General features: G+C 39.4%; 1 protein-coding gene across 6 annotated transcripts; it reads left to right on the top strand.

Annotated features, from left to right (window-relative positions):
* The first annotated feature begins 526 nt into the window (after nt 1-526).
* LOC128689442 (uncharacterized) lies at nt 527-58988 on the top strand. Of its 6 annotated transcripts, none has more exons than XM_070086342.1 (6): nt 527-866; nt 4453-4601; nt 8206-8327; nt 14992-15202; nt 43204-43330; nt 53328-58988. In XM_070086342.1, exons 2-6 carry the CDS (start codon nt 4553-4555, stop codon nt 54313-54315), a joined length of 1497 nt encoding a protein of 498 aa, XP_069942443.1. In that variant the 5' UTR covers nt 527-866; nt 4453-4552; the 3' UTR covers nt 54316-58988. The 6 variants fall into 6 exon arrangements, with proteins under 6 accessions (XP_069942443.1, XP_069942445.1, XP_069942446.1 ...); XM_070086344.1 differs by lacking the exon at nt 4453-4601 and adding an exon at nt 3107-3319 and having other exon boundaries at nt 529-866; XM_070086345.1 differs by lacking the exon at nt 4453-4601 and having other exon boundaries at nt 529-870.
* The last annotated feature ends 1960 nt before the right edge of the window (nt 58989-60948 follow it).

Here is a 60948-nt window from a genome sequence, read left to right on the forward strand (position 1 = left end):
ATAAGATATCTCCTACATTGTATAATAATAATAAGGTATTAAAAGGACCCCATCGACACCATGCCCAGCCCTTCTAGGGTAGGGAAGGTGCCTGAGCCAGAGCTTGTAGCTCACAAGACTGTCATTCCCATTAGCCCCCTTGGGGCGGGGATGGCAGACCAGAGAGGCCTAGCTTGTGGCTAGGCCTGGGGACAGTTGGTCCCAAAGATGAGGAGGTCCTTGTGCCTCCTCCCATGGGAGACTTCGGTCTCAGACACTCCCTAAAGAGAGAGCCAAGGCCGGGCCACCACTTGGAAAAAGCCCGGGCCGGGAGAATACCGGCGAATCTTTAATAATAAATAAATAAAAGGACCCCAATGGAAACAAGTCACTCCGTCTAATTTTTTGGGGTTATCTTTGGTTCTCTACACATGCTGTTATGTTAGATAATCTATGTAACTGTATTTGTGTATACCTGAATAATTTTACTTATTGTGGGACCTACACTCAACTTGGCTGGGTGGCCCCGTGGCCTGGCTGGCAAAGCTCTCACACCCGGACGGCCCGGGTTCGATTCCCGGCTGGGTGAAAACATTTCGACGCGTTTCCTTACACTTGTCCTGTTCACCTAGCAGCAAATAGGTACCTGGTGTTGGTCGACTGGTGTGAGTCGCATCCTGGGGAATAAGATTGAAGCAGTGCGTCCTCGATGGCGCACTGCCTTTCCTGGGTTATCCTGGGTGGCTAACCCTCCGGGGGTTAAAAATCCGAACGAAATCTTATCAAAATATTTCTTTGTATGTCGGGAAGCAGTTCTTGATATGGTGTAAGCTGTAAGTGACCCTTACAAACCCAACAACACGCTTGGCTCTTGGCATCGGTAACAAGTAAGTAAGTAAGTAAGTAAGTTTATTCAGGTATACACAAATACAGTTACATAGAATTATCATACATAGCAGCATATGTGTAGAGAACCTAGGATAACCCAAAAAAGTCAGACAGAGTGACTTATTTCCATTGGGGTCCTTTCCAACAACTTTACCCTAATTTGTTACCTATTTTTAAAAATACCTTCGGTACCTTTAAAAATAGGTTAAGAACATAAAAATGAAGAAATACTATAGTAGACATAAGGATGAAGGAACACTGTTAGGCAGACCACCTCCCCATCTCTTCCCTATGTATAACCGCCCACCCTATTTTTAAGTACCCCCCAGAAAGTCTCGCCTCAATTACGTTACTGGGGAGTTTGTTCCATTTAATTACAAATTTATCCCCACCCAGTATTTCCCTGCAACCCTTCTAAATATGAATCTGTTCAAATTGAATCCATTGCTGTGGAAATAAGTAGCTCTGACGTTTTTGGGTTATCTTAATTTATTTGCCTTCACTACACATATGCTGCTATGTATGGTAATCTGTGTATTTGTGTATGCCTGAAAAAAAACTTACTTAGCCTCGGTTAGATACTCTTAGCTTGTTATTTATATCATCTTTATTCCTATTTTCAAGTTGTACACTTGAGTCATATACCCTCAGTTCTCTCTTTGCAGAAGGCAGATTCAATACCTTCATCATGTCTTTGTAGAAAAAAATTCTGGTACATGGAATCAACTTCATATTATTCTCAGGAATTATTCTTTAATTCCTGAAAAGTAATTGTATTGTTTAATAGTAATATAATAATATCTTTATTTACCACAAGTACATGTACAAGGTATACAGGCCTAGCTGACATCAATGACCTATTACCATATAGAAAGCCCCTTGTTATGCAGAGCATTTCGGCAGTGGCGTTGCTAGGGTTGGCATCACCCGGGGCAGCATCTTTGGTGTCACCCCCATGAAATCCATGGGCGAGGTGATGGGGGGAAGTAAACTCCAGTTACGTCACTACTGCATGCCCAATGACTAATTTTTAGCAATGAGAACATTTAAGGGCCATAAACCGAATGGGAGAATACTTACTGAAAAAACTTGGCCTTGCCTTACAACTCTTTATTAATTGCAAGTTTTTATGTCTTCACTGGGAATGTGAGTGTTCAAATTATCAAATTAACTCACTTGATCTGCCACGAACCCTATCCCTAAGCTAAATAAAATCCCTCAGTGATACCCATAATATAATGATATAATGGAAAAGTACTTCATCGCAGTGAACTAGTTAATAAAAGGCATAATTTCATTAACGTTAGCAGTTATGTACCTTGGTTATTTCAACATTTCGTGAATGTCAGTTCTCACCCAGTCATATATCGTGATTCATTACATGATTGGCATCACCAATAAGCAAAAGTACAGCTCAAAATATGATAATTACCTGACCCTTTGTCTGTTTAATAACCTAGCCACATATGTACATGTACCACCACCTGGACCAAACTTACTTGGGGGCGGTGCAGCAGACACAGGATGTTACGTCAGTGATGAGTGATCATAGTGATGCCAGGTGGATTAAGGGTTTTCCCAAAATATCGTAAATAAAATTATTGATTTATCGTAGTTTTTCGTATAGTGTCATTGATTTTCCCTGTATGTACTGTATAGGCCTATTTGTACTTTGTAGTTATATAATACCTGGAGTTTACCTGGAGAGGGTTTCGGGGGTCAACGCCCCCATGGCCCAGTCTGAGACCAGGCCTCGTGGTGGATCACGGTCTAATCAACCAGGGTGTTACTGCTGGCCACATGCAAACTGACGTACAAGCCACAGCCCGGTTGCTCGTACTGACTTTAGGTGCCTGTCCAGTGCCTTCTAGAAGACAGCCAGAGGTCTATTGGTAATCCCCCTTATGTATGCTGGAAGGCAGTTGAACAGTCTTGGGCCCCTGACATTTGTTATGTTGTCTCAGTGTACTCGTGGCACCCCTGCTTTTCATTGGGGGATTGTTGCATCTCCTACTGAATATTTTGCTTTCATGGGCTATATAGAAACAAAGGATTTTTCTCTTATGTTGCTGCAGCACTGTTTTGGGCATTAGTGTCACCTTGAGAGGCTCTATGGTGTCATCCCTTGAGGGTGTCCCCCCTTACGACGCCACTGCATTTCGGGAAAATTAGGTCAGTTATGTCCCAGGATGCAACCTACACCAGTCGACTAACACCCAAGTACCCATTTTACTGATAGGTGAACATAGACAACCGGTGTAAGGAAATACGTCCGATGTTTCTACCCCTTCGCCGGGAATTGAACCCGGACCCTAACTGTGTGAAGCGAGAGCTTTTGCCACCAGGCCAAAGGGCACCACGCGTAACTCTCCTCTCCAGAAGAGCATTGGTGTATGGAATGGTCTTCTAGGGTCCTCTCATTCCTTCTTCTGTAGGGGAGTGGTGCCATGAGGTAGGTTGCTTCCAGCTCTGTTGAGATTCCAGACAGACTGTGGGGTGCGTCTCAGTCACTTAAATATCCTTTACAGGAACTCCCTTCAGTAGAGTGATGACAAGTCTTCTCCGTACAAACCATCTCCTGACCCAATGTGATTAACAGGAACAGCCGTAGATGGCAACAAAAGAAACTGCAGCCAAATGGATCCATTGTGTGTCCCTTCCACCTTTATATAATTTCTGATGCAATAGTTTAAATTTTCCTTACCATACATAACAACTCATCTCTCTTCCTGTCGACTATATCAGTGTGGAATAATTTGTAACCTTGCATGTTTTTCAGACTGAGCTAGGTATTGTATTGGCAGTTGCGGTAATATTCTATGCTTCCTGCACACACATTTAGTCTTAGTTCATCTATTTTATAAATAGGATTGATTGGGGGGGTCTCTGTAGGGCCGGCCTAGTGTGAGCCGGTAGGCCTATTGTGATGTTATATTCTTAAATAACATTTATGGGTGGAATGAGCATTGTTTTATTTAAAGAATTTTCTTATTTACTTTCTTTTACATTATGCCATCTGAGCTGCTGCTTAATTATACACCTTTATCTCATCCTGTGAGCAGTTATGCAAAAGGAGAGGATTAAATGAGCATTGTTTTATTTAAAGAATTTTCTTATTTACTTTCTTTTACATTATGCCATCTGAGCTGCTGCTTAATTATACACCTTTATCTCATCCTGTGAGCAGTAATGCAAAAGGAGAGGATTAAAGAGGTCAAAAGGGGGCCTTTGCCAGACCCCACTGGACATAGTTATATCTTAAAAAATATTGATCTTTTCATATACATATTACTGTATTAGAATTTCTTTCCATAGCTAATAGATTCAATAGAATATGTAGCTACAATCATTGGTCATTATTGGATTGCAATTTCATCAAATAACAGTTAAATTATCTTGCTGATGAAAAATGCGAACACAGTCTCAAGATGTCAAGTATCATGAACAATGAAGTGATTCACTACAGTAGACTGTCGATTAAAACAATTTCCTTTGAAACGTTTTCTCCATTACACTATTGTCAAATTGCAGCATATTTTCATTTTTCACTTTGTAAAATTTAATTTAATAGGTTCTGCTTCTCAGTAGGGAAAAAATATCAGTGACACAAGCTGGACGGCAGGGATCTTCCCTTCTGTGTAGTGAGCACTAGGCAGTCTGCCTGTGGGTCAAGCCATTGTCTTTTATGGGGGAGGCCCTAGTTTCCTACGCTGCCACCTCCATATCAATTCTCGGTATGTATGCATCCAGTGCAGTACCCAGTATTGTCTATGAATCAGGTTTTGGTCCTTTTCGTTACCATACATTGCATCTGCCAAGGAACCATGGCACACAGGAGGCATCCAAGTGATGCAGGAAGTAGCAAGACGAAGTAAAAAAGTTCAAATCTTGGAATTATGAAGAGAATCGAGATATTAGATAAGCTTAAATGTGGTGGACATGGCGAGAGCTTATGGCCTTAGTAATCGTCAGTTCAAATGATTAAAAAGAGTGAAGCAAATATATGGGCTTGTGCAATGAATAACCCGGGCTTTCATTTGATTTACTGACTTGACTGACCTAAAGACTTGATTGATTTACTGCTTGACGGACTGACTGACTGACCTAATTTACTGACTTGACTGATTTACTGACTTGCTGACTGACCTGATTTACTGAATGACTTGCCTGATCTGACTTGACAGATTTACTGAATGCCTTACTAACCTACTGACTTACTGACCTACTACTTGACTGATTTATTTAATAACTGATATACTGAATAACTTACTTGACTGACTGACCTACTGACTTAACTGCCTTAGTGACTTGATTGACCAACTTGACTGATTTACTGAATGACCTGAATGAGTAACCTACTGTATTGAATGATTGTACTGACTTGACTGATTGACCTACTGACTCACTGGACTGGCTTACTGGACTACCATCCACCTCAACCCAGATAGGCCTTAGCATGCCTCTCCACTCCCTCCTTCACAATCATCAACAAACACTAGCAACCACAATTTAAGGTAAGAAATATTTCTGTTGCATATGTAGCCTTGAACAACAGAAAAAACATACATAATAACAATGAACACCAATTCTATTATCATTTTTATTTGCGTAATATTTGGAGACCTGAAAAAAGTTGTTTGGCTTTTTGGGGGTAGGAACATAACCCTATTTTTCTCATAAGTTCTTCAGTTCCTTTAACATGGATTCATCTAATACTTCATTTTCAGAAACCTAACTACCGTCTTGATCAACGGTCTACTGTATTTCAGGCAAATTTTATTTGGACACATCTCTAAATGATATAATGATCTAGTGTATGACCCTGTCTTTGGAAATAAAAATGCATATGCACACTGGATATTTTTAATGGGGGAGACATTTTGCCCCTTGTGGCTTTTTCGATCCTGATAATCAGAGAACTAGAAGTGAAGCATATATAGTGGGAAGAGTTCAGGAGAAAGAGTACCTGTAGCTTAGATAATGCGAAGGTATCATTTGCTGAAGTTAAAGGGGCATGTCCAGGAAATTCGTGTGACCTAATTGCAGTGTCATGGTTAGGTAAGATCATCCTTGCCAGAGTTTTAGAGATGCTAAACCTCCCTGATTTCTGTGTGGCCTACCTGACTGCTTTAGCCAAGTTTCAGTATCATAGCTGTGTCTCAGTGTAATGCACATGCTTTGCTCAAATTGTCACAGCTGCAGGCATATTTGTATTCTGTAACTGTTCCTTGGTCCTGGCTGTTTACCCCACGTACACCTCATCCTTTGCAAGAGATCATATATAATCTGATTGTGGATTTAACATTGTTGGCCTTCTTGATCAGGTTCTTGATGGTAACTGTAGAGCTAGGTGCTATGCACATTATGCTATTCCAGAGAACGTTAGAAATATTGCTGTCTACATTGTTGATGGGGGGGAGGACGTTTCTAGTGACTGCTTTCTTTTGCATGTTACTATTGATACTTCAAAGGGCACACTTTCTGTAGCCTACCATGAAATGTGGTGGAAATTGTAGTTAACAGAGCATGTGCCATGTATCGGTATTCCTCTTCTAGACAATGCAAGCTGGATATCCTGTGTGCTCTGAGGAAGAAATCAGTGTTTACACCCCCTTGGTCCTGGTGTCATGATGTGAGTGGAAGTATATGTGGGTGTCCTTGTTTGTGGCTTCTTGTATGCTTTAAATGTGAATCTATATCTGACTGTTTGTAGTAGGACATCTAGGAATGGGAGTCTGTAATTTTTTCTTCCTTCAGTGTGAATTCGAGTGTGGTTTCCACACTGTTGATAGTGCCAAGGATGCATGGGGTGTACAATAAACTAGTTGCTCAGCAGCACAATTAAAAAATGAAGTCTTATCACAAAAAATGACCAGTATGTATGTCATCAACATAGTGTAACCATGTTAGTATTAGGGATGGCAGGAAGGATGTGAACTGTTTCAAGGCATTCATGTAAGGAATTGGCCAACACAGCTCAGCTCAGAGAGCCCATGGCCATCCTATAACATTGTTAGTGCTTACTTTCCCTGTAGATGAAATAGCTCTGATTCATGAAGTCCTTGCTGGGAATAGAGAAGTCCAGGGTGTCATTAACTATGTTACGAAGAAGATAAGTGTATATTTCTGAGTTATCATCTTTGACAATTGGCTGATGGTCACCCAAGTGTTTGAGGTGTACCTAGCTTATGATACATAAGAATTTGGAAAGGTGTTTAGCAAGATTACGTACCAACCATTGCCTGAAGTGATGGGCATGAGGGGGATATTAGGTTTACAGGTTTGGGTAAACCATGAAGTCTGATGGGTCTCCGAGTATTGGGTAAGAATTAGAAGCATTTATTACCAAGATATTTCTGGTTCAGAAATATTTTGATGCCTTCCTGCCACTGGTATTTCTGTATGAATGTTTTGACTCCCAAGTAGGCCAAGGACTGTAGTATTGTAGTGTGTCATGTGAGAATTATCACCCTGGCTCATTTATCACCCACAGTAATAAGTATGTCATTGTTGATGGCAAAGACTATGAAAGGAAGGAGGACACCCATTCTGCATTTTCTCATAGACTAATGGAAATGCATCACATGTTTGTTCAGCCATCTACAGTTCCTATCATATTTCATCACAGAATGTAGAAAGCTCTCCTGTTGTATTATTACCCGTAACAAGCAAGAGAGTGTGGTTGCTACAGCAATGCAGCCAACAGCGTTTCTTGAAATCTTAGGGACACCTAATGAGATAGCAATTACTTCTATGGCCATCTTCGAGGACATAATTAAGAAAACCTTTAGAATTCAGAACCTAAATATATAAGATTCCTTGCGTAGGGTGTAAAATATATATAAGGAAAACAGCCACGACTATGGAACAGCGAGTTAGAGAACATAGATATTTCTGAAGTCATAACGATCTGTACAGTGCAAGTGTTGCACTGAAACACACATGGACACCCCATGAGATAAGATGGAGCGAAGCTCATAATCAAGATGACTTACAAACAATGCTACACAGAAATTCATAAGTTTTAGCCTCTTCTAAACTTTGGTTAGGATCTTGCCTAACCAAGACACTGCAATCAAATGACATAGACTACCCAGCCATGCCCCCTTAACTTCAACAAGTGACATCTCTACATTTCATAATCCATCTGTTTTGCCTGACCTTTTCCCACCATATATGTTGTATATCTAGTTCCATTTGTATTAGAACTGAAACAGACACCAATGGCAAAACAATGTGTACATTGCATTTGTCTTTAGTATCCTTGTCTCTGTCTGCCTCACTGCCAGAGATTTTTATAGCCTAACCTTATTCAACAGCAATTTCATTATTCAACAGCAATGGGTCAGGAGTTTCATGTTGTGCGATGCTTCTCATGCTTGGCCTTTCAATCACATCAAGTGCGGAAGGACAGAAAATTTGTTTGTAAATTATGTGGAGAAAAGCAGTCTGTTAAAAAGGTAAACATGGTACTTTATGTATTAACTACTATGAAGAATTATTTAATTCATTTCTTTACAGTACCGCCATTTGAAGTCAGTATTTACATCTTATCTATTAGCCCTTTCAGTGGCCATCACATAGAACTGTCATTGTGGCCAGGGTCCCTCATGTACTATAGTTCTGTGTCATGAGCTCAGCTCACTCAGGTAAGCTATGAGTGGTAAAATTTGGCCTAGATATGAGAGAATGATCTGTGCAGTGAGTTTGCACATTATATAAAAAAAATTCCTTCCCTATGCAGTGCATGATGGAAAAACAAAACTCTGTGTATGTATGGTTTTACGGTTGTTTCTTGGTATCACTTGGTAGAATGGAAGACATACTACTTAAACTGAAATTATTTTAATTGGCTTGAGGACTGCAGGTAGAATGAAATTGAGCTGAAAGTAGTAGAAATATTCTATTTTTTGCTCATATTCCTGAGAACAGGGAAGGTTCCCCTACAACCTTCAGTCTGTTTTATGGGTTTTTAATAGATGTGATTCAATTATTGGGATACTGTAAGCCATGATCAATCATTCCTGGTTATATTTGTTAATTCAAAAAATATTTTTTTGCCACCAAGTATCCAAATATGACATCTTTGATGCAGCCAATGGATCAGGAAGTGATTAAAACATGAATGGTGGTGTAGAAACTCCTTGCAGTAATAGATGATGACTGATGCATTAGTGCCAAAATTGAAGTATAAAAATAACATTGCAGATGCAATAACCTCTGTAAAAAATGCTTGGACTGAAATGCCCCAAGCCACAATAAATGGAGACTGGAGAAAATTATGGCCTAGTGTGATGAAATAAATTGATAAGTTTTTCCCCTCTGTAGAGTCAGGTCCAGGAAACTGTGGATTTAGCAAGGAGAATGCCAGGTGAGTGATTTGAAGATAGGCAGTCAGAAGATATAAATGAACTCTTAGATGATGATAAAAACAAATCACTGAAAAAATATTGGAGACACTCAGTTCCTAGGTAAAGGGGAGGTACTTAACAGAAGAGAATGGGAAAGAAGAATCTAAAGCTAAATAGTTTGATACTCATACATATATGAGATACCACTGGTTGCAGACTTTTTAAGTGAAAAGGGGAGGTCCTGGATCAAGCAGTGATACTTAATTGTCAACTGTATAAAGTCCTGCAGGGTAAAACACAGCAGAGATGCATGACAAGGACTCCAGTAAGTAACAACTCTGCAATTACTTCAGCCTATGGACCACAGTCCTCCACTTCATCCCAAGAACTACAGCCATCCAACTCAACCCACTGGTGCCACAATAACCCTCTCCACTGACATCTTGATCTATATCTGAGAGAAACCAAAATTTAATGTAAGTAAAAAAAATTTACATAACTTTATGTACCTACAGGGCATTTATTAATGTTATTGCCCTCTTATCCTCTTTTCACTTTACAGGATGTCAAGGTACAATAAGTTGATGAATTTCTAACTACTTTTCATACGGAGTCAAGAAAAACAAGAAAAATTTATGGCCTTTAATATTATATTGTTCCTTAGAACATATCACTTATAAATTATTAATTTTCCTCTCGTATTTTACGAGCACAAGAATATTTACAGAGTACCATGTACAGGACCTTAAGGGATCGTTTCCATTCACACGAATAAAGTTACAAGTAATCACCCGGAGATTTTCAGCACACCGGTGAATATATCAGATATTTGACCTGGGACGTAATTTACAGATAAGTCCCCCATGAGCATCTTCTTAAGTATGATGCAAGGGAATACGGCTCTATTACAACAGAGGACTTCCAGGCAATGCACCTTGGGCTGTAGAGCAGCTGCTACTGCCAATAGTGGGGAGGGGTGACCTGACATAAGGTCAGATCACGTGACATGCTTAGGGGTAGCTCAGGTTAACCAATTACACTAGTGCTTGACAACTTGCACTGTTACACCTAACATAAGATTTTAAAACCATTAAGAATATACAATAATTTTGCATGATTCCATTAAGTAATTTACATTGGCCACAGATACTATTATACAATTGGACTTGCTTATTGTAGTTACTTAATAAGAAAGTTCGTAATATGATATGAAGTGATATCAGCTCAAAATAATGCATAAGTTGACCAGGCGTAACAATGTGATGTGCATCTATCTATGCCTAATAGGATCATGTAAACCCTCTCCACACATTTCTAAATCAACAAGCATTGACAGCCACAGTATAAGGTATCAAAAACTTTATTATTTTTCATGAAATAAATTAAAAGTTTTTCATTTTTTGAAGGTGTCAAAAGCTCTACATTATTTTTCCCACAAGTTCTTCAGTTACCATGTCTCAATTTTATGTTTAGTGACAATTTCAGACTTATTATGGACATGATCTTTGGAAAAAACATGCTTGTAAATGAAGCTGATAAAGTCTGGAATTTACAGGCAAAAAAAAATATAATTAAATAATGGGTGTTATTATAAACAAGCGTAACTCATCTCATAAAGAAGCAACTGAAAATTATACACATGTATGCAGGTGCTTTGGAAATGAATTGTAAGTTGCTATGCACCGAGACAGTCATGTATCTGATAAAATCAGGTATTGCTGTATTCAAAATGAAGTACAGTAGAGTGGAACCTCGACTTACAAGTGCCCCAACATACAAGTTTTTCGAGATACGAGCCATTGCTCAGTCAATTTATTTGCTCTGAGTTACTAGCCAAAATCCGAGTTGCAAGCGAGCTTCCCCCTCAAGGGAGGTTCCTTGACGCTGGTGAGGGGCTCTTGATCTAGGGAAATGGGTCTGTGCTCCAGTTCCCTAAATTAAGCCTGAATACCTTCCATCCCCTCCCCCCACAGGCACTGTATGGGTTTAGTGCTTCCCCATTATAATAATAATAATAATAATAATAATAATGATGATGGGTGAGCTTCAGAACGCTGCCACTAGTTGACGCAGCAAACGCCACAACATTCGCTGAGCAGTGCACGTGGTTACCTCGCTGTAGAATCATTTCTCTTATGTTTTGCTTGTGTTTTGTGCAGTTATTTTGCCAAATTTCTTTTTTCTAACCATGCGTCCTAAGAAAGTAAGTGCAAAGGACAGTGCTGAGTAGAAAAAGAGAATGATGTCCATGGAATTAAAGCATGAAATCATAGATAAATACAGTGGACCCCCGGTTTACGATCAGCTCCCAATGCGACCAATTATGTAAGTGTATTTATGTAAGTGCGTTTGTATGTGTATGTTTGGGGGTCTGAAATGGACTAATCTTATTCACAATATTTCTTATGGGAACAAATTCAGTCAGTACTGGCACCTGAACATACTTCTGGAATGAAATAATATCGTAAACCGGGGGTCCACTGTACAAGCGAGGTGTGCAGGTTGTGGACTTGGCCAGGCAGTACCACCATAGTACAGTGGACCCCCGGTTTACGATATTATTTCATTCCAGAAGTATGTTCAGGTGCCAGTACTGACTGAATTTGTTCCCATAAGGAATATTGTGAATTAGATTAGTCCATTTCAGACCCCCAAACATACACATACAAACGCACTTACATAAATACACTTACATAATTGGTCGCATTGGGAGCTGATCGTAAACCGGGGGTCCACTGTACTTCTACGATATGTGTGATACTAAAGCAGAAGTGTAGCATTAAGAGTGTAGCAAGTAAATCAGTGAAAAGTGAAGGGAAAAAAAATTAAAAGCAAATTGTAGCAGTTAAGTTCTGCGATAAAGTGTAGCATTAAGAGTGTAGCAAGTAAGTTAAGCGATTAAGCGGTAGAAAAAGGACGAAATGAAATGAACTCCTCTAATGTTGTTATTGTTGTTGGGGCTAATAGGGCCACTGACAGTATATGTCGCTCTGCTTATCTTTTTCACCCTCAGCCTCTGCCAGCATCTCTTCTCCAAGGTAAATGCTTGTACACTTTATAAAACCAATTTATTTCTTTACAATCTCTATTATGTTTTTATACCTGGAGAGAGAGTTCTGGGGATCAATGTCCCCGTGGCCTGGTCTGTGACCAGGCCTCATGGTGGATCAGGGCCTGCTCAACCAGACTGTTACTGCTGGCCGCACGCAATCCAACGTATGAACCACAACCCAGCTGGTCAAGTACTGACTTAAGGTGCCTGTCCAGCGCCTACTTGAAGACAACCAGGGGTCTATTGGTAAATCCCCTGATGTATGCTGGGAGGCAGTTGAACAGTCTTGGGCCCCTGACACGTATTGTGTTGTCTCTTATCGTGTTAGTGGCACCCCTGCTTTTCATTGGGGGTATGCTGCACCATCTGCCGAATCTTGCTTTCATAAGGAGTGATTTATGTGTGCAAGTTTGGTACTAGTCCCTCTAGGATTTTCCAGGTGTATATAACCGTGTATCTCTCCCTCCAGCATTCCACGGAGTACAGGTTTAGGAACTTCAAGCGTTCCCGGTTATTGAGGTGGTTTATCACAGTTATGCGTGCCGTGAAGGTTCTCTGTACATTTTCTAGGTCAGCAGTTTCACCTGCCTTGAAAGGTGCTGTTAGTGTGCAGCAATATTCCAGCCTAGATAGAACAAGCAACCTGAAGAGTGTCATCATGGGCTTGGCATCCCTGGTTTTGAAGGTTCTCATTATCCATACTGTCATTTTTCTAGCAGATGTGATTGATACAGTGTTATGGTCCTTGAAGGTGAGATCCTCTGACATGATCACCCCCAGGTCTTTTACATTAGTTTTTCGCTCTATTGTGTGGTTGGAATTTGTTTTATACTCCAATGAAATTTTAATTTCCTCACATTTTCAATATCGGAGTAAATGAAATTTCTCATCATTGAACTTCATATTGTTTTCTGCAGCCCATTTAAAGATTTGGTTGATGTCCTCCTGGAATCTTGCAGTGTCTTCATTGGAGGACACTGTCATGCAAATTCGGGTGTCATCTGCAAAGGAAGACACTGCACTGTGGCTTATATCCCTGTCTATGTCCGATATGAGGATGAGGAACAAGATGGGGGTGAGCACTGTGCCTTGTACAACAGAACTTTTCACTGCAGCCACCTCAGACTTTACTCTGTTGACTACTACTTTTTGTGTTCTATTTGTTAGGAAACTATAGATCCATCTACTGACTTTTCCTGTTATTCCTTTATCACACATTTTGTGCGCTATTAGTATACAATGGTCACACTTCTCAAAGTGTGTGTGTATATTACATCTGCATTCTGTTTCTCTTCTAGAGCATCCAGGACCTTGCCATAGTGGTCCAGTAGTTGGGACAGACAGGAGCGACCTGCTCTAAACCCATGCTGCCCTGAGTTGTGTAACTGATGGATATCTAGATGGGTGGTGATCTTGCTTCTTAGAACCCTTTCAAAGATTTTTATGATATGGGATGTTAGCGCTATCGGTCTGTAGTTCTTTGCTATTGCATTACTGCCCCCTTTGTGGAGTGGGGCTATGTCTGTTGTTTTAAGTAACTGTGGGACGACTTCAGTGTCCATGCTCCCTCTCCACAGGATGTTAAAAGCACATGATAAGAGCGTCTTGCTGTTCTTGATGAACACGGAGTTCCATAATTCTGGGCCTAGGGCAGAGTGCATAGGCATGTCATTTATCACCTTTTCAAAGTCATTTGGCATCAGGAAAATATCAGATAGGTGTGTGTGTACCAAATTCTCTCTCTCTCTCATAAAAAATTCATATAGGTTTCTGACTCTTATTTATAAATAGTACATTGTTTCATTGTTTTCCGTATGAAACTAGTGATCTAGTATAGTTAGCCTCACAAACACTCCATTTTCTTTTATAATAAGACCTCAGAAGGGGAAGCAAGGGAAGATATGGTCAGAGTGGGAGCTGGAATGTCCGCGCCACTCATCACATAATGACATATTTTATTCATTCTGGAGTATATATCATGTTTCTATGTTATTTATATTGTTTATTTTGTCATGTTAGATCATTTGTGATAGATAAGCCGTAGTGTTATATTGAAGCATTTTGTCCTACCCCCCGAGAGCAGGAATTCCGCTGGAATGGATTAATGGCATTTCAGTTAATTTAGATGGGGAAAATTGATTTGATATACAAGCAAATTGAGTTATGAGCTATGTCACAGAACATATTAAACTCTTAAGTCGAGGTTCCACTGTAATAGTAAATAGTCCCAATTTAAATATAAGGCACAAAATCACTCAACCCTACGAGTTAGTCAACCATGGGTCAAAATCCTGAGGGAGGACCTCAAAAAAATGGACTCCAGTGAAAATAAGCCACAATGCTTGGCTTTCTTTTGTCATTGACCCCTTGTCTTTTTCATCATCTTTCTCCCACACAATGTGTACTTTTGTAATATGTATTATCATTCAGCAGATTTATTTTGTAAATCAAGAAGCCATCACTTGAAACAAGATAATTATGTGCTTAGCAGCTCTTCTGTTAGTATAATTTGTTAGTAACCATATTGTTTTACCTTTCTGTAATCACCTTATTTATACTTGGTAATTTGCTTCCTATATATGTATTCATTGTATTACTAGATGCAATATTTCTCTTTCTTTGAGAATCAGAACACTGATTAATTTTATTAATGAAAGTAAAGATTTTACTGTATCTTCATAAACTTTAATACTGGGAAATGAATTAAGCTTATGATTTTAGGATTATGGTCGAGGAACAGGTAAAGACTGCAGAATACATGTGCAGAAACTCAACAGATTAAGAGGAAGCCTTGCAAGAGAAGAAGAAGAGAGAGTCAGCCCTCAGAATGATGATTATGAAATACCAGTATCACGTTGGAAAACATCAGATCAAAGTGATGGTATATTTACTCATAGTGAATGCCATGATGCAAGCAAAGAGGAGAGTGAAGGTCAGAGAAAATAATTTTTTTTGTCATTTGATTAACAGTAATGTTGCATTTATGGGTCTGCTTATCCAGCTTCTTATTTACCTACCAGTCCTTCATTCATTTTCATAAAATAATCTGACAATGTATTCTGGTAGTGTCTGTTAGTATATATAAAACTCATTCAATATTTCATTCATTTCTTGAATGCATAAGATAAATTTGGTGTAGAATTGTTTAAGGTTTTATTAGATTTCACAGTAAACATGATTGCTTGAATCAGAGCAGTGAAAAAATTAATGGTGCCATTTTATGGTCAATCTGTGTTAGCCACAACGATTTGCTCTAAGTTATACCTCTCAGTTATTTAATGTAGATATATTTTTATCGTTAGTTTTATTGTTAAATTTTTATTGTTAGTAGTAGGTTGGTAGACAGCAGCCACCCAGGGACATACTATCGTACTGACAAGAGAGTGTAAAACAGAAGCCTGTATTTGTTGTACATGATGGTAGGATTGCTAGTGTCTTTTTTAAGTATCATACACATACAAGATTTCAGGTATGTCTTCCTACTTCTACTTACACTTAGGTCACACTACACATGCACGTACATGTTTATGTACACACACTCATCTGAGTTTTCTTTGATTTTATCTTAATAGTTTTTCTCCTTTTTCTAAATAGCTCTTGTTCTTCTTTATTTCTTCTATTGTCCATGGGGAAGTGGAAAAGAATCTTTCCTCCGTAAGCCATGCGTGTCATATGAGGCGACTAAAATGGCGGGAATAATGGGCTAGTAACCCCTTCTCCTGTAGACATTTACTAAAAAAAAGAAGAAGAAAAACTTTATAAAACTGGGATGCTTGAATGTGCGTGGATGTAGTGCGGATGACAAGAAACATGATTGCTGATGTTATGAATAAAAAGAAGTTGGATGTCCTGGCCCTAAGCAAAACAAAGCTGAAGGGGGTAGGGGAGTTTCGGTGGGGGGAAATAAATGGGATTAAATCTGGAGTATCTGAGAGAGTTAGAGCAAAGGAAGGGGTAGCAGTAATGTTGAAGGATCAGTTATGGAAGGAGAAAAGAGAATATGAATGTGTAAATTCAAGAATTATGTGGATTAAAGTAAAGGTTGGATGCGAAAAGTGGGTCATAATAAGCGTGTATGCACCTGGAGAAGAGAGGAATGTAGAGGAGAGAGAGAGATTTTGGGAGATGTTAAGTGAATGTATAGGAGCCTTTGAACCAAGCGAGAGAGTAATTGTGGTAAGGGATCTGAATGCTAGAGTAGGAGAAACTTTTAGAGAGGGTGTGGTAGGTAAGTTTGGGGTGCCAGGTGTAAATGAAAATGGGAGCCCTTTGATTGAACTTTGTATGGAAAGGGGTTTAGTTATAGGTAATACATATTTTAAGAAAAAGAGGATAAATAAGTATACAAGATATGATGTAGGGCGAAATGACAGTAGTTTGTTGGATTATGTATTGGTAGATAAAAGACTGTTGAGTAGACTTCAGGAAGTACATGTTTATAGAGGGGCCACAGATATATCAGATCACTTTCTAGTTGTAGCCACACTGAGAGTAAAAGGTAGATGGGATACAAGGAGAATAGAAGCATCAGGGAAGAGAGAGGTGAAGGTTTATAAACTAAAAGAGGAGGCAGTTAGGGTAAGATATAAACAGCTATTGGAGGATAGATGGGCTAATGAGAGCATAGGCAATGGGATCGAAGAGGTATGGGGTAGGTTTAAAAATGTAGTGTTGGAGTGTTCAGCAGAAGTTTGTGGTTACAGGAAGGTGGGTGCGGGAGGGAAGAGGAGCAATTGGTGGAATGATGATGTAAAGAGAGTAGTAAGGGAGAAAAAGTTAGCATATGAGAAGTTTTTACGAAGTAGAAGTGATGCAAGGAGGGAAGAGTATATGGAGAAAAAGAGAGAGGTTAAGAGAGTGGTGAAGCAATGTAAAAAGAGAGCAAATGAGAGAGTGGGTGAGATGTTATCAACAAATTTTGTTGAAAATAAGAAAAAGTTTTGGAGTGAGATTAACAAGTTAAGGAAGCCTAAAGAAAAAATGGATTTGTCAGTTAAAAATAGGAGAGGAGAGTTATTAAATGGAGAGTTAGAGATATTGGGAAGATGGAGGGAATATTTTGAGGAATTGTTAAACATTGATGAAGATAGGGAAGCTGTGATTTCGTGTATAGGGCAAGGAGGAATAACATCTTGTAGGAGTGAGGAAGAGCCAGTTGTGAGTGTGGGGGAAGTTCGTGAGTCAGTAGGTAAAATGAAAGGGGGTAAGGCAGCCGGGATTGATGGGATAAAGATAGAAATGTTAAAAGCAGGTGGGGATGTAGTTTTGGAGTGGTTGGTGCAATTATTTAATAAATGTATGGAAGAAGGTAAGGTACCTAGGGATTGGCAGAGAGCATGCATAGTTCCTTTGTATAAAGGCAAAGGGGACAAAAGAGAGTGCAAAAATTATAGGGGAATAAGTCTGTTGAGTATACCTGGTAAAGTGTATGGTAGAGTTATTATTGAAAGATTTAAGAGTAAGATGGAGAATAGGATAGCAGATGAACAAGGAGGCTTTAGGAAAGGTAGGGGGTGTGTGGACCAGGTGTTTACAGTGAAACGCATAAGTGAACAGTATTTAGATAAGGCTAAAGAGGTCTTTGTGGCATTTATGGATTTGGAAAAGGCATATGACAGGGTGGATAGGGGGGCAATGTGGCAGATGTTGCAGGTGTATGGTGTAGGAGGTAGGTTACTGAAAGCAGTGAAGAGTTTTTACGAGGATAGTGAGGCTCAAGTTAGAGTATGTAGGAAAGAGGGAAATTATTTCCCAGTAAAAGTAGGCCTTAGACAAGGATGTGTGATGTCACCATGGTTGTTTAATATATTTATAGATAGGGTTGTAAGAGAAATAAATGCGAGGGTATTGGCAAGAGGCATGGAGTTAAAAGATAAAGAATCACACATAAAGTGGGAGTTGTCACAGTTGCTCTTTGCTGATGACACTGTGCTCTTGGGAGATTCTGAAGAGAAGTTGCAGAGATTGGTGGATGAATTTGGTAGGGTATGCAAAAGAGGAAAATTAAAAGTGAATACAGGAAAGAGTAAGGTTATGAGGATAACAAAAAGATTGGATATCAGATTGGAGGGAGAGAGTATGGAGGAGGTGAATGTATTCAGATATTTGGGAGTGGACGTGTCAGCGGATGGGTCTATGAAAGATGAGGTGAATCATAGAATTGATGAGGGGAAAAGGGTGAGTGGTGCACTTAGGAGTCTGTGGAGACAAAGAACTTTGTCCTTGGAGGCAAAGAGGGGAATGTATGAGAGTATAGTTTTACCAATGCTCTTATATGGGTGTGAAGCATGGGTGATGAATGTTGCAGCGAGGAGAAGGCTGGAGGCAGTGGAGATGTCATGTCTGAGGGCAATGTGTGGTGTGAATATAATGCAGAGAATTCATAGTTTGGAAGTTAGGAGGAGGTGCGGGATTACCAAAACTGTTGTCCAGAGGGCTGAGGAAGGGTTGTTGAGGTGGTTCGGACATGTAGAGAGAATGGAGCGAGACAGAATGACTTCAAGAGTGTATCAGTCTGTAGTGGAAGGAAGGCGGGGTAGGGGTCGGCCTAGAAAAGGTTGGAGGGAGGGGGTAAAGGAGGTTTTGTGTGTGAGGGGCTTGGACTTCCAGCAGGCATGTGTGAGCGTGTTTGATAGGAGTGAATGGAGACAAATGGTTTTTAATACTTGACGTGCTGTTGGAGTGTGAGCAAAGTAACATTTATGAAGGGGTTCAGGGAAACCGGCAGGCCGGACTTGAGTCCTGGAGATGGGAAGTACAGTGCCTGCACTCTGAAGGAGGGGTGTTAATGTTGCAGTTTAAAAACTGTAGTGTAAAGCACCCTTTTGGCAAGACAGTGATGGAGTGAATGATGATGAAAGTTTTTCTTTTTCGGGCCACCCTGCCTTGGTGGGAATTGGCCAGTGTGATAATAAAAAAAAAAAAAAAAAAGATCTTGTTCTAATTACTTTTCCTTTCATATCCATGGGGAAGCGGAATAAGAATCTTTCCTCCGTAAGTCATGCATGTTGTCAAAGTCAACTAAAATGCCAGGACCAATGGGCTAGTAACCCCTTTTCTTGTATAGCCTGCTAAAAAGAAAAAGAAGAAAACCATAAAAGTGCATTGTTTGAATGTGCGTGGTTGTAGTACGAATGATAAGAAAGAGATGATTGTGGATGCTATGAATGAAAAGAAGCTGTATGTCTTGGCTCTGAGTGAAACAAAGCTGAAGGGGTAGGAGAGTTTCAGTGGGAAGAAATAAATGGGATTAGGTCAGGGGTTTCTAATAGAGTTAGAGTTAAGGAAGGAGTAGCAAAAATGTTGAAGGATAAGTTATGGCAAAAAAAAGGAGGATATATAAAAGTATAAATTCAAAGATTGTGTGGAGTAAAATAAGGGTTGGATGTGAAAAATGGGTTATAGTAAGTGTTTATGCACCTGGAGAAGAGAGTAATGTAGAGGAGAGAGATTTTGGGAAATGTTGAGTGAGTGCATGGGGAGTGTTGAACCAAGTGAGAGAGTACTTGTAGTTGGGGGATCTCAATACTTAAGTGGATAAAAATGTTGTAGAGAGAGTAGTAGGTAAATTTGGGGTGCCAGGGGTAAATGAAAATGGGGAGCCTTTAATTGAACTATGTGTAGAAAGAGGTTTGGTAATAAGTAATACATATTTTATGAAAAAGAGGATAAATAAGTATTCAAGATATGATATAGCACATAATGAAAGTAGTTAGATTATGTATTGGTGGATAAAAGGTTGATGGGTAGGCTTCAGGATGTACAGGTTTATAGAGGGGCAATGGATATATCAGATCATTATCTAGTTCTAGCTACAGTTAGAGGTAGATGGGACAAAAGGAAAATAGCAACAGTAAGAGAGATGAAAGTTTAGAAACTAAGGGAGGAGGAAGTTAGGGTGAGATATAAGCAACTATTGGCAGAAAGGTGGGCTAGTGCAAGTATGGGTAGTGAGGGGGGGGGGGGTTGAAGAGGGATGGAATAGTTTTAAAAATGCAGTATCAGAATGTGGGGCAGAAGTTTGTGGTTATAGGAGGGTGGGTGCAGAAGGAAAGAAGAATGATTAGTAAAATGATTAGGTAAAGGGTGCAATAAAAGAGAAAAAGGTAGCTTATGAGAGGTTTTTACAAAGCAGAGTGATTTTAAGAAGGGCAAAGCACAGTGGACCCTTGGTTTTCGTGAGTCTCAGCGTTCGTGAATGTTGGTTATCTGCAACTTTTTTTGTCAAAATATAGCCTTGGTTTTTGTGATTTCTCTTGGATTTCGGCGATCATACGGGATGTGACCTAGTGGCCCCACGCATACAAAGCCCCCCCTTGGAGAGTGAACATTACCCTGTGAGGTAATATGAAACATTTCGTAATAATACATACATTGTTTTTTACACGTGTTTATTGTGTGTGACTGCTAAATAAGCCACCCTGGGCCCAAAGAAAGCTGCTAGTACCAGCCCTTTGATAATGAAGGCGAGAAATACCATAGAATTCAAGAAAGAACACACCAGCCAGGGTACTTCCCCCCTCACACACCAACTAGGGTACTTCCCCACACACACCAGCTAGGGTACTTCACCCACACACACACCAGCCAGGGTACTTCCCCACATACACCAGCCAGGGTACTTCCCCACACACACCAGCCAGGGTACTTCCCACACCAGCCAGGGTACTTCCCCCACACACCAGACAGGGTACTTCCCCACACCAGCCAGAGCACTTCCCCACACACCAGCCAGGGTACTTCCCCACAAACACCAGCCAGGGTACTTCCTCACACACACCAGCCAGGGTACTTCCCCACACACCAGACAGGGTACTTCCCCACACCAGTCAGGGTACCTCCCCACACACCAGCCAGGGTACTTCCCCACACCAGCCAGGGAACTCACCCATACACCAGCCAGGGTACTTCCCCATACACCAGCCAGGGTACTTCCCCACACACCAGCCAGAGTACTTGCCCACACACACCTGACAATCATACACCTGTTGTGGAATCTATTGTGGCTTTGAGGAAGTCCATGGGATTGGATGTGAGTTGCCAGGATGTGGAAGAGTTGGTGGATGACCACAGTAAAGAGCTAACCACTGAAGAGCTGCAAGACCTTCATCTGGAACAGCAACAGACCATAGGTGAGGAAATTGCTTCAGAGGAGGAGGATGAGAGAGGGAAGAAGATGCCTTCTTCAGTGATTAAGGACATTTGTGCAAAGTGGAATGAGTTGCAAAGTTTTGTGTAGAAATGTCACCCTAGCAAAGCTGTTGCAGGCCATCTGCAGCATGTTCAATGACAATGCCTTGTCCCATTTTAGGCAAATCTTAAAGAAATGCCAGGAACAGAGCTCTTGGGAAAAAAATTTTGTGTGACGGGTCCAGTGACTCTCAAACTGGTCTTAGTGCCAGTCAAAAACAAAAAAGGGAAGTAACCCCAGATAAGGACTTGGTACCTGAAGTCTTTATGGAATGGGATTCCCCTTCCAAACAATAATCAGACCCGTCTCTCCCCTCCCCATCTTCCAAACACCAACAAGAGTCTTCAATAAAGGTAAGTGTGATGTTGTTATTGCTTTATATTGATTTGTCATTCTTTTCTGTATGTAAATCTATATTTAATCTCTACTAAAATTATTTTTTGTTAATGCTTTTGGGTGTCTTGAACAGATTACTTGGATTTACATTATTTCTTATGGGGAAAATGGTTTTGGTTTTCGTAAACTTTAGTTTTCAGCATTCTCTCTGGAACGGATTAATCACAAAAACCAAGGGGTCAACTGTATATGGAGAATAAAAGAAAGGTGAAGAGAGTGGTGAGAGAGTGCAAAACAAGAGCAAATGATAGAGTGGGAGAGGCACTGTCCAGTAATTCTGCTGAGAATAAGAAAAAATTTTTGAGTGAAATAAACAAATTAAGAAAGCCTAGGGAACGAATGAATTTGTCAGTTAAAAACAGAGTAGGGGAGTTAGTAGATGGGGAGCTGGAGGTATTGAGTAGATGGCAGGAATATTTTGAGGAACTTTTAAATGTCGATGAAGAAAGGGAGGCAGTAATTTCATGCACTGGCTAAGGAGGTATAACATCTTTTAGGAGTTAAGAAGAGCAGGATGCAAGTGTGGGGGAGGCGCACAAGGCATTACGTAGAATGAGCGCGGGTAAGGCAACTGGAACTGATGGGATCATGACAGAAATGTTAAAGGTAGGGCGATATATAGTGTTGGAGTGGTTGGTATTTTTGTTTAACCCTTTCAGGGTCCACAGGCCCTCTCAGAGACTTGTTCTCAGGGTCCCCCAAATTTAAAAAAAAAAATTATTTTTTCTTATGAAAAGATAGAGAATCTTTTCCCAATCATAATGACACCAAAAGTATGAAATTTGATGGAAAACTTACGGAATTATGCTCTCACGAAGTTAGCAGTCTCGACGATGTTTACGCATCGGCGATTTTGCCCACTTTGAGCCCTATTTTCGGCCAATTCCAATGTACTAGTCGACAAAAATCATAACTATTTCACTAGAACTCCATTTTTTTCTATTGAATGAGTACAAGAAACCACCAATTTACCAATTTCAGCTATCCAGTACCATGGTCAGAATTTAGCAATTTTGCCAATTTCACACAAATTTCATAAGATGCCAATTTCCAGATAGGGTCCAGAATAAACAAGGAAGACATTCCTGGCACTAAAATAACATTTTTCTCTGTTCATTAGTCACGTCCCCAGGCCCCTCTTACATATTTTTTGCTTTCCACTTTGAATTTTTATTCTCACAAAAAAAATAAGATTTACTGTTATGCAGACTACTGCATTAGTGTAGAAATGGTGTAAATAATATCGGCGCATTTGTGAAAGAATATTAGACTCACCAGTTGATGTGTATTGGACGCTTGGCATGATTTGTTTACTTTTGAACTTTGGTAAAAATCAAACATTTCTGCTACTTTGAGCTCCATTTCAAGGTACTTTTCATTATAAAACCAGTCAAAATCATCTCAATTTCTGTAATATGTCTTCCATTCTATACAATGAGACCAGGAAAACTAGAATACAACAATAAATACCATATGAAAATATAGTGGAAAGTCTCTGTTTTAATCCAAAAACACGGTCAAAGTTTTTTTTCTCATTACGCACTGTGTGCTGCAGGTTTTTTTTTATACTGCGCACACTGACCACATAGACCCATTCTTTCATATGTAGGCCTACCAGCTTTCTCACTAGATTTGAAGGTGCTAGAATTTATGCGTACTAGTGCGTCATGGACACTGGTGCGTAAGCCATACTAGTACGTCCGAAACCCTGAAAGGGTTAATATGTGTATGAAAGAGGGAAGGGTACCTAGAAATTGGCAGAGAGCATGTATAGTTCCTTTATATAAAGGGAAGGGGGACAAAAGAGATTGTAAAAATTATAGGGGAATAAGTTTAGTGAGTTATAGGTAGTAGGTTGGTAGATAGCAACTGCCCAGGGAGGTACTGCCATCCTGCCAAGTGAGTGTAAAACAAAAGCCTGTAATTGTTTTATATGATGGTAGGATTGCTGGTGTTTTTTTTCTGTAAGATGATGAGGGTATCAAATGATTTTGATAGAGAAAAATTGGGTATCACATTGGAGAGAAGGAGTATGGAAGTGAATGTTTTCAGATATTTGGGAGTTGACATGTCAGCAGATGGGTTTATGAAGGATGAGGTTAACCATAGAATTGATGAGGGAAGAAAGGTGAGTGGTGCATTGAGGTATATGTGGAGACAAAAAAACGTTATCAATGGAGGCAAAGAAGGGAATGTATGAAAGTATAGTGGTACCAACACTCTTATATGGGTGTGAAGCTTGGGTTGTAAATGCTGCAGCGAGGAGGCGGTTGGAGGCAGTAGAGATGTCCTGTCTAAGGGTAATGTGTGGTGTAAATATTATGCAGAGAATTCCGAGTGTGGAAATTAGGAGATGTTGTGGAGTTAATAAAAGTCAGATGGCTGAAGAGGGGTGGTTGAGGTGGTTTGGTCATTTAGAGAGAATGGAACAAAGTACAGGTTGGCCATCACTAATCCAGCAATCAGTTATCCAGTTCCATCAGTAATCCGGCACTAATTTCAGCTAGCATGATTTCAAATTTCATTATTATACTGACTCAGATTTCATCATTATACTGATGGTTGTAAATGCACAGCAGCAAGCCAGTGGAGGAGAAAGCAGTGATGAAAATGAGGTAGATGTAGCAGAAAGAGTCTCTATTGATAGGAAAATTAAGTGTATTCTAACCTAACCACTCTGTAATCCAGCAAACTCACTAATCTGGCACACTACAGGTCCCAATGATGCCGGATTAGTGATGGCCGACCTGTAGAATGACTTTGAGAGCGTGTAAATCTGTTGGGAAAGGAAGTTGGGGTAGGGGTGGTCCCTGAAAATGTTGGAGGTAGGGGGTAAAGGAGGTTTTGTGGGTGAGGGGTTTGGACTTCCAGCATGTGTGAGCGTGTTAGATAGGGGTGAATGGAGACAAATGGTTTTTGGGACCTGACGAGCTGTTGGAGTGTGAGCTTGACTTACAAGTTTAATTCATTCTGTGACCGAGCTCGTAACTCAGTTTGCTCGTACAGTGGTCCCTCGTTTTTCGTAATTAATCCGTTCCTGGAGGAGCTACTATAAACGAAATTTATGATTTGCAAATCAATTTTCCCCATAAGAAATAATGTAAATACAATTAATCCGTTCCTGACACCCAAAAGTATTAAAACAAAAAAATTTTTTACGTGAAATATACATGTAGTACATAAACAATACAATGGGAAATGATGAGTGAAACATTAACAGCATAACACTTACCTTTATTGGAGATTCTTCTTAGTGTATGGGAGATTGGAGGAGGAGAGAGATTGGTTTGTTGCAGTTTGGAAGGGGAATCCCCTTTCAGCAACACCTCAGGTACCAATTGCTTCTTTGGGGTTGCTTCTCTTCTCTGTTTCTTAATGCCACTAGGACCACCTTGAGAGTCACTCTAGTCCTGTCTTGCAAAGTAACTGTGGAGAGAGCTCTGTTTCTGGCGTCTCTTTAACACTTCCCTAAAATGGCCCAAGACTTTGTCACTGTACATATTTCTCACCTTCTTTACCACAGGCTTGGCACTAGGAGCTTTCTTTGGAGCCATGGTAGCTTATTTAGTACTTGCAAGCACTAAAATGAGTGGAATATTATGAAATATTTCATAGGAGCACTTGAGGGGACCTTCACTCACTGGTAAACAATGCCAGACTGGCTGGGTAGGGAGGCCTCCCCGGCTCAAACCGTGCGTACGCGTCCCGGACGAACTACTATTCGCGAGTCAACCTATAAAAAGCGAGTCCATGTTTATACGAAAATACCCCTATGATTGGCGAAATTTACGATTGCCGAGAACTACGAAAAGTGAGGGACCACTGTATATCAAATTAATTTTCCACATTGAAATTAATTGAAATGTCATTAATCCATTCCAGCCCCCCCCCCCAAAAAAACAAAATAAAAAAAAATTTTGTTACAGGTGTTTAACCCTTAAACAGTCCAAACGTATATATACGTTCACTCGTGCAGCGCCCCGAATATTTTGAAAAAAAAAAAAAATTATTTTTTATAGAAAAAAAGAGCACATTTTTTTAAGTATTTTAGAAAAAAAAAATTTTAGGGTCAGTACTTACCGAGATATGAGGCCGAGAAGTTGGCACTGGATGCTCATGTGACAGCAACATAGAGTCCTGCCGCTTGCAGAAGTGTTGACGATATACCTTTTTTTTCTATTTTTCATATTTATGTAATTTTTATGTTCTGATAATTACAATTTGTAGTAATTCTTGTCATTTTATAACCAATCTTTGTTCTGACACTAGTATTAGGTACTGAAATTGTACTCAAATTGTCACAAACACACTGACAGGTGGACATTTACACCTGCCTTTGCCATTTACTATTGTCTTGGAATATATACAAAGTACATGTATTTATATGTCCCAGCAATGTTTTGGATATGTGGAAGTATATAATAACAATGAAGAGGAGGAGAAGGAGAAGGAGAAGGAGGAAGAGGAGGAGAAAGACGAAGAGGAGAAGGAAGAAGAGAAGGAGGAGATGGAGGAGAAGGAGGAGGGGGAGGATGAGGAGGAGGAGGAGGAGGAGGAAGAGGAGAAGGAGGAGGAGGAGAAGGAGGAGGAGAAGAAGGAGGAGAAGAATAATAGTAATAATAATATTATTTTATTATTAACACACTGGCCGATTCCCACCAAGGCAGGGTGGCCCGAAAAAGAAAAACTTTCACCATCATTCACTCCATCACTGTCTTGCCAGAAGGGTGCTTTACACTACAGTTTTTAAACTGCAACATTAACACCCCTCCTTCAGAGTGCAGGCACTGTACTTCCCATCTCCAGGACTCAAGTCCGGCCTGCCGGTTTCCCTGAATCCCTTCATAAATGTTACTTTGCTCACACTCCAACAGCACGTCAAGTATTAAAAACCATTTGTCTCCATTCACTCCTATCAAACACGCTCACGCATGCCTGCTGGAAGTCCAAGCCCCTCGCACACAAAACCTCCTTTACCCCCTCCCTCCAACCTTTCCTAGGCCGACCCCTACCCAGCCTTCCTTCCACTACAGACTGATACACTCTTGAAGTCATTCTGTTTTGCTCCATTCTCTCTACATGTCCAAACCACCTCAACAACCCTTCCTCAGCCCTCTGGACAACAGTTTTGGTAATCCCGCACCTCCTCCTAACTTCCAAACTACGAATTCTCTGCATTATATTCACACCACACACAGGGCCGGATTAAGAAGTCTCCGGGTCCTAGGCTATTCAGATTGGCGGGGCCCCTTTGAGTTACGGGTAAGCGAAGCGACCCCTTCTAGCTTGGGGGTGGGGGGGGGTCGGTGTGAACCTGTTTAAGGTCTAATTAAATACATTCTGGTTATTTAGATTAAATTTAATAGGGAAAGTACATCAAGACAACCAAAACCATTTACCAACAGCCATTATAACTATCTTGTTAAATCATGCATTTTAAAGAGAATAAACTCAAGACAGCATAGTATTACTAGATTAGGATATTAAAGTAGTGACATCATGTACCTATTATATTCAGCATAACCACTACAGCACTATTATTCCCTTTATAAATCACTGACCATTATTGTTATCATTGCATCGTGCATAAGACTATCAAATCATATAAACTCAAGAGAGTAAAGAATTGTTTATATTCACAGGCACTTCTTAAATAAACTTTTTTCTGGATTTCATATTGGCAAAATCATCAATTATATTCTGAAAATCAATATTTCTTGTTAGATCAGACTCAATGGTCAACAAGGCTAGGTTACACAATTTGTCTTGGCTCATTGTTGAACGGAGCTGGCTTTTCACTCTTTTCAAAACAGAAAATGAACGTTCTCCTTCACAGTTAGTAGCTGGAAATGTTAGGTAAAGGTGATACACTATGTCAACATTAGGGAAGGTTTCTGAGATACCTGCATTTCTTAAATGTTTCAAAGCAGCTGAGGGCACACATTTTTCAGGTGGAGCTTTAATCTGATTCATATACCCAAAAAATGAACTATTTCTTCAACAAATGTGTCCTGAACATCTGCTGAAAGGTGTTGTTGCAACTTTAATGCAGCTTCTCTCAATTCTGCATCTGGCATAGTAGTAATTTTGAACAGAAATCCAAACTTGTCATTGAGATTCTGGTAGATTTCTTTTCTTTTCACCAATTCTGTAATCAGTGAATCCAGAATGACGAAGTATGTAGCTGTCTTACATTTCTGCCTTGGTAGCAACACAATTTCATTGTCTGGCTCTTCAAAATTGCGTTTCCTCTTCCTTGACCGCTGATGATCAGCCCGGTAACTGTAGTCTTTCACCAGCAGTTTAGCTTTCTCTTCAAACATTTCAAAAGCTTCATCATTGCGAAGTGAGCTTACAAATTCCACTAAGCCTGCATAGAGGTTAGCACAAGTAGCCATTTCAATTTCACTTTTCTGAAGTGTCTTGTTCGTGGCATTTAACCGTTCCAGTATACAGTCCCAAAGCACACAGAGTAAGACCAATTCAAAATCTTCCAATTTTGATGCTAAGCTGGCTGCTTCACTTCTTGTAGTTGCTGTCTGGTCTTCATCCTCTGCTATTTGGATCAAAGCAGAACGTATTTCAGCAAAGCTGTCTTTCAAAGTATGTGTTGCATCATGCCGCGCTGACCACCTTGTTGTTGATAATGATTTGATGACATTTCCATGAATGGTTGACTTGAGTATACTCCACCGATGTGTTGAAGCAGAGAAAAAATTAAAGAGTGCTTGTAAAAGTCCAAAAAATGAAACTGCAGCGACATAACACTCCGCAGCACATGACCCAACAAGATTAAGAGAATGTGCTGAGCAGGGCACATATTCAGCAAGTGGGTTGATTTGCTTGATACGGGCTTGCAATCCATTATATTTACCCGACATGTTACTTGCATTGTCGTAGCTCTGGCCACGGCAATCCATAATAGAGAGATCATGTTCAAGCAGAGTATCCAGTACTACATTCATCATTGTTTCTCCATCATGGCCTGAAAGAGGAATGAATTTTATAAAGCGCTCTACAGGCTTACCACGAGTCGACAAAGCGAACAATGAATGTCAGTTGATCTGTATGTGAAATATCTGGTGTTGAATCTACACTTATTGCAAAGTATTTTGCAGTTTTCACAGCTGCTATGATGTTATTGAGGACCTTTTTAGTCATCAGTTCAATAAATTCATTGCATATAGTAGATGACATGTAAGATACAGTGCCTCTTCCTGCATTCCCAAGGCGTGACACATGATTTGCTAAGAATGGATCGCATTGTGCTAACAGTTCTATGATCCCTAGGAAATTGCCATTGTTTTCCGAACCAAAAACCTCATTTTCTCCATGGAAAGCAAGTCCTCTTAGAGCTAAGAATTTTACAACAGCAACAACTCTTTCTAGAACTTTTCTCCAATAAGTGCGCTCTTTTTCAGTTTGATTTTCCAAATGGGAATCCAATAAGCCTTTTTTCTGTGCACGAAATACACTGGCTAAAATGCAGCTCCTGTGAAATGTTCCTCGAAACGCTTGGAATTTTTCCAGTCATTGAACCCTTGCCTTTTAGCTTGCATGCTGAACAGTACACTTTTCCTGAGCTTTCAGAGTATGCCATCCATGATCTTTTCACAGTTTCTGAATTTGCAAGCTTCCTATAAAGCATAGATGACTTTAAACAACGACGACTTCCATCATCATAAATCCTTGCTGATTTCCTAAAGTCAATGTTCAGAGTTTGACTGAAGTTTTCTGCAATGAAAGCATTACGTAGAGAATCTGGGATTACATTTGGCCATGAGGCAGGATCTTTTAAGACAAATCCTGTGGATGAAATGTCTGTTGAGACATTGAGAGGAGAGACAAAAGAAGTAGATGCTGGCTGAGAAATAATGGAGGGAGGGCTTCCTGTATGATCTGACGTATCTGCAGATTCAACTGTACTGGTAACATCAGAAACTGTTTTCGTGAGCATGTCTGTGATCTTTCTGCAGCTTCCTACATCTTTCTTTTTCTGTTCTTCTTGAATTTTCTTCTTTCTTTTCTGTGACCCACTTGCATAAGAACGTCCAACATCACGTTCACGAGATGCCATAATGAGGATGTATCACTGTCTGTAATCATGCAAATACAAATTTTTCATTATCAATTATTATTAATTTTTTAATTATTATTAAATTTTTTTTTTCTGTCAATTGGGGGGATATAGCCCTTGTAGCCCCCTTTCCTCTGGCTGCGCATCTAAAAATTCAAAACGTTACCAGAAAGGAGTCATATACAGAACTTTTACCATAGATTAGGTTAGTGATTTGGGCTACGAATATTTTACTAATTCATCCTCCTTGATCTCCAATTTACTTAAACAGAAATCATACCGAGTCCAAGAACAATGCACAATGGTATTTATATTACCATTTTCATAACTAAACTAATCATTATGTTTTGCATAATATATGGCCTACCACCATAGATAAGGACATGAGAATTAAAGAATGCAGGGACAATTTTCAGTTTCACCCAACCAATGATTTTCTGATGTGGCTTATGTGTTTCTGGGGAAATATGAAGTAAATTAATTGATGTTCTACATCACTTCCGTCGCAACTTGAAAACTAAGCATTTGCAACGGAAGTGATGTAGAACATCAATCAATTGAGATCTGTTATTGAAATGATAAAGACTTAAAGACAGGACAAAGTGCTTTTAAAACCTACAAACGGAAGTCAGTTTGTGTTTTTAGGTTTTTCTTTATAGTATTTTTACCAAAAATGCGTCTTTACTGGTCCATGCGTCTTTACTGGTCAAGTAACCCTATCAGGTACCTCCCTTAACATTTAGAGGCGAAAACAAACATTTATCCATACACATCAATGTCTATCAATAACACTTCAGTTAATTTGTCACAGTACAAGTCTAGATAACGTGTAATTACTACAGAAAATTGGAGAGGAATCTCCCATACTCACCCATTAGCGGGAAAACACAGCTGTTCTGATGTAAACAAAGGCGTGTTGAGTGTTGCCATCTATGGTTAGGTTTATTTATTTTTATTTTATTTTATTTCATTATTTATTTTTGTTTTGATTAATTTTTAAAAATCAATTTTACTCTCCAAACACTTGAACTTTTTAGGTAGGGACCCCTTTGCACTTGCACCATGTGCGCAGTCTTGGATGAGCCCCTGAACCCCTTGGACCGCGGGGCCCCCAAATGCGCGGGGCCCTAGGCAAATGCCTAGTTTGCCTATGCGGTAATCTGGCCCTGACCACACATTGCCCTCAGACATGACATCTCCACTGCCTCCAGCCTTCTCCTCGCTGCAACATTCATCACCCATGCTTCACACCCATATAAGAGTGTTGGTAAAACTATACTCTCATACATTCCCCTCTTTGCCTCCAAGGATAAAGTTCTTTGTCTCCACAGACTCCTAAGTGCACCACTCACCCTTTTTCCTCATCAGTTCTGTGATTCACCTCATCTTTCATAGACCCATCCGCTGACACGTCCACTCCCAAATATCTGAATACATTCACCTCCTCCATACTCTCTCCCTCCAATCTGATATCCAATCTTTTTGTTATCCTCATAACCTTACTCTTTCCTGTATTCACTTTTAATTTTCTTCTTTTGCATACCCTACCAAATTCATCCACCAACCTCTGCAACTTCTCTTCAGAATCTCCCAAGAGCACAGTGTCATCAGCAAAGAGCAACTGTGACAACTCCCACTTTATGTGTGATTCTTTATCTTTTAACTCCACACCTCTTGCCAAGACCCTCACATTTACTTCTCTTACAACCCCATCTATAAATATATTAAACAACCACGGTGACATCACACATCCTTGTCTAAGGCCTACTTTTACTGGGAAATAATCTCCCTCTTTCCTACATACTCTAACTTGAGCCTCACTATCCTCGTAAAAACTCTTCACTGCTTTCAGTAACCTACCTCCTACACCATACACCTGCAACATCTGCCACATTGCCCCCCTATACACCCTGTCATACGCCTTTTCCAAATCCATAAATGCCACAAAAACCTCTTTAGCCTTATCTAAATACTGTTCACTTATATGTTTCACTGTAAACACCTGGTCCACACACCCCTTATCTTTCCTAAAGCCTCCTTGTTCATCTGCTGTCCTATTCTCCGTCTTTCTCTTAATTCTTTCAATAATAACTCTACCATACACTTTACCAGGTATACTCGACAGACTTATCCCCCTATAATTTTTGCACTCTCTTTTGTCCCCTTTGCCTTTATACAAAGGAACTATGCATGCTCTCTGCCAATCCCTAGGTACCTTACCCTCTTCCATACATTTATTAAATAATTGCAACCACTCCAAAACTATATCCCCACCTGCTTTTAACATTTCTATCTTTATCCCATCAATCCCGGCTGCCTTACCCCCTTTCATTTTACCTACTGCCTCACGAACTTCCCCCACACTCACAACTGGTTCTATACACGAAATCACAGCTTCCCTATCTTCATCAACATTTAACAATTCCTCCTGAGAAGTTTTTACAAAGTAGAAGTGATGCAAGGACGGAAGAGTATATGGAGAAAAAGAGAGAGGTTAAGAGAGTGGTGAAGCAATGTAAAAAGAGAGCAAATGAGAGAGTGGGTGAGATGCTATCAACAAATTTTGTTGAAAATAAGAAAAAGTTTTGGAGTGAGATTAACAAGTTAAGGAAGCCTAGAGAACAAATGGATTTGTCAGTTAAAAATAGGAGAGGAGAGTTATTAAATGGAGAGTTAGAGGTATTGGGGAGATGGAAGGAATATTTTGAGGAATTGTAATAATAATAATAGGTAATAATAAGTTCCCTTGAAACATGAAAAACAAAGTCCACCCCTGACAGTGACATGATAAGATGAGATAACAACTGATAAGAGCTGACGTTTGATGAGCATGCACGAGGGTGGGGTAGGGTGCAGCTGATAAGAAAAGATTAGAGGTGATATTTGATGAGCATCACCCTCACTTTGTTTTCGCTGGTACATAAACATGTCTGTCTGTCTGTTTGTCTGTCTGTCAAGCTCCCTGTCTATCTATCCGTCTAGCTCTCTGTCTCGGAGAGAGCCACAAGACTGCATCATCACGTTTACTCACATCTTCAAGCAGAGTATAGCACTTTGTCTGGATTTTTTGGGTTACCCTAGGTAATTTACACTACGTATACTTGTATTTATGTGTACCTGTGAGACAGAGATAGACAGACAGATAGAAAGAAAGACAGATTGAAAGAGATACAGAGACAGAGACAAAGACAAATAGAGACAGAGACAGACACAGACAGAGATAGACAAACAGAGACAGACAGAGGAAGACAGAGATAGAGATAGACAGAGATACAGAGATAGACAGAAATAGACAGACCCTAAACTTGGGGTTAACATCACTTTCCTCTTAAAAGAGGAGTGTTAATATGACATTACATCAGTGAATCCTTGGTCTTTGCTGCACTGTTTGCTTTAGCTGGCACTCAATTTAACTGGTGCTCCCACAAGGTACTAAGTGGTCCCAGATTTTTTTAATACCACGCACACTGAGTGTTAGGACCCATTCTATGCTGACAAGGCATCTCAGGCCAATCATTCCAAATTTGAAGGCAGGAAAAATAAAACGTATATAGAGGTTTGGGGCACTATGCGTAAGAACGTATATACTGTATACGTTTGGACCGTTTAAGTGTTAAATAAGAAAAATGTATTTATAAATAAGAATTGATTTTTGCCTTTTTTGGCATGTCCCAGCAATGTTTTAAGATGCTGGAGTATATATGAAACTCCTTGAAGCATAGTGTAAGATGAGCGTCACTCCACTACCAGTGGACTGACATTTGACGATTGTGCACTCCCTTAGATTTATTTTTCACTGTTACAAATAAACATGTCTGTTTATCTGTTTCTGTCTATCACTCCACTGCCAGTGGAGTGTCAATTGTGGAGTGACATTTAAGGATCCTGCACTGCCTTGGCTTTATTTTTCACTGTTACATATAAACATGTCTGTCTATCTGTTTCTGTCTATCTGTCTATCACTCCACTGCCAGTGGAGTGTCAATTGTGGAGTGACATTTAATGATTGTGCACTGCCTTAGATTTATTTTTCACTGTTACATTGTTTTGTCTGTTTCTGTCTGTCTGTCTAGCTCTGTCTATATTTATCTCTGTCTCTGCTTATCTGTCTTTCTGTCTGTTTCTGTCTTCCTGTCTATCTGCTTGTCTGTCTCAGAGAGAGAGAGGTGCTCGTGAACCAGCAGGTATTACACACGATGCAGCGTTGGTCACGTCTGATTCCTGAACAGGTGAAAATGTGTATTACCTGCCAGTCATGCTTATTATGCCTTATAGCACTTTCTCTGGATTTTTTGGGTTATCCTAGGTAATTTACACTATGTATAACAGTATTTATTTGTGCCTGTAATTGTATTCACCTAATTGTGGTTGCAGGGGTCGAGACTCAGCTCCTAGCCCCGCCTCTTCACTGAGTGCTACTAGGTCCTCACTCTCCCTGCTCCATGAGCTTTATCATATGGTTCCTGCCTCCACTACCTCACTAGCTAGGCTATTCCACTTCCTGACTACTCTTTGACTGAAGAAATACAATGGACCCCCGGTATACGATATTAATCCGTTCCTGAGAGCTCATCGTATGCCAAAATTATCAGAAGGCGAATTAAATTTTCCCCATAAGAAAAATGGAAATCAAATTAATCCATGCAAGACACCCAAAAGTAATATGAAAAAAAAGTTTTACCACATGAAATATTAAGTTTAATGCACACAAACTGAAGAAGACATGCACAGTTAGTAGTACTCTACTAACCATAGAACACATGACACTTACCTTTAATGAAGATCTGGTGATGATTGATGGGATGGGAGGAGGGGAAAGTGTCGAAGTTGTTAATGTTTAGAAGGGAATCCCCTTCCATTAGGACTTGAGTTACTTCCCTTCTTCTTTTAATGCCACTAGGACCAGCTTGAGAGTCACTGGACCTCTGTCGCACAATAAATCTGTCCAGAGAGGTCTGTACCTCCCGTTCCTTTAAGATTTGTCTAAAATGGGCCACAACATTGTCATTGTAATAGTCATGAGCACGGCTTGCAATAGCTGTGTTAGGGTGATTTTCATCCATAAAGGTTTGCAGTTGAACCCACTTTGCACACATTTCCTTAATTTTTTAAGTAGGCACAATGGATTCCACAAATGGCATAGGCTTCTCATCCTTTTTACCACAGGATTGGCACTAGAAGCTTTCTTGGGGCCCATGGTGACTTATTTTGCAGAAACAAGCACCAAAAACACTGATAATATGGAATGTACCAAATGTATGCTTAGATGCGAGCACACTGGCTGGCTTGTAAACACTGGCACGCACGGGGCAGTTCAGGCCACATGTGGACGCATCCCGGACAAATCGCGTGTGGCGGGTCTTTTAACGAGTGGCGAGGCAAAATTTTTGCGTTAAAATGTATCGATACCAGATTTAACGTATACCGATGTCATCGAATGCCGGGGGTCCACTGTACTTCTTAACATCCCTTTGACTCATCTGGGTCTTCAGCTTCCAATTGTGACCCCTTGTTTCTGTGTCCCCTCTCTGAAACATCCTGTCTCTGTCCACCTTGTCTATTCCACACAGTATTTTGTATGTCGTTATCATGTCTCTCCTAACCCTCCTGTCCTCCAGTGCGGTCTTCTGTGCCCTTCCCCGATCTTCATGACTTTGCATTTGGTGGGGTTAAATTCAAGAAGCCTGTTGCTGGACCAAGTGTCCGGTCTGTCCAGGTCTCTTTGAAGTCCTGCCTGATCCTCATCTGATTTAATTCTCCTCACTAACTTCACATCATCTGCGAACAGGGACACTTCTGAGTCAAACCCTTCCGTCATGTCATTCACATAAACCAAAAATAGCACTGGTCCTAGGACCGACCCCTGTGGGACCCCGCTTGTCATAGGTGCCCACTGTGATACCTCATCACGTACCATGACTCGTTGTTGCCTCCCTGTCAGGTATTCTCTGATCCATTCCAGTGCCCTTCCTGTTACATGCACCTGATCCTCTAGCTTCTGCACTAATCTCTTGTGAGGAACTGTGTCAAAGGCCTTCTTGCAGTCCAAGAAGATGCAATCAACCCACCCCTCTCTCTCGTGTCTTACTTCTGTTACTTTATCATACAACTCCAGAAGGTTTGTGACACAGGATTTGCCTTCCATAAATCCGTGCTGGTTGTCGTTTATAATCTTGTTCTGTTCCAGGTGCTCCTCCACTCTCCTCCTGATAATCTTCTCCATGACTTTGCATACTATACACATCAGTGACACTGGTCTGTAGTTTAGTGCCTCTTTTCTGTCTCCTTTTTTAAAAATGGGAACTACATTTGCCATCTTCCATACCTCAGGTAGTTGCCCAGTTTCAAGGGATGTGTTGAAAATTGTGGTTAAGATAAGATAAGATAAGATTTCGTTCGGATTTTTAACCCCGGAGGGTTAGCCACCCAGGATAGCCCAAGAAAGTCAGTGCATCATCGAGGACTGTCTAACTTATTTCCATTGGGGTCCTTAATCTTGTCCCCCAGGATGCGACCCACACCAGTCGACTAACACCCAGGTACCTATTTGCTGCTAGGTGAACAGGACAATAGGTGTAAGGAAACGTGTCGGAATTTCCACCCGCCGGGAATCGAACCCGGGCCCTCCGTGTGTGAAGCAGGAGTTTTAGCCACCAGACCACCACCAGACCACAGCATATCCGCTCCCTCTCTAAGGACCCACAGGGAGATGTTGTCCGGTTCCATTGCCTTTGAGGTATCAGTGTCCCTTAGCAACTTCTTCACCTCCTCCTCAGTTGTATGTATGTCATCCAACACTTGTTGGTATATTACTTGTTGGTATATTCCTTGCTGGTGCCCTCCTCTGTTCTGTCCTCCCAGAGGCCTTCCTGTCTCCACTGTAAATACTTCCTTAAATCTCATGTTGAGCTCCTCACATACCTCTTGATCGTTTCTTGTGAGTTCCTCACCTGTGAGATAGACATATAGACAGAAATAGTGACAGATGCAGGGGTAAACAGTGACAGATACAGAGATAGAGACACAGATAGACAGAGATAGAGATAGATACAGACAGACAGAAGGAGATAGAGACAGCCAAAGCAAATCAGCCAGCCAGCTGGCCACCCAACCAGCCAGCCTGCCGAACATTGTATTACACATGAAAGAATTAAGAGTAAGATGGAGAATAGGATAGCAGATGAACAAGGAGGCTTTAGGAAAGGTAGGGGGTGTGTGGACCAGGTGTTTACAGTGAAACATATAAGTGAACAGTATTTAGATAAGGCTAAAGAGGTCTTTGTGGCATTTATGGATTTGGAAAAGGCGTATGACAGGGTGGATAGGGGGGCAATGTGGCAGATGTTGCAAGTGTATGGTGTAGGAGGTAGGTTACTGAAAGCAGTGAAGAGTTTTTACGAGGATAGTGAGGCTCAAGTTAGAGTATGTAGGAAAGAGGGAAATTATTTCCCAGTAAAAGTAGGCCTTAGACAAGGATGTGTGATGTCACAGTGGTTGTTTAATATATTTATAGATGGGGTTGTAAGAGAAGTAAATGCGAGGGTCTTGGCAAGAGGCGTGGAGTTAAAAGATAAAGAATCACACACAAAGTGGGAGTTGTCACAGCTGCTCTTTGCTGATGACACTGTGCTCTTGGGAGATTCTGAAGAGAAGTTGCAGAGATTGGTGGATGAATTTGGTAGGGTGTGCAAAAGAAGAAAATTAAAGGTGAATACAGGAAAGAGTAAGGTTATGAGGATAACAAAAAGATTAGGTGATGAAGGATTGAATATCAGATTGGAGGGAGAGAGTATGGAGGAGGTGAATGTATTCAGATATTTGGGAGTGGACGTGTCAGCGGATGGGTCTATGAAAGATGAGGTGAATCATAGAATTGATGAGGGGAAAAGAGTGAGTGGTGCACTTAGGAGTCTGTGGAGACAAAGATCTTTGTCCTTGGAGGCAAAGAGGGGAATGTATGAGAGTATAGCTTTACCAACGCTCTTATATGGGTGTGAAGCATGGGTGATGAATGTTGCAGCGAGGAGAAGGCTGGAGGCAGTGGAGATGTCATGTCTGAGGGCAGTGTGTGGTGTGAATATAATGCAGAGAATTCGTAGTTTGGAAGTTAGGAGGAGGTGCGGGATTACCAAAACTGTTGTCCAGAGGGCTGAGGAAGGGTTGTTGAGGTGGTTCGGACATGTAGAGAGAATGGAGCGAAACAGAATGACTTCAAGAGTGTATCAGTCTATAGTGGAAGGAAGGCGGGGTAGGGGTCGACCTAGGAAAGGTTGGAGAGAGGGGGTAAAGGAGGTTTTGTGTGCGAGGGGCTTGGACTTCCAGCAGGCATGCGTGAGCGTGTTTGATAGGAGTGAATGGAGACAAATGGTTTTTAATACTTGACGTGCTGTTGGAGTGTGAGCAAAGTAACATTTATGAAGGGGTTCAAGGAAACCGGCAGGCCGGACATGAGTCCTGGAGATGGGAAGTACAGTGCCTGCACTCTGAAGGAGGGGTGTTAATGTTGCAGTTTAAAAACTGTAGTGTAGAGCACCCTTCTGGCAAGACAGTGATGGAGTGAATGATGGTGAAAGTTTTTCTTTTTCGGGCCACCCTGCCTTGGTGGGAATCGGCCAGTGTGATAATAAAAAAAAAAAATAATGTTCCAGAATTGTTTCTCTTTACTTAGGGCATATGTTATAGAACATTCTTGCAGGATGATACTACCAGTTGTAACAAAATTGAAAGGATGTTACACATTGGTTATTATCAAGGTTTTTGTTATTTCCTCTCTCCTGCGAGTGGCAGCATATCTGAATCTCACTCATAACTCGGATTTTGGCTCGAAACTCAAAGCAAAAAATTGACTGAGCAACGGCTCATAACTCGGAAAACTCGTAAGTTGGGACACTCATAAGTCAAAGTACCACTGTATTTGAAGGGATTCAGGGAAACTGGTTAGCCAGACTTGAGTACTTGAAATGGGATGTACAATGCCTGCACTTTAACCCTTTGAGGGTTTTGGTCGTACTAGTACGTCTTACGCGTAGGGGTTTTTGACGTCCTAGTACTCATAAATTCTAGCGGCCTCAAATCTAGTGAGAGAAAGCTGGTAGGCCTTCATATGAAAGAATGGGTCTATGTGGTCAGTGTGCACAGTCTAAAAAAAATCCTGCAGCACACAGTGCATAATGAGAAAAAAAAAACTTTGACCATTTTTTTTTAATAAATCAGCGACTTTGCAGTGTATTTTCGTATGGTATTTATTGTTGTATTCTAGTTTTCTTGGTCTCATTTTATAGAATGGAAGACATATTACAGAAATTGAGATGATTTTGACTGGTTTTACAATGAAAGGTGCCTTTAAATTGAGCTCAAAGTAGCAGAAATGTTCGATTTTTACCAAACTTCAAAAGTAAACAAATCGTGCCAAGCGTGCAATACACGTCAACTGGTGAGTCTAATATTCTTTCACAAGTGCACCAATAATATTTATACAATTTTTTACACTAATGCAGTAGTCTGCATAACAGTAAATCTTATATTTTTTGTGAGAATAAAAATTCAAAGTGGAAAGCAAAAGAATATAAGAGGGGCCTTGAGACGTGACTAATGACTAGAGGAAATGTCATTTTAGTGCCAGGAATGTCTTTCTTGTTTATTCTGGACCCTATTCGGAAATTGGCATCTTTTGAAATTTGTGTGAAATTGGCAAAATTGCTAAATTCTGACCACTGTACTGGATAGTTGAATTTATAAATGGGTGGTTTCTTGCACTCATTGGATAGAAAAAATGGAGTTCTAGCGGAATATTCATGTTTTTTGTCGACTAGTACAGTGAAATTGGCCAAAAATGGGGCTCAAAGTGGGCAAAATCGCCGATGCGTAAACATCGCCGAGACAGCTAACTTTGCGAGAGCATAATTTCGTAAGTTTTCTATCAAATTTCAAACTTTTGGTGTCTTTACGATCGGGAAAAGATTCTCTATCTTTTCGTAAGAGAAAATAATTTTTTTTTTTTTAAATTTGGCCGACCCTGAGAACGAGTTTCGGAGAGGGCCTGTCGACCCTCAAAGGGTTAAAGGAGGGGTTTAGGATACTGGCAGTTTGGAGGGATGTCTAAACTGTCATATCTGAGCATTTCTGCAAAGACAGTGATTATGTATGAGTGATGGTGAAAGTGGTGAATGATGATGAAAGTTTTTTCTTTCTTTTTGGGTCACTCTGCCTCAGTGGGAAACGGCTGACGTGTTAAAAAAAAAAAATGTTTTTATTTGGGGAAGGGGAAGGGGCAAAAAGATTAAATAGGGTAGGCACGCTATAGAATCTGCAGCAGTGCACTAGAACTGTAATGTCAAACTCATTTGCTCATGTAAGTCAGATATGATATAAATATACAATGGAACCTCGGTGTTCAAACGTACCGGACCTCGAACAAACTGGAGTCTGAACAGTTTTGTTCAGAAAAATTTGACCTGATGGTCTGAAAGGCACAAATACAGTCATTTCTGTCATGTGCATCATATGCATCATTTTTACCACCATAGTCATCTCTTACTAAGGAAGGGTGACCCAAACAAGGAAATACATTCAATATCACTTATTTATTACCTCTTTTTCCAGAAGTGTGCAGACTTCACAGTTTGAATGACCCTCCAAACTGCATTATCCCTACTTCTTCTCTAATGTCCACCATGGCAGCAAAATTTTAAATCCATTCATTATCCTGCAATTCTGGCTCAACTTATCATATCCTAACATAACTGTATTTCACCACACAGTGTATGGAAGCATTTCAGTACAGCTCCCTGACATAGCCAGCAAACATCAGCATTATGTGGCTGTCCATAGGGGGTTCTCTCTCTCAGGAGGCAAATGAAGTACCTTTGGTTAAGGACTCGTATAAAAGTCGTTGTTTTTATAATCACTTTCATAACATTATTTGTTTTCAGTGTTTTACCACACAAAAGCTTTTTGGGGTAAGAGACAATTCAAATAACAAAACTGATACTGATGATTTTCAGTTAGCATTTTTTTTTTTTCAACTTTGTGGTAACTCGAGCTTTTCTGGCCACTAGAATTTTAAATAAACATATTAGAGCAAATTAAAATAATATTTACAAGAAGTAATATTGGATCTGAAACTTTCATGGTTGAGAAAGGATTATAATGGGAGAATTAATTCACAAATTGTGTGAATTGCATAGAATTAATTGGTTTATGAAGGTACAATACCTGTGTTGTTTTCAGATACTTTATTGTATAATAGGAAGGATAATGGAAATTTTATTTTCCAAAGTGAATTTGAATGCCTTTGGTGAAATATCAAGGTACATATATAGTAATTGTGATCAGTGGTCTGTGTAATTAATCCTTTCAGGGTCAAGACCCCTGCTCTCAAACTTGCTCTCAGGGTCGAAGAATTAAAAAAAAAAAATCTCATGAAATGATAGAGAATCTTTTTTCTGAAGGTAATGCAACCAAAAGTACGAAATTTGATGAAAAACTTAGGGGATTGTGTTCTCGCAAAGTCAGTGGTCCTGGTGCTATTTACACATCAGTGATTTCACTCTCGTTATGCTCTATTTTTAGCCAATTCCATTGTTTCAGTCCACCAAACTCATAGCTATTTTGCTAGTATTACTTCTATTGTTTGAGTACAAGAAACTCCTCATTTACCTATTTTAACTATCCAACATAGTGATCAGAAATTGGTAATTTAGCCATTTTCATACAAAATTCAGCAATTGCCAGTTTGAAAATAAGGTCCAGATTAGACATTGTAGACATTCCTGGGACTAGATAAACATTTCCTCTGTTCCTCAGTCACATCTCAAGGCCCTTCTTATATTATGCTTGCTTTTTATTTTGAATTTTTATTCACACAAAAAGTAGAAGATTTACTGTTATGCAGACTACTGCATTATTGTAATAATTGTATAAATAATGTCAGTGCAATCCTAAATGCGTATTAGACTGGCCAGTGTACTCTGGAATATCGGCAAAAATCAAACATTTCCACTTCTTTGAGCTCAATTTCAAGTTACTTTCAATCCTGAAACTAATCAAAATCATCTCTGTTTCTGAATTATATCTTCCATTCTATCAAATGAGACCAAGAAACTGAGAATACAGCCACAAAGCCATACAAAATTATACCACAAAGTCACTGTTTTAAACTAGAAACACATTCGCAGTTTTTTCTCATCATGCATTGAGAGTTTACCTGGAGAGAGTTCCGGGGGTCAATGCCCCCGCGGCCCAGTCTGTGACCAGGCCTCCTGGTGGATCAGAGCCTGATCAACCAGAGCTGCAGGAATTTTTTTTATGTTGTTCAGTCTTAGCTCATAGACCCATTCTCTCATATCTAGGCCCCAATATACCGCTCACAGCTTATCTGAGTGAGCTGAGCTCATTGTGTCATATTATGGGACCGACACTGGCTTCAAAGCTGTGATACATTGGGACCATCACTAAAAGGGTAAAGATAAATTAGTCTTTATAATTGGCATACTTAATATGCATGGTGTTCCTGTTTTTATTATTATTATTATTATTATTATTATTATTATTATTGGCAGTGTCAGTTTGGCATAAGAATACTATATTGTAATACTGCACAGTATGTAAATGTTGGAAGGGTGGACAAGTGTAATGATTATGCTCATGGAGGTAATTATGTCAGCATTGCTTAAATATATTTTCTTTACCTGTAATCATCAATTTAATCAGTGTTACATATTTTCATGCATCACATATTTCCATTGCATCATCTCTTATTATACCTGTGCTCACAAACACCACATATGCTCCTTGGACTGTTAATCTTTATTGTACTGAAGGTTGCATATTCCTTCTTGTGCTGCACCAGTGCTTTATATCCATCCATTAGGGTTCAAGCTACCATTCCTTCATGAAACCCTATAGCTCCATCTCCTACCTAGCTTTTTATTGCCTCATTTTTATTACTGCTTTTTATCCCTAACTTCCTTAATTCTTAATTTCATTTGAAAAATTCCACTTCTATCAGTTGTACATCCTAGTTACAATATTTAATACATCAACAGATCTCAGTTTTTTGACATTAACACAGAATCTTTCATTTTCTTTCTGATAACATTCCATTCATTTTCAGCCATCTATTCACACACACATGCATCAAGAGAGCCTCTCAGTAACTTACATGTATCTAATTTTTTCACAGAATATTTTTTTCTGGATACTCTTTTTATGCACTAATTTTCTTACCTTGACCAATATTTAACTGAAAAAATAAAATGCATTTCACTAGATAATGTAGCTGGAACTGCCATCACATTATGTAATCCAAAAAGCAAATGGGCAAGTTACATAGCAAGTGAAGCAGACAACTCAGATGAAGATAATGCAACAGATACATCTTCTGACACATCATTTGGGTATGTTATTATTTAATATGGTACATAATTGTTATATTAATTATGAATTTAGCACAAAGTGGGAGTTGTCACAGTTGTTTTTTGCTGATGACATTGTGCTTTTTGTGAAATTCTGAAGAGAAGTTGCAGAGGTTGGTGGACAGATTTGGTTGGGTTTGTAAGAAATTAAGAGTGAACATAGGAAAGAGTAAGGTTTTTTTTTTTTTTTTTTTTTTTTTTTTTTTTTTTTTTTTTTTTTTTTTTTTTTATAACAAGTCGGCCATCTCCCACCAAGGCACGGTGGCCCTAAAAGAAAGAAAATCACCATAAAGAAAATGCTTACATCATCATTCAACACTTTCACCCCACTCACACATAATCACTGCCTTTGCAGAGGTGCCCAGATACAACAGTTTAGAAGCATATATAAAGATATATAACATACCCCTCTGAACTGCCAATATCCCAAACCCGTCCTTTAAAGTGCAGGCATTGTACTTCCCATTTCCAGTACTCAAGTCCGGCTATATAAAAATAACTGGTTTCCTTGAATTCCTTCACTAAGTATTATCCTGCTCACACTCCAACAGATTATCAGGTCCCAAAAACCATTCATCTCCATTCACTCCTATCTAACATGCTCACACATGCTTGCTGGCAGTCCAAGCCCCTCACCCACAAAACCTCTTTTACCCCCTCCCTCCAGCCTTTTCGATGACGACCCCCACCCCGCCTTCCTTCCCCTACAGATTTATATGCTCTCCATGTCATTCTACTTTGATCCATTCTCTCTAAACAACCAAACAACCTCAGTAACCCCTCTTCAGCCTTCTGACTAATACTTTTAGTAACTCCACACCTCCTCCTAATTTTCACACTCCCATTTCTCCGCATAATATTTACACCACACATTGCCCTTAGACAGGACATCTCCACTGCCTCCAGCCACCTCCTTACTGCAGCATTTGCAACCCAAGCTTCACACCCATATAAGAGTTTTGGTATCACTATACTTTCATACATTCCCTTCTTTGCTTCCATGGATAACATTTTTTTGTCTCCACAGATACCTCAAAGCATCACTCACCTTTTTTCCTTCATCAATTCTATGGTTAAACTCATCTTTCATAAACCCATCTGCTGACAAGTCAGTTCCCAAATATCTGAAAACATTCACTTCATCCATACTCCCTCTCTCCAATGTGATATCCAATTTTTCTTCATCTATTCTAAATCATTTGATACCCTCTTCACCTTACTCTTATCTATGTTCACTTTCAACTTTCTACCTTTACACACCCTCCCAAACTCATCCACTAACCTTCGCAACTTTTCTTTAGAATCTCCCATAAGCACAGTATCATCAGCAAAAAGTAACTGTGTCAACTCCAATTTTGTATTTGATTCCCCATAATTGAATCCCACCCCCTCTCCCGAACACCCTAGCATTTACTTCCTTTACAACCCCATCTATAAATATATTAAACAACCATGGTGACATTACACATTCCTGTCTAAGACCTACATTTACCGGGAAGTAATCTCCCTCTCTTTTACGCACCTTAACCTGAGCCTCACTATCCTCATAAAAACTCTTTACAGCATTTAGTAACTTACTACCTATTCCATATACTTGCAACATCTGCTACATTGCTCCCCTATCCACATTATCATATGCCTTTTCTAAATCAATAAATGCAGTGAAAACTTCCCTACATTTATCTAAATACTGTATTGTTCACATATATGCTTCAATGTAAACACTTGATCTACACATCCTCTACCCACTTTAAAGCCTCCTTGCTTATATGCAATCCTACTCTTTGTCTTACCTTTAATTATTTCAGTAATATCATTACCATACACTTGGTATGGTATACTCAATAAACTTTTTTTTCAAGAAGTCGGCTGTCTCCCACCGAGGCAGGGCGACCCAAAACGAAAGAAAATCCCCAGAAAGAAAATACTTTCATCATCATTCAGCACTTTCACCTCACTCACACATAATCACTATCTTTGCAGAGGCTCAGTGAACTTGTTCCCCTATAATTTTTACAATCTCTCTTGTCCCCCTTCCCTTTATTTAACCCTTTGACTGTTTCAGGCCCCTCTCTGAAACTGTCATTCTATGTCGCCAAATATTCAAAAAAAAAAAAATTATTTTTTCTTATGAAAATGTTAAGATTATTTTTCTGAGTGTTTTAGTCCAGAAAAAAAATTTTTGCCATCGGTACTTACCGAGATATAGAGCCGTGAAGTTTGCAGAAAATGAGCCGCGTATGGCAACAGCGGCGACTGCCGCTCACCCGGTAAACTTTAGTTTACTTGTAATTGAAGGTTTTTTGTTTTTTTCACTATTTTATTTTTTCACATAACTTATGTGGTCTATGAGACCAAAGTAAGGTGCAATGTATATATATACACTCGTTGTATACAACACAATAAGCACACAAACATAATTATCAATATATTGTTTACAAAACTTGTTTACAAAAACAAACATCATCATCATCATCATCATCATCATCATCATCATCATCATCATCATCATCATCATCATCATCATCATCATCATCATCATCATCATCATCATCATCATCATCATCATCATCATCATCATCATCATCATCATCATCATCATCATCATCATCATCATCATCATCATCATCATCATCATCATCATCATCATCATCATCATCATCATCATCATCATCATCATCATCATCATCATCATCATCATCATCATCATCATCATCATCATCATCTTCTTCTTCTTCTTCTTCTTCTTCTTCTTCTTCTTCTTCTTCTTCTTCTTCCTCTTCTTCTTCCTCTTCTTCTTCCTCTTCTTCTTCCTCTTCCTCTTCCTCTTCCTCTTCTTCCTCTTCTTCCTCTTCTTCTTCTTCTTCTTCTTCTTCTTCTTCTTCTTCTTCTTCTTCTTCTTCTTCTTCTTCTTCTTCTTCTTCTTCCTCCTCCTTGTCTTGTGTGGGAGTGTGTGGCTTATAATTGTTTTGAGTCAGAAGTCAGCAGCTGTCAAAGTGACATATTGTCTCATTAGTCACTACCCCTACGGCCTGTCAAAACAATGGGGTCGGATGCTGCTTCCCCTCCTCCATTCTATCTAATTATCTTTCTCCCTCATTCTATATCTTTCAATCTGTCTCTCTTTCTATCTGTCTGCCTATCTCTGTCTCACAGGTACACATAAATACAAGTATACATAGTGTAAATTACCTAGGATAACCCAAGAAATCCAGACAAAGTGCTATACTCTGCTTGAAGATGTGAGTAAACGTGATGACACAGTCTTGTGGCTCTCTCTGAGACAGAGAGCTAGATGGACAGACAGGGAGCTTGACAGACAGACAAATAGACAGACAGACAAATGTTTGTGTACCAGCAAAAACAAAGGGAGGGCGATGGTCATGTAATATTACCCTCCTTTACGCTCATCAAAGTCAGCTCTTATCAGATGTTATCTCCCCTTATCTTGTCACTGTCATGGGGTGGACTTTTTTTTTTCTTGCTTCAAGGGAACAATATTATTACATCTTCTTCTTCCTCCTCCTCCTCCTCTTCTCCTCCTCCTCCTCTTCTCCTCCTCCTCCTCCTCCTCCTCCTACTCCTCCTCCTCCTCCTCCTCCTCCTCCTCCTCCTCCCCTTCCTTCCCTCCTCCTCCTCCTCCTCCTCCTCCTCCTCTTCCTCCCCTCCTCCCCCTCCTCCTCCTCCATTGCTTTTGGTCTCAAACTCCTCCAAATCATGAAATTGATCTTCACTGACACTTCCATCTGTGTTAGAGCATCACTTGGGAAGAGAAGAGTCCCAGATTTGCTGGGGAATCACATATTTCTTACCGCTAGACATGCTGAAAAAGGACAACTGAAATGGCATTCCCACAATGCACCACTGGCTCCCCGATTTTTTTTATATGGTGCACACTGACCATGGAGACCCATTCTCTCACATGTGGGCCTACCAGCTTTCTCCTGCTTGATTTGAAGCTGCTAGAATTTATGCGTATAAATACGTCAGAAACATTGGCTCGTAAAACGTATTTATACGTCGGAAACAGTCAAAGGGTTAAAGGAACTATACATGCTCTCTGCCAATCCCTAGGTACCTTCCCTTCTTTCATACATTTATTAAACAAAAATACCAACCACTCCAACACTATATCCCTCCCTGCTTTTAACATTTGTCATGATCCCATCAGTTCCAGCTGCTTTACTCCCTTTCATTCTACGTAATGCCTCGCACACCTCCCCCACACTCACGTCCTGCTCTTCTTCATTCCTAAAAGATGTTATACCTCCCTGGCCAGTACATGATATTACTGCCTCCCTTTCTTCATCGACATTTAACCCTTAAACTGTCCAAACATAGATCTACATTCTTTCACGTAGCACTCCAAATGTAGATCTACGTTTTTCTTTACATAAGAAAGCACGTAAAATTGAACGTAGATTTACATTTGGAGCACGAGTGAGCGTAGATCTATGTTTAGACGGTTTAAAGGTTAAAAGTTTCTCAAAATATTCCCGCCATCTACCCAGTACCTCCAGTTCCCCATCTACTAAATCTCCTACTCTGTTGTTAACTGACAAATCAATTTGTTCCCTAGGCTTTTATATCTTGTTTATCTCACTCCAAATTTTTTTCTTATTTTCATCAAAATATCTTGACAGTGCCTCTCCCACTATATCATCTGCTCTCCTTTTGCACTCTTTCACCACTCTCTTCACCTTTCTTTTACTCTCCATACACTCTGCTCTTCTTATGACACTTTTGGTTTGCAAAAACCTCTCATAAGCTACCTTTTTCTCTTTTATCACACCCTTTATTTCATCATTCCACCAGTCACTTCATTTTTCTCCTGTACCCACCCTCTTATAGCCATATACTTCTGCCCCACATTCTAATGCTGCATTTTTAACCCCTTCAGGGTCCAAGGCCAAAATCTGAAGTGGTGCTCCAGTGTCCAAGAAATTTTGAAAAAAAAAAAAAAAATATTTTTTCTTACAGAATTAAAGAGCATATTTTTGTGAAGGTAATAAGACAAAAAAAAAAATCTGATCAGTACTTACCGAGATACAGTGCCAAGAAGTTTGTCCAAAATGATGTGGTGGCAGCAACATCGACGAATTCCACATACGCGCATTACATTATTTTGCGGTTTTGTTGTTTTTTCTTTTCTTTTCCAATTTTTTTCTATTCCTACTAACATTTGGGGCCTGAGAGACCAATACTGTATATAATGTATATATATAAACTCACTGTATTGAACACAATAACCGCACTAAAGTTATTATCATATTATTGTTTACCACTGTTGTTTATTACAATAAACATGCACAAATCTTGTATAATACTAATGTTCTATCATATATTTACATATTTACAATCACTGGACATGGTTTTAGAACTGCTGGAGCTTGTGGAACTCCTTGAAACAAGGCACCATGCACAGAGGCACCTTACATTCCTCACACATAAACCGAGTGTCTTTGCGTCTTTGTTGCCGTCTTCTTGTTTGTGCACAGACGATGCATCTCTTCTGAGCAAATTTCTTCTGAGTTGAAGGAAGTTGTATTATGAAATGATCACCTTCCCTCCTCAAACGCTTGGGTATATCCTGAGGAATTCGAGGACCGTGTTGTATAGCAGGTGTTGTTACCTGGTACTTCATTATGAGTTGTCTGACAACAGACAAACAAAATTCACCATACGGTGGTCTGTTGCCAGTCTTTATTTGGTACATATTATATGCATTGAGCATTGAAATGTCCATGAGATGGAAGAAAAGTTTCATGTACCACTTGTAACTCTTACGAACACAGTCAACAAAACCAATCTGCATGTCACATTTGTCAACCAAGCACATGTTTTGTGTATAATCAATCACTGTCACTGGTTTTCGAATACGTTCATTAGTCACTCGATCAACTTTGCCACTGTCTTGCATTTCATTACGGTGAATGGTTGTCAACAAAGTGACATCTCGTTTGTCATGCCACCGTAATGCCATGATGTCATTGGCAGTAAACACCTGCACGTCATCACCACGAGCACCTGCGTTGAGCCTGGGCATATGTTTACGATTAGAACGCACTGTGCCACACACATCTGTCTTGTTCACTCGCATGAAATCACTGAATAATGGGCTTGTGTACCAGTTATCGGTATATAATGTATGCCCCTTACCAAGATAAGGTGCCATCATGTTTCTCACTACGTCACCTGAGATACCCAATAACATCTTGGTATCTTTCAATGTTTTACTACCCGTGTATACAACAATATCCAACACCAGGCCACTGTCACAATCACAGAGTACAAACAGTTTTATACCAAAGCGTTTCCTCTTGCTCGGTATATACTGCTTGAATGACAGTCTACCTTTGAACAAAATCAAAGACTCGTCAATTACAAGATTCTTGAATGGATAAAAGTATATGCTGAACTTTTGTTTGAGATACATGAAAACATTTCTAATCTTGTATAACCTGTCACTTCTGTCAGGCCTGGTTTTGTCAGAGAAGTGCAACATACGTAACAGTAAGATAAACCTGTTCACTGGTATGATTTCACTGAAGACCGGGGTAGAAATTAGCCAATCTGTGGACCAGTATGCTTTTATATTATGCTTATAGACGTGAGGCATAAGCATTATTGTTGCAAAAAGCAAATACATTTCTGCAACAGTCGTCTCTTTCCACCTGTGTAGTCGTGACTGTGGTGATAAGATCGTATTTGCCATGGTGTACTCAAAATACTTATTACTTTCCCTGACAATAATTTCCATCAATTGCTGGTCAAAGAATAATTCAAAGAATTCCAGTTCACTGGCCGTGGTTCCAAGGGGACAAGTAGGTAGAATTCCACTTTGAGAGTCATCAAAGTGGTGAGGCTTGGGAACAAAATTGGGATTTTGCTGCCAATCCCACATACGGTTTGCTGGTGGATACTGGACATCATAGGCTGGTTGTGCGGGTGGTTGTGGTTGTGGTGGGCTGGTGGCTGGCGCTCCGCTTTGTCCTTGAACTGACGAGTCAGCAGCGTGGGTCCCAGCATGGCCTGGTGAGTCACGCATGGCGGTGCCACTACCACCGCCACTACCATCACCACTAACACCATCCACTGATGCCTGTGGTCTATCCATGCCAAGTGTAGCCACATCATCCTCACTATCACTACCTAAAACTGGTGTTGGGCCACGGGATGTACTCCGGGATGTACTCCGTCCCCTGGGCACAGCATAGGGTACACTACCCGAGCGCATGTGGCGGCAAACATACCGACGCTTCACTGGTGAATATGATTCCTCACTATCACTACTCGAATGATCGTCGAGCGCAATAAAATCACAGTCCACGTCACTATCATCATCATTACTGAAGTCAGAGGCCTGGCCACGCGAAAATATTAGTTTTCTCTTGCGATGAGGAACAACCGACCGTGAGTCACGAGTGCCCACACCAGAGGTAGAAGGTTGAGGATCGTCAGGGTTTTCTGCACTATTATCGATATCCTGGTCATTCTTTTCGGTCACTAACTGATCAAAGCCGTAGAATTCGTCTTCATTTCCACTTCCATCAGTGTCAGAACTATCAGATAGGAAGAGGAGAGTCCCAATTTTCAAGGGAGTGAGAGCTGACTTGCGACGAGGCATGGTGAACAAGGGTAACTGAGCCGGCGTTCCCACAATGCTATGCGGGCGCCTAGATTTTTTGTTTATGGCGCACACCCACCATGCAGACCTGTTCTCTCACATGTAGGCCTATGAGCGTTTTCGCGCTAAATTTGACGGCGCTAGAATTTTGGCGTAGATCTACGGTTTGGACACTCAACGTAAAGCCGTTGATCTATGGGACGGACCCTGAAAGGGTTAAAACTATTCCAACCCTCTTCAACCCCCCAACTACTCATACTTGCACTAGCCCACCTTTCTGCCAATAGTTGCTTATACATGTATCTCACACTAACTTGCTCCTTCCTCAATTTATACATTTTCACCTTTCTCTTACTTGCTGTTGCCATTTTCCTTTTGTCCCATCTACCTCTTACTCTAACTGTAGCTACAGCTAAATAATTATCCGATATATCAGTTGCTCCTCTATAAACATGTACATCCTGAAGCCTACCCATCAACCTTTTATCCATTAATACATAATCTAGCAAATTACTTTGATTACATGCTATATCATACCTTGTATACTTATTTATCCTATTTTTCATAAAATACGTATTATTACCAAACCTCTTTCTACACATAGCTCAATTAAAGGCTTCCCATTTTCATTTACCCCTGGCACCCCAAATTTACCTACTACTCCCTCCATAACATTTTTACCCACTTTAGTGTTGAGATCCCCAACTACAAGTACTCTTTCACTTGGTTCAAAACTCCCCACACACTCAACATTTCCCAAAATCTCTTTCTCTCCTCTACACTTCTCACTTCTCCAGGTGCTTAAATGCTGACTATAACCCACTTTTCACATTCAACCCTTATTTTACTCCACATAATCCTTAAATTTATACATTTATATTCCTTCTTTTCCTGCCATAACTTATCCTTCAACATTATTGCTACTCCTTCTTTAGCTCTAACTCTGTTTGAAACCCCTGACTTAATCCCATTTATTTCTCCCCACTGAAACTCTCCCATCCCCTTCAGCTTTGTTTCACAAAGAGTAAGGTGACGAGGATAAAAAATTTAGGTAATGAAATATTGGATAACAGACTGAAGGGAGGGAGTACGGAGGAAGTGAATGTATTTAGGAGTGGACTTGTCAGCATATGGGGCTATGAAAGACAAGGTGAATCATAGAATTGATGATGGGAAAAAGGTGATTGGTGCACTGAGGAGTTTGTGGATACAAAGAATGTTATCCATGGAAGCAAAAAGGAGAATGTATGAGAGTATAATTATACCAACACTCTTATATGGGAGTGAGGAATGAGTAGTGAATGTTGCAACAAGGAGATAGCTGGAAACATTGGAAATGTCATGTCTGGGGGCAGTATGCAGTGTGAGTATAATGCAGAGAATCTGTAGTTTGGAAATTAGGAGGAGATGTGGGCTTAATAAAAGTATTATCCATAGGACTGAGGAGGGGTTCTTGAAGTGGTTCGGACATTTAGAGGGGATGGAATGAAATAGAATGACTTGGAGAGCATATAAGTCTGTAGTCAAGGGAAGGCTGGGTAGGGGTCAGCCTAGGAAAGGTTGGAGGGAGGGGGTAAAGGAGGTATTGTGCACAAAGGGCTTGGACTTCCAGCAAGCGTGTTAGGTAGGAGCAAATGGAGACAAATGGTTTTTACGACTTGACGTTCTGCTGGAGCGTGAGCAAAGTAACATTTATGAAGGTATTCAGGGAAACCGACAGGCCGGACTTGAGTCCTGGAGGTGGGAAGTAGTGCTTGTGCACTGACGGAGAGGTGTTGATATGTTGCAGTTTTTCTAACTGTAGTGTAGGCATGCCTCTGGGCAAGACAGTGATGGAGTTAATGATGATGAAAGTGTTTCTTCTTTTTCAGGTCACCCAGCTTTGGTGGGAAACAGCCAATGTGCTAATAAAATAATAAATTTTTGGGTCTGATATTTCTTGCAAATATCTATACACTACTCAAAAAACACACCATATCCACTTTACATGTAATCATTTAAACAAAATAAAAAAGTGCAGAGAAGAGCATCATATATAAATTCATGCATTTCATTTTAATTTTGTATTATCTTCATTAAGACAACTTAATTCAAGAATCTTAAATTATACAATTATTGTTTTGTAAATAGCATTTATATAATGATTGTAGTTAAATCAATCTCCATGGGGAAGTGGAAAAGAATTCTTCCTCTGTAAGCCAAGCGTTGTAAGAGGCTACTAAAATGCCGGGAGCAAGGGGCTAGTAACCCTTTCTCCTGTATAAATTAGGTCACCCTGCCTTGGTGGGATACCGCCAGTATGTTAATAAAAAAGTTTAATCAAATACTGTATAGTATATTGCATATTTTCAGATGCAGCCAAATAAAATATGAAGGTTTTGGGACTGGAGTGAGGCATGCATCAACTCAAATTAGAAGTGAAAAAGGATATCAGAAGACTTCTCAAGGGCCTGTAAGGGATCATGCAAAAAGGACTAAGCTTTCAAAATGGGATGAACTGCAGTTCAATCCTTATGTAGGAAGCTCTGTTAACATGAGAAGAATAGACGTTGAGATGCTAACTAACAAACCAGGATTGATAGATGGAGAGTCAGAGGGTTTACGTATTTTAGATAATCACTCATTGAAGCCAGTTGCAGAACAGAGACAAACCAAAAATCATGACAACAGCTTTACTTCCAGAGACATTTTTAAGACATCAGACACAAGCAACTTGGAAGGTAAAAACCAGTTTGGAGATAAAACACATGTGACACTCTGTAAAGGTATACACATGAACAGTTGTAAGAGTTCTGAAATGTATACTAAAACAAGAACTACATTTCTAAGTAAATTTGACAAGTCATTAGAAAAAAATTTTGCTCCTAAAATGTCAGTTTCTCTAACAGGTTGTACAGTTAAGAAAACATCCAGTGATACTCTGAATGGTAAGGCTAATGCAGCAGACAGTAAACAACCTGTACATCCTACTTTATCAGCTCAAGAAAGGCATCCAGTACACAAATCAAGTCACTTAATATTTGAAGACAATAATGTGCAAAAAGAAATTTTCAAGAGCGTAGATAATCTACTACATGCTAAAGGAAAATCTTATACACCTGTGAATATAAAAAAATCTGCTCCAATAAACAATCCATTAACGGGTGGGTTAATTACTGGAGAGCACTTCTCAAGTATTTCTCAGAGTTCACATGGATCCAGTTCAGTTATATCACAATCTGGTTTAAGCAATAAATATTCTCACAGCAACAGCAAAATAAGACTTTTTAGTAATGTGGAACTATACAGCAAATATGAAGCAGCTGAAGACCTTGAGAATATGACTAATTGTGATCTGTAGTTTTTTACATTTTAATTTTGAGATGTAATTGTTATATGAATTAAAACTTTTATTCTTCAGGAGTAATTACCAAATTTTCTTAATTTGTCATCGTCTATACCGTCCTAATATTTTTTTTTATTATGTTCCACCTGTAAGTCTTTTCAGTTTTTGTGTTTCAAATATTGTTTTTCGCAGTTCATATATTCTTGTCAGTTTGGCTCTTCTCTGCATTACATGTGTTCTCTAAATTTCTAAAGACATAACAAAATAGCTTTAATCCAGATAAAGCAATGTTCAGCAATACTTCATTGTACTCTTTTTTTTTTTTTAATTATATTGGCTAATTCCCACAGAGTAGTATGACCTAGTAAAGAAAACACATTCCAGACAGCAATATCCCCGCCCCTTCAGAATGTAGGCACTACTTTTCACCTCCAGGACTCGAGTCTAACTAAATGGTTTTTCCCTGAATCCAGTTAGCTGGATTCGAGGAAACCAGTTGTTCAGGTATTCCAGTTGCTCACACTCCAACAGTACATGAAATTCTAAAAATCACTTGATTCCTCTCACTCTCATCTAACACATTCATGCAGACATGCTAGATGCTCAAATTTTTACCACTTAACATATCTTTCATCCCTTCCTCCAACCCTTCTTGGTACTACCCCTACCTCTCCTTCAGAATTTCAGTCTTGCTCTGTAACTCATTTTTCTTAACTTTAGGAGCCATTTTGTGCCATATGCTCTGCCTTACTGTATTTATTTTGACCTGACATATGTTGTTTTTATTTTTGTATTTCACTGTATGTATATATATAAAGGCTATTTTCAAGTTTTTCAGTATAGCACAGTGACAACCTTCTGTTTATAATTACTGTTAAATCTCCCTTTCTCTTCAACACAATATGTACTCAACATGTGGCCTGCATTTGCTTTTTCCCATATCCATAAGTATTTGGCACTTACTAGCATTAAATTCAACTATTTTGCACTTCATTGTCTCAGTTTGTCCAAGTGTATAGGAAGTGTAGGTAGGCAAATGTCTGCTTACAACTTGAGAAAAGTGGACACATATGCATTCAATTAGGATGCCTTTATTGAAAATATTTCATCCCTTGGACCTTGGTCACTTCAAATACATGTACATACTGTACTGTATTTGAAGTGATGACAATCCGAAGATGATGTTTTTTAATAAAAATGTCTTAATTGAATGCATTCATGTCTGCTCCCCTTTCATAAGTTTTATTGTAGGAATTTATAGAAATTATTATTTGGCAGAGGATTTTTGCATCATCTACTTACATGGTTATACAGGCATAATTTTTCTTCCTTCTCACAAATCATTTATATAAATTAGATATATTACTAATTACTAAGGTAAGTAGTGATCTATGTGGTTCCCAGTGGTGACAGTTCCTCATGATATTTTTCTTTCTACTAGCACAAAGTAGGTGGAAGACAGATCATGCCCATGATCCATAGCTTATTTCATGCAGGCCTTGGTGTGTCACAAATTTTTGCTCAGGATCTTTGTATGTGTCACATTAGCAGTGTCTCAGAATGTAACATAAAAGAAGCCTTGGTTGACTATCTGACAACAAATTCCTGAGGCACCAGATCATTGTAAAATGCACTCTGTACCATAGGACTGCACTCACCTACTTATTATGCAACTCTATAAATATATCATTTGATAACCTGTAGAGGGCTGAGTCCCACGACACCAAGCATGCCTTCATGCATGGTGCCTTGGGACAACAATAGTGCTTGTAGAATATAGCGTGATTATATTTAGGTATAGAATTTTTCAATCATGCTCAAATAAACTAGGCAAAAATCTCACAGATAAGTCATCATAGCAAAATGATTGTGGTAGATATAAAACATTCAATTAATATGTAAAGTTAGATTCACTCTGCCTATACAGTACTAATATTAGTTAGGATTATGTGAGTACCTTTTTTTTCTTTAGCACTGTACGATCAATTTTCTTATATTGAGGTATCTCTTTCTGTCAAGCTGAAACTGAAATGCAGTTATAGAAAGCAGTGGTTTGTTGTGAGAAATTTTCTAGGAGTATGTAAATGGCTCTTAAGCTTTTGTTGATTAATATAAAATGAGCAAAAGATCAGTAACTTTAATGTAAACTTATTGCTTGCTCTAAAAATTCTGCAATAATTCCTTTTCAATTGATACAAAAAAAAAAACTTTTAGTCTTTATTTGAACTTAAAAATTTCTGGAGTAAGTTTTAAATGACTCCAAAGCAAAGAAGCTGTGCTCCACAGATGCAGTCATTGCTGAAACCATTAATTCACAGATACTACTAGCTATTTCACTGTAAGACTTTTCCGAGCAATTTCAACTTTATAAACCACAAGATTTGTCAGTTTTATCTTTAGTTCTCCTGACATGTAAAATCCTATTGTGATTTCATTGATAAAAAATGAAAGAGAACGTTATATGGTGGAACCTCGGTTTTCGTGATTAATCCATTCAAAAAAGTCCAAAGCAAACCGAATCATACGAAAACTGAAGTAATATTTCCTATAATAAATACAAAATCCAGTTAATCCGTTCCAAGCACCCAAAAATATTAACAAAAAATACATTTTATAGAGAATAACTATAATTTTACATACAGAAAACAATGAGAAATAAATATAAATGACTAATGAAATGGATAAATGAACATTTAACATCACTTTTAGCTTTATTGAAGACTCCTGTTGGCATATGGAAGACGGCAAGAAGGGGAGAGGGAGGAGGAGAAGTATTGTTTGGAAGGGGAATCCCTGTCCATAAGGAATTCAGGTATCAAGGCCCTATCTGGGGTTACTTCTCTTCTTTACTGGCACTAGGACCAGCTTGAGTCACTGGACCCCTGTCACACAAAAAATCTGTCCAGAGAGCTCTGCTTCTGGCATCTCTTTAAGATTTGCCTAAAATGGGACAAGGCATTTTGTCATTGAACATGTTGCAGACACAACTTGCAACAGCTTTGTTAAGGTCATATTTCTCCACAAAGCTTTTTAACAAATTCCACTTTGCACAGACTGAGGCAGACCGAGTCACGAACGCTTGGGATGCTTTGTGTGGGCACTCGATTCCAGGAAATGAGTGGCCAAGTCACGTGGGCAGGCAGACGAGTTTGGTACGGCCCATTTTCAACTGTATGAACACCGAGTGGATGTACAGAAATTGGGACAAAATTTAGACGAAAAAAGTCGTCGAAAACCGAAGCATAACAAAACTAGGGCATGCAGTAACCGAGGTTTGACTATAGTTACATTTCAGTGACTGAATTGCAAACTGAAAATTATTTTCTAAACCCACATAATGATGCAGAGTGGAAAAGCTCTGTGAACCCTAATAAATACAAATTTGATAATAAACTGCTGAAGTATTGTCATATTTCTGCAGTGTTGCTGGCAGGGATCTACCAGGGAAGTATTAGGGAGAGAGGGACAACTGGGAGTATGCTCTGCTTTCACTTCCCAAACCTATAGTAAAGGGAGTTCATTTTTTGGTGATAACAAAAAATATTATTGACAGGGAATTCTAGCATCAGAATCCTTTTCACAAGGTACAGTATTAGACTGCTCTCAGTCCTACTTATATCAAACCAGTTGTATCCCACAAGCAGGGTGTCCCAAAAAGGAAAATGAAAGTTTCTCTTTTAAACTTCAGTAATGTATACAGGAGAAGGGGTTACTAGCCCCTTGCTCCTAACATGTTAGTCACCTCTTGCAACACGCATGGCTTACAGAGGAAGAATTATGTTCCACTTTCCCATGGAGATAAGAGGAAATAAACAAGAACAAGAACTAATAAGAAAATAGAAGAAAACCCAGAGGGGTGTGTATATACATATGCTTGTACATGCAAGTGTAGTGTGACCTAAGTGTAAGTAGAAGTAACAAGACATACCTGACATCTTGCATGTTTATGAAACAGAAAAAAAGACACCAGGAATCCTACCAATTACAGGCTTCCATTTTACGAGGTAGTACATACCTCCCTGGGCACTTGTTGTCTACCAACCTACCATAAGTTAAATTAATAGTTTTGATTTCACATATGAAAGTAGCACTGTACTGTATATCACCTTACTCGTCAAACAGATAGACGATGATACTGTAGATCCAATGGTGCATATTCCTAGGACAGATTTTCCAGTATTAAACTCTCCTGTCTAACAAGTTTAAAGTCTGATTTCCTTTCACACCAGGTTAAAATTGACAGAGTTATAAATAACAAAAATACAGAATACATTATATAATTAAGTAATACAGTACTGTACATATTTAGCTAAATAGACATAAGTACATGCCACTGATATAAAGTACATTTTTTTTATGCTGAAGCCACCAAATTTAATATTACTGAACCTTTCATTTTTAAGAATACATACATTGAACTTCTGCAACAAAGCTGTTTCAGCAATATACATAATTGCAGTTTTTATGTACAGTACTACAGTTTATACAAACATTATATTTAAGCCAAAATTTATTGAATACTACAGTATAACATCAATTGTAAGACATACAGTACTGCTGTATTTGAAATATTTCCTTGTGATATATACTGTAAAGATTAATTTCAGGATTTAGTTAAGAATTTGGGTTAAACATTAGAGGATTTAAACTGTATAGTATTTTCAAAAATAAATTTTACATATTCTGTAGTGTGTGTGTGTGGTTTATTAACCCCTTCAGGGTCCAAGGCCCAAATCTGAAGTGGTGCCCCAGTGTCCAAGAATTTTCAAAAAAAAGAGTTGTTATTTTTTCTTATGAAATGGTAGAGAATCTTTTTGTGAAAGTAATAAAACAAAAAGTACGAAATTTGATGGAAAATTGACGAAATTATGCTCTCGCGAATTTTGATGTGTCAGCGATATTTACAAATCGGCGATTTTGCCGACTTTGACTCCCATTTTAGGCAAATTACATTATTCCAGTCAACCAAATTCTTAGCTATTTCACTAGTATTACTTCTATTCTATCGATTGAGCACAAGAAATCGCCAAGTCAACTGTTTCAACTACAAATTAAAGTGATCGGAAATTGTTAATTTGGCCAATTTAACACAAAGTTCAAAATATTCCAATTTCAAAATAGGGTCCAGAATAAACAATGTAGGTATTCCTGGCACTAAATTAACATTTCCTCTGTTCATTAGTTACGTTTTGAGGCTTTACAAATAAATTCCATTTTGATTTTTTATTCACATATTGAATTTTTATTCACACCAAAAAATAGAAGATTTACTGTTATGCAATACTGTAATAATTGTATAAATATCATCACCATATTTGTGAATGCATATTAGACCCACCAGCTGGCGTGTATTAGACGTGTGAGGTCGTTTGTTTACTCTTGAATATCGGCAAAAATTTAACATTTCTGCTACTTTGAGCTTAGTTTCAAGCCATTTCCAGTGCGAAAACCAATCAAAATCATCTCGATTTCTGTAATATGTCTTCCATTCTATCAAATGAGACCAAGAAATCACAAATAGAACTATAAAAAACATACGAAAAAACACTGCAAAGTCGCTGTTTTAATCGAAAAATCATGAATTCAGTTTTTTTCTCTCATTATACACAGCGTGCTGCAGGACCTGTTTTATGTGGTGCACACATACCACATAGATGTATTCTCTCATATCTAGGCCCAAATGTACCACTCACAGTTTATCAGAGTGAGCTGAGCTCATGACGTAGATCTACGGTTTGGACCCTGAACGTAAAGCCGTAGATCTATGGGACGGACCCTCAAAGGGTTAATTCCAATATACCAAAAATTCTTGGGAAATTTCAAACTATAAATATTGTCATTGTAAAAAATAATATTTAAAGTATTTTAACCCTTAAACGGTCCAAACGTATATATACGTTCACCTGCGCAGCGCCCCGAATATTTTGAGAAAAAAAAAAATTTTATAGAAAAAAAAGGGTATGTGGTACCCAGACGTCCCCATTTTTTTCATACGGCGCACACTGAGTGTGCACACCCATTCTCTCATGTCTAGGCGACTCAGGCCTATCGTGCCAATGTTGAATGAATGAAAAATGAAACGTATATATACACTTGAGGCGCTACGCGAGAGAACGTATATAGTATATGTTTGGACCATTCAGGGGCTAAACAGTACATAACTAATATTACTATTTTTTTTTTATTAACGCATCGCCCATTTCCCACCAAGGTAGGGTGGCCTAGAAAAAGAAAAACTTTCACCATCATTCACTTCACCACTGTCTTCCTAGAGGCAGGCTTACACTACAGTTATAAAACTGCAATATTAACACCCCTCCTTCAGAGTGCAGGCACTGTACTTCCCATCTCCAACACTCAAGTCTCCATTCGCTCCTATCTAACACATTCACGTATGCTTTCTGGAAGTGCAAGTCATTCTATTTCGTTCCATCCTCTGCATGTCCAAACCTCCTCAACAACCCCTCTTCAGCCCTCTGGATAATAATTTTGGTAATCCTGCAATTCCTCCTAATTTCCAAACTACGAATTCTCTGCATTTTATTCGCACCACACATTGCCCTCAGACACCTCCATTGCCTCCACCCTTCTCCTTGTTGCAACATCACCACCCATGCTTAACACCAATATAAGAGCATTCATATAACT

The sequence above is a fragment of the Cherax quadricarinatus genome, chromosome 18, assembly GCF_038502225.1.
Source record: "Cherax quadricarinatus isolate ZL_2023a chromosome 18, ASM3850222v1, whole genome shotgun sequence".
NCBI classification, from domain to species: domain Eukaryota; kingdom Metazoa; phylum Arthropoda; class Malacostraca; order Decapoda; family Parastacidae; genus Cherax; species Cherax quadricarinatus.

What these genes read in the sequence shown, in the direction of transcription:
- LOC128689442 (XM_070086342.1), top strand. Translation starts at nt 4,553, where the DNA reads ATGGGGGAGGCCCTAGTTTCCTACGCTGCCACCTCCATATCAATTCTC. An exon ending in CACCTCCATATCAATTCTCG is followed by an intron (nt 4,602 to 8,205) that starts GTATGTATGCAT and finishes ATTATTCAACAG; the next exon opens with CAATGGGTCAGGAGTTTCAT. An exon ending in AAGCAAAGAGGAGAGTGAAG is followed by an intron (nt 15,203 to 43,203) that starts GTCAGAGAAAAT and finishes GCATTTCACTAG; the next exon opens with ATAATGTAGCTGGAACTGCC.